This window comes from Juglans regia, chromosome 10, assembly GCF_001411555.2.
Source record: "Juglans regia cultivar Chandler chromosome 10, Walnut 2.0, whole genome shotgun sequence".
Lineage (NCBI taxonomy): Eukaryota > Viridiplantae > Streptophyta > Magnoliopsida > Fagales > Juglandaceae > Juglans > Juglans regia.
The window spans coordinates 29,274,939-29,347,027 of record NC_049910.1 but is presented as its reverse complement, the minus strand read 5'-3'; the positions used below and the strand labels follow the sequence as shown (position 1 = coordinate 29,347,027).

General features: G+C 34.5%; 2 protein-coding genes and 1 non-coding gene across 3 annotated transcripts in view; 1 reads left to right on the top strand and 2 right to left on the bottom strand.

Moving 5' to 3' along the window:
- Positions 1-35,350: 35,350 nt before the first annotated feature.
- Positions 35,351-37,421, bottom strand: LOC108989760 (1-aminocyclopropane-1-carboxylate synthase 7-like). The gene is made up of 3 exons (XM_018963483.2): positions 37,154-37,421; positions 36,575-36,867; positions 35,351-36,358 (listed from the first exon to the last, which is right to left on the bottom strand). The coding sequence occupies exons 1-3, from the start codon at positions 37,328-37,330 to the stop codon at positions 35,482-35,484; spliced, it is 1,347 nt and encodes a 448-aa protein (XP_018819028.2). The 5' UTR covers positions 37,331-37,421; the 3' UTR covers positions 35,351-35,481.
- A 10,505-nt stretch (positions 37,422-47,926) lies between these two features.
- Positions 47,927-48,033, bottom strand: LOC118349786. Its single transcript, XR_004802701.1, has one exon. It is a non-coding gene; the product is annotated as a small nucleolar RNA R71 (small nucleolar RNA).
- Positions 48,034-66,164: 18,131 nt separating this feature from the next.
- Positions 66,165-72,089, top strand: part of LOC108989765 (xaa-Pro dipeptidase) — a 10,954-nt gene continuing 5,029 nt past the window's right edge. The window contains exons 1-9 of the mRNA XM_018963498.2: positions 66,165-66,396; positions 66,519-66,568; positions 67,614-67,674; positions 68,036-68,131; positions 68,214-68,363; positions 68,627-68,758; positions 70,541-70,668; positions 71,109-71,151; positions 71,693-71,776. Of these exons, the coding sequence (XP_018819043.1) occupies positions 66,229-66,396; positions 66,519-66,568; positions 67,614-67,674; positions 68,036-68,131; positions 68,214-68,363; positions 68,627-68,758; positions 70,541-70,668; positions 71,109-71,151; positions 71,693-71,776 (912 nt within the window). The 5' untranslated portion in view covers positions 66,165-66,228. The remainder of the gene's footprint in view (positions 66,397-66,518; positions 66,569-67,613; positions 67,675-68,035; positions 68,132-68,213; positions 68,364-68,626; positions 68,759-70,540; positions 70,669-71,108; positions 71,152-71,692; positions 71,777-72,089) is intronic.

The window sequence follows — 72,089 nt, the reverse complement described above, 5'->3', positions numbered from 1 at the left end:
ACTGGTTGAGTGATTCTGCGGAGGTTAGGGTAAATAAGCAAGTGCTAGTTTCTTTTTCAATTGGGAAATACCAGGATATGGTGCTTTGTGATGTAGTGCCTATGCATGCTAGTCATATTTTGTTGGGGAAGCCATGGCAGTATGATAGGAAGGTGATCCATGATGGGTTAAGGAACATGTACAGTTTTGAAAAAGATGGAAAAACAATCAAACTTGCTCCTTTAACTCCAACACAGGTCCATGGGGATCAATTGAAGCTGAAATGTGAGGTTGCTCAAAACAGAAAGAGTGAAAATGAGAGTGATAAAAAAAGAAAGAGTAAAAGTGAGAGTGATCAAAAAAGAAAAAGTGAAAAGGAGATTGAGCAAACAAGGAAGAGTGAAAGTGAGAATGAGCTGAAAAGCAAGAGTGAAGGTGAGAGTGAAAGTGAAAGTGAAAGTGAGATTGAGCTGAAAAGCAAGAGTGAATGTGAGATTGAGAAGAAAAGAAATAGTGAGACTGAAAGGGAAAAAGAGAGTGAAAAAGAAAAAGAGAGTGGAAAGAAAAGAGAGTGTGAAGAAAGTGAGAGAAAAACAAAGAGAAAAGTGAGTTTTTATGCTAAGGCGAGTCTTAATCCTAACGAACTTAACGTATGTTTGCCTAGTATTGTTGTCGCTTTGTTGCAGGGATATGAGGTCGTGTTTCCAAGTGGTGTATTTAGTGGATTGCCATCTATTAGGGAGATAGGGCACTACATTGATTTTGTGCCAGATGTGACAATTCCTAACCGACCTTTCTTGGAAAAACATGAGTCATTGACACACTTAAAGGGACAAGGTAAGTTGTTGACTAGAATGCTTGCTAAGCGGGAGGATTGTATTGAGACTTTTCCTCATGTATTCAAATACACACAAGGTATGAAAAATTTTGTGGTTGATGCTTTAACAAGAAGGTATGTCCTTGTCTTCATTTTGGATGCAAAATTATTGAGACTTGAATATGATAAGGAATTGCATGCTAATGATGATGACTTGGCTAGTGTGTATGGAACATGTGAGAAAGCATCTTTTAGTAAGTTCTATAAACTTGATTGGTACTTGTTTAGAATGAATAGATTTTGTGTGCCTACTAGTTTTATGCGTATGTTGCTTGTCTGTGATGGACATGCTGGTTTGTTGGGTAACCTTGGTGTAAGGAAAACGTTTGTTGTGTTGTATAAATGTTTGTGGGAATATCATTTGCCATTCAAAGACGTGTTGCACGAACGTTTGTGGAAGTATCATTTGTCATTCATTAATGTATTGCATGAACATTTGTGGGAGTATCATTTGTCATACATTGACGTGTTGCATGAACGTTTGAGGGAGTATCATTTGTGTTTCATTGAGTTTGCATATAATTGTAGTGGTCATTCTGGTGAATATAAGATTTCAGACTTGTTGCATGAACGTTTGCGGGAGTATCATTTGCCATTCATTGAGTGTGCATATCGGAGTGGTCATTTTGGTTCGGGGAAGACTTTAGATGTGCTTCATGAACATTTGTGGGAGTATTGTTTGCCAATCATTGAGTTTACATATAATTGGAGTGTTCATGCTACTACTAAATTTTCACCAATTGAAATTGTTTGTATACTTAATCCATTTCCTCCTTCAGATTTAAAGTCTTTACCAATTGATGATAGGAGTAGCTTGGATGGACTATTCCAAATTCTTGAACAAATTATTGAAAATGCATGTCTAATGGATCTTCCAGGTAAGTATCATGTTTCTACTATTTTCAATGTTACTAACCATTTTCCCTTTGATCCAGGTGGAGATTCGAGGTCGAATCCTCTTGAGGAGAGGGGGAATGATGGGAACCAAGATGAGCCTAGTTTAACAAAAATAAAACTGTAACACCCGATAGGAAATGCTCCAAGAACTGCTGAGGCCTTCTTGAGAACTCTTCTTGAGTTTTCATCGTCTGAAAAGTTTCTGCTGGTGCACGGGTACGTGAGGCTGCATGGCAGCTGGAGAGGATGGCACCGGTCGGCCTTCCTTTGCCGATCTGGTGAGTGCAGTCCCTCAACCTATTCCGGAGATGGTTCTTGCACCCAGGATTCCAAAGGTGTTGGATGGTGAGGTTTATTTTCAGTTTACCAAAGAAGAAATAGCAAGATCAGCGGAACCTTTCTGCTATTCTGTTGTTCTCAAGTTCTTGAAGAATCGTCCGTCGTTGGATGCGGTGAGGGCTTTCATTCACAATCGATGGGGACTTACAGCCACTCCAGTAGTTTCTGCTATGAGGAGACCGCGTAATGTTTTTGTTCGCATGACTAATGATGTGGATTTCACCAAAGCATTATCACGGGAGGTTTGTGAAATAAATGGGATATTCTACCGTGCCTTCAGATGGTCTCCTGAGTTCAATGAGGATGCCGAACCATCAAGGGTTCCGGTGTGGATTTCTTTGCCGGGGCTTCCTCCAAGCTTTTATCAAGAATCCTTCTTGAAGATTTTGATGGCACCGATTGGAATGTTCATTAGACGTGATAATCCGACGAGGTGCGCTACTAGAACGGATGGAGCACGGCTTTGTGTGGAAGTGGATGCTGCAAAACCTCCTTTGTCGCATTTCTGGATTGGAGTGCCTGGAATTTCCTCTAGCCGAAAGCAAGAAATATTGTATGAAACGCTTCCGGCTTATTGTTCGTCATGCAAGATGCAGGGTCATGATGTTCGAACTTGTAATCCGGGAAAAGCTGGTAAGAAAGGGGGGAGAAAAGAGAGTATGAAAGGTTTGTTGGATGATCAAGAGGTAGCACCGAATGATGATAAGGTTGAAACTCCTTTGCTGGTTCTTGAGGATAAAGAAACAGAGGATGTGGTGGTGGAAAAGGAGACGGAAGCAGTAGGTGTAGTTCATGTGCAGTTGGATGCCGAGAAGGAAGAGTTGCCAGTGCAGGTGGCAGACCAATTGGTGCAGTTGGGTTCTGAGGATGAGGAAAAATTGGAGCAGATTGGAGAAGAAACTCATACGGTGATCAATATCGTGGTGCAGTTGAAGTCTTATGTTGGAACAGAGGATGCAACAGATCTAATGCTACACGTTGGGGTCACAGATGGTGCAGGGATGGTCACGGATGCTGATTATGTGGTGTCTAATATGGATGTAGATCAGAGTTTCCGTGCGGACAATAATGGACTGACAATGGAGCAGATGCAACCAGTGGTGGATGCGGATATTGCTGAGGACGTTAATGAAGAAGTTGATGAAGAAATCATGTTGGAAGAGAATTGTTCTTCTGAACCAGAACCGGAACAGCATTCAGAGGTTTTTTCACAAACTAAAGACTATTTTACTGAATCTGAGTTGAATGATGGTAAGAAAAGGTATAATAAAAAAAGTTTATTAAAATGCGTAGTTCTTCTCGGGTTCTTGCCCGAAATAAAATTGCTAAATGATTGATTCTATTTTGGTATGGAATCTTAGAGGGGTGGGAACATCTAGAACTAGGCTAAAGGCTTTGGTGGGAAGATATAAACCGAAAATTGTTGCTCTTTTAGAACCGTTTCAAAATTTAGAGGGTGCTCGCAAAGTGGCTAGAAGTCTAAATTTTGATATGGTTATTTCTAATGAGGTGGAAGGGGGGAAAATTTGGCTTTTGTGGGATAGTATGTATAAGGTGCAAGTTGATAAGTTGGGTATGCAATATATTTCTGTTATTGTTGAGAATGGTGCGGAAAAAATTTTGATTCATGTGATTTATGCTAAATGTTCTTGGGTGGAGAGGCGTTATCTATGGCAAGAGTTAAATAGTAATCATGTGGGTGTAGAGCCTTGCCTTTTTGTGGGGGATTTTAATATTATTAGGAATGATTCAGAAAGGAGGAGAGGAAGACCTCGGCCAATTGTGGCTATGGATGATTTTAATGATTGGATTCATCAAAGGGGTCTTATGGAAATGGCTTCGAAAGGGAGTTGTTTCTCTTGGTGTAATGGCCAGTCAGGTTTGGCCCGTTCGTGGGCTCGACTTGATCGTGCTCTTATGGATAATTCTTTTAGTAATTTGTTCCCGAATATTATTTGTTCTTACTTGCCTAGATCTACTTCAGACCATGCTCCCATGTTCATTGAGTTTAAGAAAGATTCTTTTGCATATGGGCCATCTCCATTTCGGTTTCAACAGATGTGGGTGGATCATCCTGGTTTTCTGGATTGTGTTAGAAATGCTTGGAATATACGGATGGATTGTTCTCCGCTTTTGTGTTTAAGTAAGAAATTAAAACATACCAAGGTGGTGTTTCGGGAGTGGAATAAAAGAGTTTTTGGTCACACAAGAGAGCGTATTGATGCCCTTGAAAAACAGGTTAAGGAGATTGAGTTTCAGCTTCAATCGAATTGGGAGGTTAGTTTGGAGAGAGAGCTATATGAAGCTGTCTCTAATCTAGCTAGATGGAGGTCTCGGGAAGAGATGAGATTAGCTCAATTGGCCAAGCTTAAATGGAAGTTGGAGGGAGATAGCAATTCAAAATTTTTTCATGCTTGTCTTATTAATAAAAGAAGGAAGAGAGTGCTGGAGATGAGATCGAATGGTATGAATTATGAGAATCCGGAGAGTATTCATCAAGGGGCGGTGGAATTTTTTCAAGATGCACTTCGTGAAGAGCCGCCCATAGAGCAAGCTAGACTAGAAGGCCTTATTGAGACGGTCATTCTAGAGGAGGAGAATGAGTCTTTGATTAGGCCGCCTACTTTAGAGGAAGTGTTTGAGGCAGTTTCATCTATCCCAAATCAAAGTACTCCGGGGCCTGATGGGTTTGGAGCGGGTTTTTATAAAAGTTGTTGGGAAGTGGTTAAGGTTGATGTTTGGAAGGCAGTAGTGGAATTCTTTATGACCAAGGATCTTCCAAGATTCTTCACGGCCTCATATTTGGTTCTTATACCAAAGATGGAGTCTCCCACTGGTTTTGATAAGTTTCGTCCTATTAGTCTTTGTTTTGTTTTTTATAAAATTTGCTCTAAGATTATTGTTTCTCGTTTATCTGGTTTTTTACCTCGCTTGATTTCTTTGGAGCAAGGAGCCTTTATTCCTGGACGGAGTATTTTTGAAAACATTAGTCTCACTCAAGAGTTGGTGCAGTCTATCAATAAAAAAATTCATGGGGGGAATATTTTGTTAAAAGTTGATATGGCGAAAGCTTATGATAGGGTGGATTGGGGTTTCTTGATAATGGTTTCGCAAAGGTTTGGTTTCTCTTCTCAATTTTGTGAGTTGATATATTCTTGTATCTCTAACCCTTGGTATTCTGTCATGATGAATGGAACGGTTAAGGGTTTTTTCCCGGGTGGTCGTGGGCTTCGTCAAGGTGATCCTCTATCTCCTTATTTGTTTATCATTCAACAAGAGGTCCTTTCCCGTTTGATTCATAGGAGTGTGCAAGAAAATCAATTTGGTTTATTTTCTCAAGCCCGAGGTACTCCTATTATATCTCATTTGATGTATGCTGATGATGTTATGGTTTTTTCTAATGGTAGTCAAAGATCGGTGCAGGTTCTTCAAAAAATTTTGAGTCAATATGAGAGGTGGTCTGGACAAAGTATTAATATTCAGAAATCTGCCTTGTATTGTTCTAATAAAATTCCAAACTGGCGTAAGCATAGGATTTTAAGGCAGACGGGTTTTATGGAAGGATCTTTTCCTTTCAAATATCTAGGTGTGCCAATAATTCAAGGGCGTTTGAAACAGGCTCATTTAGAGGATATGGTGAATAAAGTGAGGCAAAAGATTAGTGGCTGGAAAATGAGGCTTCTTTCTTCGGGAGGAAAACTTGTTCTTTTGAGGCATGTTTTAACTAGTATGAATATCCATCTACTTGCTGTTTTACAGGTACCTCAAGTTGTTATTGCCAAAATCCATAGATTGATGAGTTCTTTTTTTTGGGGAGAAGCTGATGGACGGAATAAAAGGAAATGGTGGGCTTGGAATAAGATGTGTAAGCCGGTGGAAGAAGGAGGAATTGGGTTAAGAAATCTTGAGGATGTTCAGAAAGCCTTGCATATGCGCTTCGCTTGGAATCTCCTTCAAGGTAATTCTTTATGGGCTAATTTTTTCAAAACCAAATATGTTGGTAACCGGCCATGGTATCTTATAGAAAATAATAAAGGATCTCGATTTTGGAGAATGGTTGCGAACTGTATTCCGTTGTTGTTAAATAATTTGAAATGGAAAATTAGAGAGGGTGATCTTTTTTTCTGGTATGATAAATGGAGGGATAATGGTCCATTGATTAATGATATGAATATTATGGGTTCTCCTTCTTTGAAAATTAAAGATTGTAGATTGTCGGATAGTTGGGATGTGGAGTTATTGGAGGAGTTAGTAGGGCATGATAGGGTGGAGGAGATAATAACGGATTTAGCTGGATTAAAGAATGGAAAAGATGTTCTAGTTTGGACTTCTACGGATACAGGTATTTTCTCTACAAAATCTGCTTGGAATTGTATTCGTATTAGAGGGAATTCTATGGTTTGGCATGCTTGGATTTGGCATAAGAATCTTCCTTTAAAAATGTCTATCCATTTTTGGAGGACTTGGTTTATGGCCTTGAGTGTGGATGACAGATTACGCCGTATTGGTATTCCTTTGGTTTCTAAATGTAATTGTTGTAGTCATGGTCATATTGAAGATATTAATCATGTGTTTTTTGAAGGAGAATTTCCATTCAGAGTGTGGTCTTTTTTTGGTAACCTTATTGGAATCCCTCTTGGTAGAACTTGGAGGCAGAATGTTGAGATTTGGTTTAGGAGGGCTAGATCTTCCTCACAGGTGGGTTTTATTGTTGGCATTATTCCCATTATTATTACTTGGCGATTATGGAGAAGAAGGTGTCTTGCTCGAATGGAAGGTATTGTGGAATCGCATAATTCTGTTGTTCATTCTATTTGTGTGTGGATAGGTTCCATTTCACAGGCGGCTAAGCAAATTAATAATTTCTCTTCGCGAGATGCTATGATTTTGGATGCTTTGCGGATACTTCCGGTGGTTCCGAAAATTCCAAGTTGTAAAGTGGTGAGGTGGGATAAACCTCCGTTGGGGTGGTTTAAATTGAATACGGATGGTAGTAGTATGGGTAATCTGGGCTCTTGTGGGATTGGTGGGGTTATTAGGGATGCTTCTGGTGGAATGGTTCAGGCTTATGCTTCTTATGTTGGGCTTGGTTCTAATAATAAGGCGGAGCTTTTGGCACTTCTTTATGGGTTGAGAAGATGTAAATCGCTGAATATATCAAATGTGATAGTTGAAATGGATTCTATGATAGTTATTTCTTGGTGGAGTAAAGGGCGATGTGGAGTTTGGTATCTGGAGGATTTTTGGGAGGAAATTGTTGAATTAGCTTGCACGATTCGTTGTCGGTTTCAGCATGTTTATCGTGAAGGTAATAGGGTGGCAGATTGGTTAGCAAAGGCAGGGGCCTTAGGATCTGAGTGGGTTTTGTCGAGTAGTTATAATTTGCCTCGGTTCTTAGAGGTTTGATCCGTTTGGATTCTCTGGGTTTTCCTTCCTTGAGATGTTAGTTTTTTGTATAAGTTGGTGTTATTTTGTAAGCCTTGGTTTGGTGTGGTGGTTTTTGTTTTTTAATTATGGTCTTTTATTTTGTTCTAGTTTGTTCTTGTTTTTGGATCTGTTTTCCATGATCCTTTCTTGTAACCACGGTATTCCTCCGCCATAAGTGAGGGCTTTATTAATAAAATTTGGGAGGGGTCACTAATGGACATGTGACTTCCTACTCTTCTAAAAAAAAAAAAAAAAGGATTCGATGGAAATGTAAATGGAAGATGCAGTAATGAAAAGAAGCGACGTAGGGAAGGTGCTTGATGAAAAGCTTTAATGAGCCACACGTATATTGATAAAGGAATGCTTCGAGGGATTCCAAACCTCCATACAAGAGAGTAGCCTTAACAAATTCTAGATCCCCTTTTTCTTCCTCATGTTCACCTCATATACGAAAACACTACAAAGTCTATAACTAACTCCTAGCACTGATAAACTAACCTCACAGGCAATTGAAAATAATAGTAATATGAAGTGCACCGTTTTGGTGTTTTTAATTCCAAAACAGTGTCCATTACAACAGATCCAAAACGACATACTCTACTTACTTATTAATAAAAACATTGCGTATTGCAGCTCCTTAAATGACAACCTCCACTTCAGTTAGCCCCCAAAATGCAATTCTTCATAATACTCAGCGACTTCATTCCCACTTCAACCTTACTTCACTTTAGTTCACTTCGTAAGACTAGAACCCTTCACTTTCATCACTTCACCTCATCTCTTCTTGTCTTCTAGGGTTCCAGCCGCTGGTGTCGTAACAAAGTCTCCCCCTTCAAAGCACATTGCCCACGAGGTGTAGGTAAAGGCCTTGTAGCCACCACAACTCCCAACTGCTCTCCTCCTTGGGAACTCCCACCCATTTTACAAGCACCTCTGTTACAACCCGATCCCCATGCCTCCTCATTCGTCGATCAAGTACTTGTTCTGGTTCAGGCAGCACTTCACCCAGCTGATCTATTGGAGGAAGGGAAGGAAGGACTTGAACCTGGGATCTAAGCTTCTTCTTAAGGCAAGGGATGTGAAATGTTGGATGGATTCTAGAGGATTCAGGTAACTTCAATCGGTAAGCCACTTTACCAATCCTCTCCTCAAGGCCCATAGTATCTAGGGGCCAGTTTCACATTATGTCTCATTGCCAAAGTTTTATGCCTGTAAGGTTGTAATTTCAAATAAACCCAATCATATGTTTCAAACTCCCTTTCTGTCCTTTTCTTATCTGCATAATGTTTCATTATGTTCTGGGCTTCACTTAAATTGTGCTTCAATAACTGAATGGCTTGATCTCTGTCTCATAAAAAAGGGTCAGCAGATTCATTGGTACTGTTTCCTGGAACATAGGAAAGGAGATTGGGGGGTGGACACCCATAGACAGCTTCAAACGGGGTCATTTTAGTGGTTATGTGGTAAGTCGTCTTATACTACGACTTAGCCATGATGAGCCATTGTGACCACATTTTAGGTTTTACCCCTGCATAGCACCTCAGATAGCATTCAATACTCTTATTCAGGGCTTTAGTTTGTCCATCCGTTTGAGGATGGTAGGCCGAGTTGAAGTCAAGTGAAGACCTCTGAGAGTGGAATAGGGCTTGCCAAAATGAACTTAAGAAAATGGGATCCCTATCAAACACCACAAACCTAGAAAATCCGTGAAGTTTAAAAATATTTTTTAGGAATTCTTTGCTACAACTTGAGCAGTGTAAGGATGGGACAAAGCCATAAAATGTGCATACTTAGAAAAATGATCAACAACCACAAATATAACATTGAATCCCTTAGAAACAGACAACCCATCAATGAAGTCAAGGGATATGTCAGTCTAGGGCTGTTGTGGAATAGGTAAGGGCTGAAGCAACCCAGTTGGGTGTGAGGTCTCATACTTCACAGCTTGGCACGTATCACACTCTCTAACCATTTGTTTACTATCCCTTTTCATGCTCTTCCAATAGAAGTCTCGTTTCACCTTTTGGTATGTCTTCAAGTAGCCCGAATGACTAGCTTGGGGATTATTATGCATGTATTGCAATATCTTCTTCTTGAAATCAGAATCATAAGCCAACAGTAGTCTGTGCTTCTTTATAATTAGACCTTGTTGTAAGGAAACCCCCTTAGGAATACCCTGATTAGACTGCAATTGCTTAAGCAGTTTAGCCAACTCATTAGAGTCTTGATAACTCTTTTTAAGTTCCTCAACCCAAAGTGGGGTGGGAAAAGAAATCAAAGCAGAACACATAAACTCTTGTAACGCTTCCTTAAGGACTATTTGATGGTTATGGCTGCGGTGTGGGGGTAAATTCCTTTGACAGATAAAAAATTTCCCCCTTTACTACTTCAAAAATTGTTCTTCCCTTTCATCACAAATGATCTGTAACAAAATTCCTCTACCCTTAGCCATAGTTGCCTTGAGCATTTTTTGGCTATCCTCCATAACTGAAGGATTTAACTTCAACTCCTTCAACTCCACTGTTTTCCCTTCCAACACAAAGCTCATCGACAACCTCGAAAAGTCCCAAGTTATGACATCACAACCAGCCAAATCTAGTAAATGAATAGGAGGTTGTAGTAAAGTACCTTGTACCTTCAGTTTCACAATTATGCACATTCCATCACTGCTTAGACTTTGGCCATTAGCTACCTTCACCTTCAAATTAATTGAATAGTCCACTGGCAGCTGCAACTTAGAAATTAAGGCATAATCAACAAAATTATGTGAACTGCTCGAGTCCACAAATATAACCATTTGCTCTCCCATGATGTTTCCTACCAATTGCCTGGTTCTAACAGTGGGGGTTCCAGCAATGGTAGCCAAAGAAATCTCCAGTTCCTCAGGTTTGTCAATAGGAACTGCCACCTCCTTCTTTTTTTTTTTTTTTTTAATCTTATCTTCCCCACACAGCTTGTTTTCTTCATCTTCCCACAATTCATCGTTACCTTGTTAAAGGTAAATTCTAGGGATTTTACAAACGTAGGTTGGACTGCATTTCTCCTCACAGTGGTAGCATTGTCCCTTCATTCACTTTTCATCCATTTGCATGGATGACACCTACTTAGTAGTTCCCCTTTTTTTTTTCCATATGCTATAATTTTAATTAGAAAATGATGTGTGTGCAGAATTTTCTATCATCCTTGTACCATGCTTCTCCCCCATAGGCTTGCTGATTTTCTTAGTACCCAGGAGGTACTCTTCTTGCAAGAACTTCTTGCATTCTTGCTAACTCATATGTTGCGTTTACATTGACAAGGCTGAACATCTTTAAGGAAATGCATTTCTCATCCTTCAAGCTGCTTTAGCTTGGTACCCTAGTACCGTGCTGGTTTGCTTTAGCTTGGTCAATGTCTCCATGGGATCGGCGTACGCTGTCGGGCCAAAATGAAGAAGCATGAATCTGGTGAATGTCTTGCAATCTCTGCATTGTTCCCCCTCCATAGAGTCTTGGTACCACACAAGAGCCTCTCCTTCCACATGGTAAGAGGCCATAAGCATCCTGTGAGGAAGAGGAGTCTGATGAAAGTCGAAGTAGTGGTTTGCTTTAAAGATCCAAACCTCTGGGTCGTTTCCTTGAAAATGAGGAAACTCAAGCCTGACCCCTTGGAAATTAACTTGTCTATTGTCCTGGTTCTCCTGTTTCTAATTAACCTCATGGTGAGGATCCTGGTTATGGTGGTGCGGGGTATTGAATAAGGTTCTCATCAGGTCCTTAATTTCCTGCACATCGGTTTTCAATTTAGTGATGGCTTGTTGTTGTTGGTCGACTTGGTGTTGAAGAGCCTCCTGTTGTTGGTGCTTGGACCTTGGATCGGCGGATACTGATACCAATTGTTAGAGACCTGTTGTAATTGTTGCTGTGAATGTTGTGGTGTAACAAGGATTCGGTGGAAATGTAAATGGAAGATGCAATAATAAAAAGAAGGGGCGTAGGGAAGGTGCTTGATGAAAAGCTTCAATGAGCCACACGTATATTAATAAAGGAATGCTTTAAGGGATTCCAAACCTCCATACAAGAGAGTAGCCTTGACAAATTCTAGATCCCCTTTTTCTTCCTAATGTTCACCTCATAAATGGAAACTATAGACTCTGTAACTAACTCCTAGCACTAATAAACTAAACTCACAGGCAATTGAAAATAACAGTAATATGAAGTGCATCATTTTGGTGTTTTTAATCCCAAAATAGTGTCCATTACAACTGACCAAAAACGACAGACTCAACTTACTTCTATTGCAGCTCCTTAAACAACAACCTCCACTTCAGTCATCCCCCAAAACAAAGTTCTTCATAATACTCAGCAACGTCATTCCCACTTCAACCTTACTTCACTTCACTTTGTAAGACTAGAACCCTTCACTTTCATCACTTCACTTCATCTCTTCTCATCTTTTAGGGTTCCACCCGTTGGTGTCCTAACAAAAATCCTCAAGTTATTACCAATTGGTGGAGGTCGAGGTTCTATCTGCGGAGGTTGAGGTTCAGCCCTGCTAAAAACCATGAAAATCTTCAGTTGGAACTCCTGTAGGCTTAGGAACCCACTGGATGTTTGAGTACTTCGAGACTTGGTCCGAAATGAAGTTCCTGATGTGGTTTTCATCATGGAGACCAAGTCTTTAGCACTTCGTATGGAACAGATGAAATTTCAATTGGGTTTTTCTAGATGTCTTGCTTGGACTATGGGGGACATAGTGGAGGCTTGGTTTTATTTTGGCATATGGAACCTGATTTGGAAATTTTGTTCTACTCCAAACATCACTTTGATGCTTGGATCTCGAATTTACACACTGGTTTTCGATGGAGAATCACAGTAGTATATGGTCACCTTGAGGCTAGCCATAGATGTGAAGCTTGGAACCTATTGAAGATGATTGCGACTCAAGTTTATAGGCCTTGGCTTTGTTTCAAGGATTTTAATGAGACACTCTCCAATTCTGAGAAGCAGGGGGTTAGAACTCGTTTGGAAGAACAGATGCAAGATTTTCTTGATACTCTTAGGTGCCGTGTGGATATTGAGTTGAAATGAAAGTTAAAAGTTGAATAACATATTGTTAGAATATTATTTGTTTTATATTATTATTGTTTTGGAATTTGAAACTGTTGAATTGTTTATTATATTTTGTATGAAAATTTGAAAAAATTGTAATGATGAGATGAGATGAGATGAAAGACTTTCACTATCCAAACGTTATTTTTACTAGTTGAAGATTATAAATTATGAATGACCTTTATTTACCTGGTCTAATATGAGAGAGGGGGCTGCATTTATTCAAGAATGCCTTGACCGATTTCTAGTTAATCCAAATTGGTATTCCATGTACCAAAAATTTAAAGCTTCATAATTTTCTTCCCACACATTCTGATTGCCAATATTTGATGTTGAATACTATTGACTCTGCTTGTCTACCAAGGAGGGCTAAGAAATTATTTCGATTTGATCAGGCGATGTGGATTGAAAGTAAAGGTTGTGAGGAACTTATTTCAAATTCATGGGGAAGTAATATTGTGCTGATTCTGTGGAGGAGCTGTGCAGTTCCATTTCTTCTGGTAGTCGAAATTTACAAGCTTGGAATGTTGTTCAACTTGGGAATATTAAGTTCCAGCTAAAGAAGAAAATATTGGAATTATCTGGTGTTTCTGCATGTCCTCAATCTGCCATGTCCATGCCAGTTTTTTAAATCCCTCCAATATGATATTAAACTATTTCTTGAAATGGAGGAACTGATGTGGAAACGACGATCAAGGGTGCTGTGCTTATCGATTTGTGAACTTATATTTGTTAAATATTTTTTTGGGAATTTAACACTTCTTAATATACAAAAGAGTAATGCTATATACAGTCGTAGAATGCGCAAATGTCGTGCAATCGCTTTAAAAAATAGTGGGATCTACGATTAAAAAATTAATTTATTTTTATGTGGGTCCTATATTTATTCATTTTTTTTAAAACGATTACACGGCACTTGCATACTCATGATTGCAAGTATCATTTCTCATATTTGTAAAGACTCTCACAAGATGTAGAAATTGTTTACAGAATTCATTCTAGTTTGAAGCATTCATATTTGGTAGTGTATTTCATTGTTAAACAAAAACATCCACTTTTGGTGGTGTCATTTGTAGAAAAATGGATTCCAAGAGCATTGGCAATGGTCTAACCAATGCTAAGTCCAAAATTTAACTAAAAGTTGAGGTTTTGGCAATTGGATAGGTTAATCTATATTAGAATATCAATCTAAAAGTCAAAATAATAATATAATATTAAATATTTTAATAATATATTTTTTTATTTTTTTATATTTTACAAATACACTCCATATATTAATTAATAATTTAATTTTTATTTAAAATTATTATTTTCTAACTATTTTTTTACTCAACCTAATTATCTAATAGTAACTACTGGGAATATTTTTAGAGTAAAATACTATTTTGGAAATGAATAGTGACTGACTAAATTTAGAAAAATTGATGAATTTACTATACTTTTAAAGTGGAGTCTTAGAGTTTTGATTACTCTAATTCAGACTATTTTTGAGCTACTTGGCCAATGACAGTGCTCTAAGGGGTTAGAGTTTGGTCTAGAGCCTCTCAGAGGAAGTGCACGCTTGGGCTTGGCCCATGTAGTTTAGTGTAGTGGGAATTAGAGAAAGCTTAGCCTACATGACATGTAGAAGCTTAATTTGTTTATATATTTATCATGAGAAATTAAATTTGTAATTATGAAATATGCAAGTACCACATAATTTTTAAAAAAAAAAAAGTAAATAAATACGAGACTCATATAATAAAAAATTAATTTTTTAATAATAAACCTCATTCTTTTTCAAAACAATTGTACAGTATTTACACACTCTACGATATGAAGCATTACTCATCTATCTCATAGATTCTATCATTATTACCATTGACGTGCGCACCTTCTCATTGGAGATTTTAGTCGAACTATGTGAGACAATTTGAATATACAGTTCTGCTAGGGGCAGTCGGCACCTACAAGCGGTGTGCAGTCGGCCCGACGTGGCAATGCCACGTCAATTAAAAAAAAAAAAAAAAACCAAAACAAGAAATGAGGGAAAATGTTACTGGCTTCTTCTTCAAGTTTCCTTTTCTTCCGTTCTTCCGAGAAGCTTTGGGTTATGTTGAAAAAAATTTCGTTGTTGTTGCTTGGATTGTTGAAAGAAAGTAGAAAAAACTGAGAAAAAGGTTGAGCAGTCGCGAGGGAGGTAAGCGTCAGTAAACAAACCGGTGGGTCTTCATCTTCTTCTTCACAGTACACAGAGAGTTGAATTTTTCAAATTGAAAATTACACTTTTTATAACCTCGATTTTAATGTTCAAAGGGTTACACTTGAAGATGAAAGCTTTTGGCCTTGTAGGGAATAAGTGCACAGAGAATTGAATTCCTTCAGTTCTGCTACTGCAAGTTCGGCTAATTTAGATATAGATCTTGAAACAGAATTCAAGGAAATGAAAAGAATTCTAGGAGATGTTGTTTTTCTAGTTCTAGAACATACCTTGATTTAGAATGCTTGGTGTTAACTAGGAAATTCTTTTGTAACTAATTCTTTCGGAAGCTAGAATGTGCAATTCACAAGTTGAAATTATTATTATTATTCTGTCATGTTCTTGTTCAGATGAAATTGAAAGGGTAAGGTCTCATAAATGTCGAAGACAAATAAAATTGCCAAAAAATTACCAGACCAATAAAAAAGATTCGCAGAAGCAAGTTGCGGCTATATGAGAATTCGAGATGTCGAGAATGAACAAGTGCGGAGATGCCCAACCCAGAAATTTCGAGATGCCGAAACGTGAACAGAGGCTGTCGAAATTTATCACACCAGGAACAGAAAGTGTCGACAGCACCAACCCAGGAAACAGAGACCGAAAACAAGGAGCTTGGACGTTGGGTTCACCGAGAACAACCCAGAGGATGCCGACAGAAGGGGAAGTGCGGCGTGGTTTTGGTTTTAAATGAAACGGTGCGTTTTGTTTTTTCCACATCGGCAGCCGTTTGTGTCCCGTTTACGTGAGGCGACTGTATTCAGCATTTTACTTTGAATATATAGGCAATTGTCTTCCTCAAGTGTGCCAAAAACTGTTATGACAAAGTGAGGAAGAATTGTGACTTGAACATGCAAATGCAACATGATTTGTATTGCTCCAACGCTGCTCATTTAAGGCTAGTCTGAATATTTAGAATATTTATGAATAGTAGTAAAATAATTTAAGTTGAAATATTTTAGTGAGTTTTGAGAAAAGATATAGAAAAAGTTAAAAAAAATTATTATAAAGTTAAAAAAAATTCATTGAATATAATTTTTTTAATATTGTATTTATTTTAGAATTTAAAAAAGTTATATTTTTTTGTTTTTGTTTAGGATTTTAGGAAAATTGTGTTAATCAATTAGCTAATAATTAGGTAAAAAAGTTGAAAATTTGAATTGAAAAGTATTTTATGTATAACTAATGTATGAAAGAGAAATATATGATAATATCTTAAAATATTTAGAGAATACATGTGTTTCCAAATACACCTCTAGTTATTACTCCAACGCTGCTCATTTAAGGCTAGTTTGAATATTTAGAATATTTATGTATAGAAGTGAAATAATTTAAGTTGAAATATTTTCTTGAGTTTTGAGAAAGGATATAGAAAAAGTTAAATAAAAATATTATAAAGTTAAAAAAATTACTTGAATATAATTTTTTAATATTGTATTTATTTTAGAATTTAAAAAAGTTATATTTTTTTGTTTTTTGTTTAGGATTTTAGGAAAATTGTGTTAATCGATTAGCTAATAATTAGGTAAAAAAGTTGAAAATTTGAATTGAAATGTATCTTATGTATCATCGATGTATGAAAGAGAAATATAAGATAATATCTTAAAATATTTAGAGAATACTTCTGTTTCCAAATACACCTCTAGTCAAATTGGACTCGTGAAAGTTGTATTTGAATAAGGACTAAATGAATCATATCTTACCGCTTATTCAAACTCGACTCGAACATGGGGATCCTTTCCTTAACGGGTAAAGTGTTTGTCCTTTCCTTCTTCGAAGGGTGAGGTGGTGGAGTAGAGTTTTTGCAAATAATACAATTTTGATTGATAGTTACTAACCACATAGGCATGGCAGATGAACTGGCTAGGCTTTGGGATTCATCTGCCATGCCTATGGGAAGGTTTTAACCTAACAGAAACACAGAAAGAAGAGGTTGCTTTCACAGAAGATGAAACAAAACGTGCAAATGCTAGAGCACAGAGATGCCTTCAAATGCTAGAGCACAGAGATGCCTTCTTCTACGCATTTTGATGGAAAATAGTCTAAATAAAGAAGCTTTCAAAGCTATCATGACTAAAATTTGGAATCCTGAAGGCAAGCTTCAATGAGGTGGGGCATCATTGGTTTTTAGTTGAATTTCAAAAAGATGTGGACATAGAACGTGTGATAAATGGAAGACCATGGTCCTTTAATAAAAACTTAATATGTATTCACGCCTTTGACAACAGTACACCTCCTAGTGAGGTGAGTTTTACTCGTGAACCCTTTTGGATCCAACTAAATGGTATGCTGTTGGCAACCATGACAATTGAAGGTGGGGAAAGAATTGGCCCCTCAATAGGGGAAGTCTTAACAGTAGATGTGGATGGGGATGGGGTTGGTTGGAGAAAATATCTCAGAATTAGGGTAAACATGGATATTACAAAGCCTTTACCTCGTGGGAGACTGATTAGGGTAGAGGGCAAACAAAGCTGGATCGACTTCAAATAAGAGAGATTGCCTTTATTTTGTTTCCAGTTTGGGGTAATTCAACATGTAGATAGGGTTTGTGCTCTCGAAAGAGGCATAATAAATACAAGAAGTGTTGGTCAATCCCAATATGGTCAATGGTTAAGGGCCATGGCTATTAATTTAATGGGTAATGGTGACAAAAGAGTAGGAGGCAGAGGAAACAAAACTTAGACTTATTTTCAAGGAAATGGTAAGGGTCAACTCATTAGGGGTCTAATCACTCAATATGGTGATCAGGAGAAGGCTCCCTTGGAACCCTCTCACAATCAATAAACTGAGATTTATAACCCATCTAGTGTAGCAATTGAGGAAACAAAAAATAGAACTGGAGTAAAAAGACAGGTTGATCAACTTGAAGACCATAAGAGAGCCTTACTAGAGGAAAGCTACAAGGCTAATAAGTAGGGCTGAACAAAAAAGCATGTGTAGTCAGCCTGACCCGACCCGACCGATTGTTCCGACCTGATTCAACCTGAAAACCCAACCCATTTGAACAAAATATGGGTACCGGAATTGGCCAACCTGTTTCCTTCTTTTTCCGGGTATTACCCGTTACCCGTTTTAAAAACTCAAAACCCTCTCTCATGTCAAAACCTCTGCCCCTCTATCACAAATCCAAAACTCTCCTGCTCTCACTCTCTCTCGCAACTCACACTCTCTCTCGCAACTCGCAGGTTCGCAGTCTCACTCAGTCACTCCACAACCATCGAAGGTAAGGAGGTTTTGGTGTTTTTGTGGGTGTTTTTGGTTTCTGTGGGTGTTTATTCTAGACTTTGGGTTTTCATTTTTTGTCTACTTTTTTGAGTTTTTAGATGTCCTTATCCCTAATAAACAGTTCACTTATTCCCATAGTGCTCGATGCGTTTGGGATTTTGTTCACAGTGTGGCTGGTTTTTGAGTATTTAAATTAGTTTTTGAATATTTCACTTATTTCCTCAAACTGTTCAGAGTGCCTAATCGAGACCTTAGAGTCAAAATGCAAATGCTTATTGAGGGTTTGGTTTTGTTGGTGGATCCCTTTGGGAGTATTTTGTCAAATCTTTTTGGGAAACATCTTCTCTCTTTGTTAATAATATGCAAATGGTCATTTGGCTTTTTTGACAAAATATTGGGTGAACGTCTGTAGTTGTTAGCGATGAAGTTCAGTAAATGATGCAGATTATATTGGCTTTTTTAACAGTTTTTCTACATACCAAAAAAAAAACTACAGAGGTTCAGTAAATTACACTGGATTATATTGCAAATCGCAATGCTTTCAATCCACATTTCAGTGGAAAGGGGAGTGCTACTTAAAATAGCACTTTTTCAGAACAATTTTCGTCTTATTTATTATTCTGTAGCTTAAGGATCAACATTTACTTATAAAAAAAGGAGTACAACAAATGCATGAGCTGAATTTGCTTTTCAATATATTAAATAGCCGTCCCATGCAAGCAGTACAATAAACGCAGATATTACTATTTATATATATGGAATTAAAGTACTACTCCTATGTAAATATATTGGTGTACCTGTAACATAATTTATCTCAATGTACGAAGCCTTAACTCGTGTGTGAGAGAAACCCTAACCCTACTTCCCGCCACCACCCGCACCCACCATAGATCGGAGAGGGACATCGCAGTCACAAACGAGGCTGACAGGCCCCAGGGTCCTCGCTGAGGGCCGTCGATGTCGGTTCTTCACCGGCGAACTCTTTCTGTGTTCTTCTTTGACGGCGTTGACCGCCGTGCACTTTGATTCCATCACAGATTTGATCGACTAACCCAGACAACTCCGTTGTGGGGTCTCCATCGTCGGTCCTTCTCTGGCGACTGGGATTTTTCTGCTACTCTTCCGTTACCTCCTCCAACAAACTGTGATTTGAGCCATTCCACTAGCCACCGATACAAACTGTCTCGACGGACTCTGGCGACCATTTTGTGGGCCTCCGACGTCATTCATCATTCTCCGACTGGTAGTTTTCTCCATTAACTCAGGGATTTTTTTGCAAAAAATCCGTTAACTCAGGGTCTCCTTCATATCTTTCTTTCTTTCTTTCTTTCTTTTTCTTTTTTTTTTTTTTACCTTAAGTGGATGAAGCAGGAACAATAAGGAGCAGTGGGAATAGATTTGCAGTGGGTTTCGACCATGACGACGAAGCACGATGCGGTTTCGTCCCAGTTGGAAGGAGAGAGGTGGTTGAAAGTTGAATAAAAAAATTTCATTTTTATGAAAGAGGGAGGAAATATCATTCGTATTTTTGAACGTAGCAAAAGGATAGCTAAGTTCATGTATCTAGGGGGACGACAACTTCGTGGGTGGCTAAGGGGATTGAGGATTGTTTAGAACTTAACTGCCATGAAGGTTTCTTCATAGAGCTAAGGATGGGTAATGGAATTTTTAGCATTCAACATCATGTTAATGCAAGGGGCAATTTTCTGCAGCTCTCTGAATTCCGAAATGGAATGAGAAAAGGTTTATTGGTGATTCCGGAGGTCGCAAATGGCATTGGATGGAAAGGCTTTCTGCAGTCCATTCAAAGTGTCACTGAATCCAAAGCCACTACTAGAAGCGGGGAGTTTGTTGATGGAAAAACAGTGGGAAGGCCTTCCTCAATCAAAGGTGCTTCGTACGCAGTGGTGTTGAGGTCACTGGCAGGTAGTTAGGCCGAGATCAGCTCCGTGGTAGAAAGAAATGGCAATGCACTTGTAGGAGACAAAAGACCTCAGGTGATATTGGGAGAATTGGAGGGAGTCTTGTGGGATGTCAATTCCCAATTGACGGGAGTTATGGATTATGTAAGAGATCTAATGATTAAGTGGATAAGGGTCTAGACCTAGTCGTGGGTACAAGTGCGCTACCAAGTGTGCAAGCAAAGGGTGTGTCAATGATAGGGTCATTGGACGCTTGCATCTTTGTTCATGCCAGTGTCACTATGCCTTCTGAGGGAGCTGTAGGGTCTCAAGCACCAATTGCAGATGAAGTTGGTCCTTTTGTTCAGAGTTCATTGTAGTTGAAGACGGGGGGTCCCTCCAAGGTCTCGAGCATTTTGGAAGATACAGTCGAGCCTCTTTTAGAAGATGCAAACGGGGCAACAGAAGGTAGTGCTTCCCCTCTTAAGGAAGTAGCACGACAAGGATCATCGAGGGGTGGACATAATACACACAATGTTGATGGAGGGGAGGAATCTGCAATGGTAACAGATGGAGGGGACAACAACCATATAGATGTCGAGCAACCATTTGGTAGGAAGGATTTGTAATTGGTGCCTCGTGTGGGGAAAGGTTTAGAATTGTCGTTGGTTTCTCGTGTGGGGGAAGGTTTAGAGTCAGGAGTGCAGTCGGGTACTGTGGCTGGGGATAATTTTGTTCCCCTGGTTTCTCTTCCTCTGATCAACGATATAGCGGGTTCAACATCAGATTGGATTCTGAATAAAGTTAACGGGTTTCTACCAACCCTAGGACTTTCATATGGAGAACAGTGAGAATATGAAGACCAATTTAAAACACTACTCACTGCAATCAAGGCGAGCCACACGCTTGAAACTAAATCTAAGTTTAAGAAAAGCAGGGAGTTAAAGAATCTTTTATGGGCAATTAACTACGATGTTAATGGAGGTAGCTCAAGTCAAGGGAATGGTAAAGGGAGGGCTTTATGATATTCAGGTTGAGGATTAGTTTTAAGGAATCTAGAGGATGATGTCGGGGAGGTGTAATGATAGTTTTCCAAGTCGGGTTTGGTGTATTTTGGATAGGTTTTTATGGGATTTTGGGTCATTATGGGCTTTCTTGTATGAGCTAGGTATTTTTCTTGTATACGTCCAGTGTATTTATGTCAAATTGCAATTGAACCTTATGAAACATAGTGTTGTTATGCCTTCATTTGGCTTGAAATGTGTTAGCTATTCTCATATCCACTATTGCTTCTGAGTCAGCATTTAGCGTTGTAGGTCGTGTCTTAAATTCATTTCGTACCTCATTGGCACCAACAATAGTTGAATCTCTTATCTGCACACAAAACTGGTTAATGGCTCTCTCCATTAATTATGACTCCCGAGATGTAATGGAAGATGCTGAAAACTAGAAGTTAGAAACCGATAAGATTTATATTTGAAAATTATTTTCATATAGTCTTTTTAATTAATTATATGTTTAACATATATTTTTTTCATGTAAAGATAACTTTAAAGAATATTTTAAATGAGGTCGATTGAAGATTACTTGAATTTGAAACAAAACTAGCTAATACAAGAGTAAGACCATTTTTTCTTGTTGATTGGTTAAGTCATTGATTTCAAATGTAACTACTGTAATGCTTGAAGTACATATGCTGTATCAATAAGTAACTGAATAGTCACACCTTTAATTTTGATTGTTATTCTTGTTTTATCCCTTGCCCAAGTTACTCTTGAAGTTTATCTTTAATTTCATAAATCCAGCTTTTGCACAATTTGGATGGTTATTTCTGGAAATAAATAGGATAAAATGAATACATTAGACTGTGTTTAGAAATACTTGTATTTTTTAACCCTCCTTCCCACCCAGCAAAACAAAAAATCTTTTTGGGAAATATTTTCTCTCTTTGTTAATAATATGCATATAGTCATTTGGCTTTTTTGACAACATATTGGGTGAACCTCTTTAGTTGTCAGTGACTGAAGGTTCAGTAAATGATGCCACAAAGATTACTTTTATCCTCTCATTTGAAGGATGAGTTATTAAATGGGAATGCTTCCAAGAATTATACTGCTACTTAAAATGCTTTGGATCTCATTCTCTTGTTTAAATATAAATTTGTATCTTTCAAAAATAGCACTTTTTTCAGAACAATTTTCGTCTTATTTATTATTGTGTAGCTTTAAGGATCAAGATTTACTTATAAAGAAAGGACTACAACAAATGAATGAGCATGCTGATTTCTTGTATTTGGAAACTGTACCGAATGAATTTATTCTTGGTGTTTGTTCCCAGCCATAACTTTCTTCCTTCATATTAATACCTGCACATTAAGAATCTCATTTTTGTCAACTACAATTTTGAATGCTCAATAATATACTTCTTTGTAGGAGGGACCAATGCCACACAAAGATCGGTTGCGATATCAGCCCTTGGATATATATCCTGTCTCACTTCATAGATGTTAAAATGTTTCCAGCTTACATCATAATTGATGGTGGATTTCTATTGATTGTTGCTCCAATTGGAGAGGACCCAGTTATGGATTTTCCTTGTGGGTATTTCGGGATTGATGTAACTAGGATATTGCTCTTTTTGCCTTTTGGTATAACTAGGAAGTTGCCTTTGGTTGGATTGTTCTTTTTTATGTAAACAGTTGTTAACTGTGTGTTGAATGCTTTAACAAACAGATTTGTAGATGGATTTTTTCTCATTGAAATGTACAAATGATGATTTGGAATCTATCCAAGCAGGCCAGGAAGAAACATGAATCAGATCAATTTTTTTATAAATCTAACTCTTTTTTCATCTCATCAGTTATTTGAACAACAATAAGAATCATTGACCAATTATCTAAAGTTTTGTGCATGTCATTAACAAAAAGAATTGATTTTTAACTTAGAGAGACATGCAATGCATACAGATAGAAGTGTCCCCATTTGGGACCAGCGAAAGATGGGAGATTTCTAATACCTCCTGACCAATCCCATGTTCATGCCAAAGTATCGCACTGGGCGCTTCCAGACAATGTTATCACCATTCAAAATCAAAATGGCCAGAAAATTGAAAAACATTTAAAGATCTTCCTTCTAGTGATTCAAAATCAAAATAACTTTCTTTTTTTTCTAGATCATAAAAAAAAATTAAACAAAAAAAAAATCGGGAAGTGCACTGAAGCGGGTCGGATCGGAATAGCTAATGTCAGGTCAGGTCGAGTGACCAGTCCTACTAATAAGGTTCGAGAAGGTTTGAATAACAACCATAGTAGTTCCTCTATGAGTATTCAAGCAACTCAGTTTCTGAGCTCTTTACAGGTAGTAATCTTGTCTATTCGAGTCTCAATTCTTTGATTAACGTGGATCTAACACCAAAGACAATGGGTTGAAAAAGAAAGGCAAGAGCGGTTAAATTACCAAGATCAGATGAGATGGAAAGTGGGGACACTAGCACAGGCGGCACAAGTGGAAGAAAAAGATATAAAGAAATGATAAACAATGGAAATTAGCAAGGCTTAACCAAAAAGCAAAAAGAGGGGCAAAATCCTGAAAGGAGCATAACTCAGGAACATATATGGTGGAGGCTACTGAGCAACCCCACTAGTAGCAATGAGATGTCTTACCTGGAATTGTCAAGGGTTAGGAGCCCTCGAACAGTTTGAGAGCTTCATTTTATGGTGAAGCAAGAGTGCCCACATGTACTCTTCCTCATTGAAACCAAAAGCACGAGGGAGAGGATTGAAAGAATTAGAAACAAAATAGGTTTCGACAGAAGTTTTACAATGATTAGTAAAGGAAGTAGTGGAGGGTTGGCAATGATGTGGAAACCTGGTTCTGATATAGAAGTTGAATCATATACTGATTCACACATATCTGTTAGAGTTAATGATCCACAAATTGGGAAGGCTTGGACCCTTACAGGGTTTTATGGCAACCTAGTAACTACAAAAAGAGAAGGTAGCTGGTAGTTATTAAGGTTTATACAACCTTTGGATCATAGACCATGGCTATGCATGAGAGATTTTAATGAAATATTTTATCAACATGTGAAACATGGGGGACCACACAGACCTTTTGCTCAACTAGAGGGATTTAGACAAGCTTTGCAAGACAATGACTTAAGTGACATGGGATACATTGGGACCAAACACACTTAGTCCAATAACATAGAATGACCTGAATTTACCAAGGAGAGGTTAGATAGAGTGTTTGCTAATACTGAATGTATGAGTAGTTTTCAAGCTATTACTGTTACCACATTAGCATCATGTTCTTCAGATCACAGTCCCCTTCTAACAAACCTGAGTACTCAGACTAAACTTGCAAGAAGGAGAGCAAGACTCTTCAGATATGAACTCAGTTGGGGCATTAACAATGATTGTAAAGCAATGGCCACTAGAGCATGGAATGGCAATATTAGAAATGGAAAGACAATGGGCCTTCTTAAACAATCTGGACAGATGTAGAATTTAGCTAATCAACTGGAACAAGAACCAAGAGAAGGAAACCAAAGAAGATATTGAAACTCAGCTAGGCAGAGTAAAACAACTTCAAGAGAGGAACACAGAGAATGATCAGGAAGAAATAAAACAGATTTAGAGACATGTGAATATGAGATTGGAGCTAAAGGAATTGAAGTGGAAACAAAGATCTAAACAAAGATGGCTTCAAAAAGGAGGATAGAAATACTAAATATTTTCACACTTGTGCTTCTCAGAGGCGTAAGACTAATTCTATTAATAACATTAGTGATGGAGAGGGGCATCTTCATACTACTCTAGAAGGTATAAATCATACTTTTCAAGAGTTGTTCACTAATCTGTTTGCTACTTCTAATCCCTCTGGTCAACTACAATGTGTGGAGTCTATGCCATTACTGATCACAAAGAGATGAACAATACTATGTCAAAAGAATTTGTTTCCTTAGAGGTACAAGTTGTCCTTAACATGGACCCCATGAGTTCTCCAGGACCATATGGTTTTTCAGTTGGATTTTTAAACAACATTGGGATACTATAGGTAAGGATCTGTATGAAGCAGTCACAATGGCATTGAACACAAACAGGTGGGACAGTTCTATAAATGAGTCTTTTATAGTCTTAATTCCAAAAACCAAAAATCCTACAACTGTCACATAATTTCAACCAATTAGTTTGTGTAATGCTTTATACAAAGTAATGACTAAGTTCTTGGCCAACTGATTGAAGACAATATTGCCTAATATTATTTCTCCAACTTAGAGTGCATTTGTTCTAGGGGGACTAAGAGCTGATAATGTAGTAGTAGTCTTTGAAGCCTTGTGCTCTATGCAATGTAAAATGAAAGGTTTAACTGGGTACATGGCTCTAAACTTGGATATGAGTAATACTTATGACAGGTTGGAGTGGAGCTTTATTGAAATTGTGATGGAAAGGATGAGATTTAATAGAAGATGGATTGACCTAATTCTCAATTGTGTAACTACAGTCTCATACTCTCTCTTAATTAATGGATCCCCACAACCAGTCATTACTCCATCTCGAGGCATTAGACAGGGTGATCCATTGTCACCCTTTCTATTTAGACTATGTTCAAAGGCCCTAAGTCAAATGCACAACAAGGCAGAAGAAGCAAGGATGATAACTGGTCTACCACTGGGCAAAAGACAAATTCCATAAATCATCTATTTTTTTGTAGATGATAGTTTGCTATTCTGCCAAGCTTCATCTTTGGAATGGAGTAGGATGCTACATCTTTTAGGCCAATATGAAATAGCATTAGGGCAGAGGCAGAATAAAGAAAAGCCATCTCTTTTTTTCAATAAAAACACACAGCTCTCAACATGGGGTAGCATTACTAGTATTGCAGGGGTCAGAATTACCAGCTCCTATGAGAAATATCTTGGCCTTCCAGCTTTGATAGGTAGATCAAGAAACAATGACTTCAAAGAAATACTTGACAAAGTCAAGGGCAAAATGAGTAATTGGAGGCTAAAGTTTTTATCACAAGTAGGGAAGGAAATCCTGATAAAATCTGGTATACAAGCCTTTCCTACTTATTCTATGAGAGTTTTTAAACTTCTTAAAGGCTTGATGAAACAACTAAACAGGCTGATGAGAGGGTACTGGTGGGGTCAAGCAAACAATGAGAGGAAAATAAACTGGTTGAGTTGGGGTCTCAAATGGGGAAGTCCAAAAAGGTAGGGGGCTTGGTTTTAGAGATTTTGAGAATTTTAACCTCAAAGCAAGGTTGGAGGATTATTAAAAATCCAAATTCTCTAGCATCAAGAGTCTTGCAGGTTAAATATTTTCCTCATTCTGGTTTTTTTAATACTAAGTTGGGAAGCAATCCCTCTTTTATTTGGAAAAGTATTTTATCTGCCAAAACTCTACTTCTAGAAGGGACTATATGGAGAATTGGTAATGGCAAATCAATAAGAATTTGGTCAGATCCTTGGCTGCCTCAACCTACCATATACAAACCTCAAAATGGGAACAATTTATTGGGAGATGGTGCTAAAGTGGATATTCTTATTCAACCAGAAACCAAGGAATGGAACATAGCCTTAATCAAGTAGTTTTCACTAACAATGAAGCCGACCTAATAAGTTAAATTCCAATCAGTTAGAACAATCAGCAAGACAAGTTGGTTTGGAGAAGCAATGCAAATGGAGTTTTTATAGTTATGAGTGCTTATCACTTACAAGGGGAACTGCATGAAAGACAAAAATGACAAAACTCTCATAATTCCCACCCTCGAGAAGAATGGACCAGATTGTGGAAGCTTGCCATACCACCAGCAACCAAGAACTTCTTGTGGAGAGCATGTAGGAATATTCTGCCTACCAAGTTTAACTTGTGCAAAAAGAAAATTATAGGAGACCCCATTTGCCCAATGTGTCTATGTCTACTGGAACCAGAAACTACAAAACACATGCTTTGGGAATGTGCTTCACCTACTGATATTCTAGGTCAATGTTCTAGAAAAATTCAGAAAAATCAGCTATCATACAAAAGTGTTAAAAATTTATTGCAAGACATGTTCAAAAAGCTAAACAAGGAACATATGATTGAACTATCTTTAATTCCATGGAATTTATGGTGGAGAAGAAATGAATTTGTTTTTAAGAACATTCTCATTGATCCAAAGACTATGTTACACAAAGTGAATAAAATGATGCTCAATATTTCTACTTTAGACTCAAGAGATGTTAACCATACATTATCTACAAACACAAAAAGGGTTACATGGAAGTGTCCACCTCAGGATTTTTGTAAGATCAACTAGGATGTGGTAGTTGATACAAGCCAATGTAAACTAAGGACAGGTGTTGCTATTAGAGATGAGGAAGGCAAATTTTTGGCTATTTTGAGGAAGAAATAAGCTTCTTTTCTTGATCCGCTTCTAGCAGATGCCACAACTGCACTCAGATCAATCACCTTTGGTCTTGAACTGTGCATGAGCAAGGTAATTTTAGAAGGAGACACTAAAAAAGTGGTCAATGAAGTTCATCAGAGGAGGCAAAATGACAGTTATTTTAGGATGCTTATTTCAAATATCCAAGCTAGCATGGATAAGTATGAAGATTGTCATTTCAGCCACATATATGGTAAAGGCAATTCAGTTGCCCACAATTTAGGAAATGATGCCTTATTTGTAACAGATTTTATAGTTGATATGGAGGATCCTCCTAACTATCCCTCGTCCTTGTATTAGAACAAGTTATCAATGAATGAGGTTTTTTCTAAAAAAAAAAAAAAAAAGTAGACTCATAGTTTGTAATAGCCGCTAGAAATTCATTGGTGGAATCTCTATAGGTTTTAGGAACCTCGTGAAAATACCGTAAGTTTTCACGATTTGACCAATCGTGTAGGTTTAGTCTGTCAGTATAGCCAGAGTTATCACTCACTATGGTGTTAAAAGTGTGATTTTATTTATTTAATGTAGTTAGAACTGTCAGTTTGAGTTATGGTATGTGCCATTAGATTCAGTTAATTATTTAGGATTTTATGCCGCAACAATCTCATTCTCTATTTTTGGACGAAACGCTTGTTCGAAAACACGTTTTGCTTATTTTGAAGAATTTCGAGATTGAATTTCAATAAACGAATTGCACAGTTAGGTTTGTATGAATATTTAGGATTTTACAGTGCAAAATTTATGTTTCACTTTCCCGAAGTGAATAGTAACCTCTATAGTAGCATCTAGCACATTATTTTCAAAATCACAGTGTGAAATGTGCAAATCAGGTTAGAGAAGTTTTATTTGGACACTTGGCAGGATCTTAGCCACACTTGGTGAAATAGCATTAGACACTTGATACAAAGAAGAACAATGAGATGATTTATGAAGGAATCAAGGTGTGAGATCATATCACCAAAGCGAAACCCTATTCTTTTTTCATCTGATCAACCATATTGTGCTGAACAAAAGAGAGTTTCAACTCTAGTGAAATCCTAAATAGTTGAAATCTAATTGAAACCTCAAAGCTTGGTTGAAAACCAAAACCCTAAACAGTTTCCTCAAACTCTAAAATTGGCCTCAAAACCTTTTTTTATCCAATTTCTAGCATTATGTTTAATCACTTGATTAAATCACTTCCACATGTTATTAATTCCTCAAATTCATGTTATGATATCATTATCAAATCTTTTAAATTTTAAAATTTTGATTGGGTCAAGAAAAATTAGATTTGGACTTGATAGCATCCTAAACCCTAACCAAACCCTCTCTAAACCCCAAATTGAAGCCCACTTGTTTAAGTCCCATGAATTTTGGCCACCTTGGCAAAAATTCTAGAGGAAGTTTCCACCCACCCATGGAAGATAAATCTCTGCCCTCAACAGCCCCAAATAGTCCCTTGATGTGAGGGAAAAAAGCCACCTCATCACACCCCTTCTAGAAGGAAACAGCAGCAGCCCACTCCCCCTCCACTATTCTTGCCTTTTTGTGACCTAAGCACCATCTTTCAAGGGTCATTCAAGCCCATACCTCACCCTCCAGAAGTCTAAGGCGTGCAAGTTACCCTTCCTTTCATTTCATCACTTATCATCCACATTCTTAGAGAGAAATCAAAAAGAGCTCTCTCAGATATTTTTCTGAGTCATTTTTCCTGACATGTTTCGACCCTTTGTAAGTATTTTCACACAATGGCTCATTCATAAACTTTGTTCGTATTTGAGTTTACTTTTCGTGGATATCTTACTCATTTCAATTTGCTGTCATTTGGTTGTTCAAAAGTTCCTCTAACCATGGAGAGGTCATTTTGGGCGTTAAACTGGAGAGTGTGTTGTATTTTGGAGTTTTTGACCAAGAAAATAGACATATTTTGGTCCAAAAATTTTATGGAGTGTTGTTAACATGTTTTTATAAAGTTTCATTGTGGATTTATTACATGAATAAAAATTTTGATGAAAGATTTCTTTAGATTTAGAAACCTGAAAACTGGAAGTGGAAAAATAATTTTTGTTTGAGAAAATTTGAATATTTCATGGTTTAATCTTACTCCAAAGGATTTGATATTTTTATTTTATAATCCTAACCCTCTTATATGCATATTATGATGTTGTTTTGAAAATATTTAGCATTAGTTTAAAGATATGATTTTTCTATGCAAGAGGATTCGGTTAGACCTAAGATTTGATGTGTTTGGGTTAGATTCATGTTTTATTGATTTTCAGTCATGTGATTTTAAGTTTTATGGTTGGATCTAATTTATTACACATTTTTAAACCATCTGATGTTTTAGTTTGAAGATCTCAGATTTTTAAGCCGTAGAACAAGAGATTGATCAAAGCTAGTTAAGAAAAAGTTTATATTTTTGGACTAAGTGTAGAATCGAGAACTCCAAGTGTTGTTTTGTGATTTTTGGTGACTTTTGTTTGATGATTTAAAGCATATTGATCTTAGGATGATGTTATGATTATGTTAGATGTAACATTTAATTTTTTTCGAATTCTTGGATATGTTTTGAATAAGGTCAAGACTTGTGATTCAAGGGTTTGTTTTTGGCTAAAAAATTTAGATCTTTTTACTAAAAAGTTTGGTAGTGATGATTATCATTTCTTTTTAATGGATGTTTAAGTATGTTTTTAAAATTAGGATAGGAAGATCTTTGTTGTAAAATTTCGGTTTAATCATGAGTTTTAAATTTGAAAGAATTGCAACAAAAATAAGGGAAATAGCCTATGTAAGTTTCGGCCCTATAGAGTTTTCACGGTCGTGTTAATTTTAAATTTTTCTGATTTGATATTTGGGTTTAGGATAAAATTTACATGAGGTATGTAAATTTTGGTGATTTTTGAAATTAGGATGCAAATTCCTTAAGTTAAGGATAAAATGATCATTTTCCCACATGTAGAGGGTAAAATGATAATTTTGCTCTAAATTAGTATTTTTTTCATATTTGCAATTGTTAATGATTAAGTTCTAATGTTTAGAAATCACTACTTTCTGTTCTTTGTGATCGCGCTTGAGTTATGTTTAGAAACGCGAAGACCAAAGTAAGTTAGCTTTTAACTTACTATCAGTTTAATGTGTATGGATGACAAGTAAAGGAACTACAATGTATGTATGTATGTTATCTTATGTCTCATGCCAAGTACTTACATATTCGTCTGCCATAAATAATTTATTCAGTCATGAATTATGCATCTGTTGCGCAAGATATCCTGTCACGTTTTACTATACATTGCAAATACGTCTTTTTAAGTATGACAACTGTTACATGTATGCCATGTCATGTAATTTTCACTGTTGCAAGAATGGTATGTTAAGTATGTGGTCTGTTACATATTATGTCATGTTACGAAATGTTTCTATCTCAAGTAAGTAATATCTTTTGAGTTACATTCAAGTTAGTTATATCTAGGATACTCTCAATGTAATCATTATGATTGTCTTAGCATGTCCATTCGTAATTCACGCGAGATACTTCTAGCGAAATCATTTTGATTGTCAGAATTTAGTTCCAGTTTAGTTATGCAGATACTCCGGGCGTAATCATTTTGATTGTTAGAGTATTACTAGGTACTCCTGGTGTAATCATTTTGATTGCTAAGGTACGTGTTTTAAAATATTCATGATGGAATCATTCTGATTGTTTGAGTATCTCTAATGGAACATGTTAGGCATAATCATTCTGACTGTTCATTATTCCTGACGAAACGACTGGCGAAATCATTTTGATTATCAAAATTCAAGTCCAAGTTCATGTAAAGATAAGTTTCAGTTCAAGTTTTAGTTCATGTCAAGTTAAGTTTCAATTCAAGTTCAAGTTCAAGTTCATGTAAAGTTAAGTTTCAGTTCAAGTTCCAATTCATGTCAAGTTAAGTTTCAGTTCAAGTTCAAGTCCAAGTTCATTTTAAGTAAAGAAGTCATTTCAAGTTCATGTAAAGTTAAGTTTCAATTCAAGTTCCAGTTCATATTAAGTTAAGTTTCAGTTCAAGTTCATGTAAAGTTAAGTTTCAGTTCAAGTCCAAGTTCAAATTCATGTCAAGTTAAGTTTCAGTTCAAGTTCAAGTTCATGTTAAGTTAAGTTTCAGTTCAAGTTCATGTTAAGTAAAGTTTAAGATCAAGTTCATGTCAAGTTAGGTCTTAGTTTAAGTCCAGTTCAGTTTAAGCAAGTCAAATTCAATTCACATTTCAGTTTAAGTTATGTCAATTATGTTCTGTTGTATGTTAAGTTATGCTATAATTACTTATGACTTTGATTATGTATTCATAATTTTACTGTCATGCATGCATCATTAACTTGTATGGAGATTTTCTATTAACTTGCTGAGATTTGTAATCAAATTTTACTGTAATAGTCTCAACTACCATTTCTCTCGAATGATAGATCTTGTTACAGGATCTGAATGAGAGTCTAGAATCGACCAACTGGAAACTCTCGACTAAGCGACGGTGCGACGTCGATGATAATATAGTAGTTAACTTAAATTACTACTTGTACTTATGAAGTTGCATCTTCAATTTATTTTGATCATAACCATTTTGGAGTAGCGTTATGATCTTAACTGTTTAGTATGTTCTTTTTATATGAAGTATGTTTTAATAATTTAGAATATTTTCAGTTTGGTGCATAATATTGTTAAAAAAAAAATTATCAACTGTGAATATTGCATAATGCTATATGCATGTTAAGAATATTATAACTTTAATTGTCATAAACAAAAACATATAACATTATGTTGTATGTCCTGACATTTCAAATATTCACTCGATCTCAAGCATAATTTGAAGGCATCACATCATTTATGGTAATATAATTATAATTTATATACGTGTGCGTGTGTATATGAGCACTGCTATTCCTACAGAAGTTTTCCACCGAAAACTTCTACCGAAAGGCAAAAGTTTTTTTTTTTTTTTTTTTGCTTTTTTTTCAATCATTTTTTTAAACACTTTAAATATTTTTAAAAAATATAAAAAAATCATAAATTCATTTAAAAACATTCCTTAATCACGAAGTAAAAATAAAAAAATAAAAAATAAATAAAATTACCTTTCGGTATAAGTTTTCGGTAGAAAACTTATGTAGAAATAGCATTTTCCGTGTGTATATATATAATCTAAGGTACGATTTAAATGTGGACGGTACGTAATCGTACAGGCTCTGTACCGGCGACCATCACACAACTGCATTCCGCCGGCTTATTATGGCTGTGAACCAAAAAGTAGTTGGCCGTTGGCATGGGTCTAATGTACATTACATTATTACGTCCCCCGCATACATCTACGTGCCAGCTCGTGATTCCTCCTTGTGAGTCACAACAGGTGATCGGACGGCTGTGATAGGTTTAGTTGCTGTTTTAGTTAGTTGGACAGTTTGACTTTTCTAATCTGCTTTTAAATGAAATGAGAAAATATATAAAGCCGTACACCCTTTAGGTGTAGCACATGAATGGCCCGACAAGATCAATTGATTTTTTTTTTCTTTTAATATTTTTAAAAAAAAATTAACAACATTATTAAAAATTATTTTCTTAATTATAAAATAAAAAAAAAATTTAAAAATTATCGAGTCCATCCTCGGGATCCTTATAGGATTAGCTTTTCTCAAAAATATATAAAGTAAGTTTTTTTTTTTTTTTTTAATAAAGAGTAAATTTTATCATAAAAAAATTGAAAAATTTAATTTTTGTTAATGGATTACTTTTTTACAAAAAAAAATTATACAAAATTTGAATGAGTTGAAACTTGCACCTAACCTTACTAGAAAGAAATTGCCAAACTTTAGCCAGCTGGATAAATAGAATCCTAACAGTTATAAGCTCTGCCTTAGCACGTGCGACATTAACTAAGCATGCATGCGATTCCTCTCCTTGTTCCTTTTTTTTTTGTCAAAATAAATGTACAAGCTGTCTTTAATTAATTTATTCTGAATTAAGTTGGACGCGTTTTGAGTTCATTTGTATTTATTAGAACGGATATGAAAGATTATACGTGTCCCTCGTCTAATAAGATATGAAAGATTAATATACGAAAGATCGTAGTGAATTAAAGCAAAACATATGCTTATTTGCTAATTAAATTATGTGACATAATTAGACAACATAAATTGGGATAATTTTTTAGTCATATATTAAAAAATAAAAGGCTTAAGGCTCATTTTAAAAGTGAGATGAGATGAAAATATTATGAATAATAGTGAAATAATTTGTGAATGAGAGTAAAATAGTTTGCCTCGTTCACTTTCACAAAACTTTTCATGATCTCATCTCATCTCATGTAATCATTACAACTTTTTCAAATTTTTATCCAAAAAAATAAACAATTCAAAATTTTCAAATCTCAAAATAAAAATAATATTAAAAAAATATATTCTAACAATATTTTATTCCACTTTCAATTTTTATCTCATCTTATCTGTAAAAACAAATGAGACATGAGTTAAGATATTTTATTGGGTTTTGGAAATTGAGAGATAAAAAGTTAAATAAAAATATTATTAAGTTAAAAAATTATTAAAATATAATTTTTATTTTGAAATTTAAAAACGTAGTGTTGTTTTTTACATTTTGTTTGGAAGTTTAGAAAATTTGTAATGATTATGTAATGATTAGATGAAAAAGTTAAAGATTTGAAATTAAAAAATATTTGTATTTGAGTGATGCTTGAGAAGGAAATTATGATAAGTTTTGAGATTAAATGAGATGAGATGATCTCACTTCTCAAACAAGCCCTTAATTACTTACAAGATTCATGTGTATAAAACCCAAAAGGAAGAGATAAAAAAAAGGCCTATTATAAGGTAATTATATAATTTTGGCTGGGAAGATCATGTTGGAGTACTAGTACTTGATGATTGAAAGTGTATATCATGAATTATTTGAGTTTGTTGGAATTAAACCTAAACTTAAGCTATTTGGATTAAGATAAGTGACATTTCATGACGACATAATTGGGAATTAAAACCATGTTAATTGACATGGAATGTAGGTGATTATTTTAGTATAGAATTAAGAACGTTTAATTTGTTGCCAAACATTGGATTAAAGGTGATAAAAGCTTGCTACTGAATCCTAAATTAATATATCACACAATGATCATGATTACTTTGCTAATTATCTGAATTAATTAGAAACACTTGTCAAAGTCAAATCATACTTTAAAAGTACTAAACGACAATAAAAACCAAGGAAACTTAATGATTAAGAGGAAGATATATATGTTCAAAGCCTCAAAGTCAAGACATGCATAGACTATCAAATATATAAAAATATATTCTTATGGTAGGTAGAATATGATCGATCGATATTGCAGCTTCTAAATAATCCTTGCTGTTCTTTAGCTAAATCCATTTCTCTTTAGTTTAATTAGCTCCTGATTTGGTGGCTATAACATTTATATATGTAATCAAGGTTTATGAATTCTAATCTGCTGCATTAATTAAATTAAAATTATCATATCACTTGGCCTGAGAACCCTTTTTGGTATAAATTAAGCTTCATAATGTATGGAAAGCATGCAAGATGCCCGTGACAAGTTCAGCTTTATTTCTAATGTCAAAGGTGTAATTAAGCTGAAGCAACCTAGCCAAGAAGTTTGGTCACGTTGATTTATATATATATATATATATATATATAACCTTCAATCCCCATAATTAATATTTATTTGAATAATACTACATATAATTTTAGAATACATAAGTGTCAAGCAATTATTTTAAAAAATAATATAATTTATTATTAAAAAATTAATTTTTTTATATAGATATTTTTTTTTTTCAAAAATTATATGATTCTTGCGCATTCACGCCACCAATTTTCAAGATACAGGAATTTCTGGGAACTTGCTTCTAGCGAAGAAAGAAAAAACAAATATATATTCCAACTCGATTAGCTGTACGTTTTGCAGTATAATCAATGATGAGACAATCCCAAAGGTTGAACTGGCCGGGTTTTGTCATCCAAAGAATCAAAATGGGTAGAACCATTAAAAAAGAAGGAAAAAAAAAAAATTAGAAAAGCTGATTACTGAGAAGAAGAGATTAGATATTGATCTTCATCTCTTTCAGCTCTCGTTGTTGTTCCATGAAATTGTGTATTCTTTTCAACGCGACTTCCAGTGTCTGCTCGCTCATGTTAGCAAAACAAACCCTGAACCAACCTGGTTCAGAACAATGGCAAGACGATCCTGGAGATATATTTAGCTTTACTTCATGCAGTATGGAGTCCCAAAGAGCCAATTCACACCCTCTCGTTGCTTTCTCCAACAACGGGCTTAGATTCATCCAGCAAAACAACCCTGCATTTCCTTTCAAACACTCAATCCCAGCACTCCTCAGGCCTTCAATGATCATTTCGTATCTCTTCCTCAGCCTCTCTCGATTTGTCTTTATGTAGTTCTCAGTAAACTTCTTGTCGGACAACATGGCTGCCAACAGATGCTGTGTTTGCGAAGAAATTAAGGTGAAGCTCGACATTCTCCTCGCTGTAGTCACCACCTTGTCGTTGTACGAGTAAATCGTGCCAACTCTAAAACCCGGAAGGCCGAGGTCTTTGGAAAGACTGTAAACAATGTGAACTCTCTCTGCTCTCTTATAATTTTGGGCTGCGAGGACTTCTGCAATGCTTATGAACTCCGACGAAGAGAAGACAGATCCAGAGTAGATTTCATCGGAGACAAGATGGATGTTCTTGCGAGTGACAAAGTCGAGAATCTCTTCGAGAACTGCCCGTTGAATCGTCGCACCTAATGGGTTGGAAGGGTTTGTGATCAGTACCCCTCTGACTTTGATGTTCTTGGCTTCTGCAGCATTGTACGCGGCTTGTAAAGCTTTTGGAGTGATCTGGAAATCGTTTGAGCTGTCACAGTGGATTGGCACAATTTTTACACCGGTTCTCCACCTTAAATCTCTATCGAATCTGAAAACAAAAGAATTGAAATTGACATTAGTTCGAGAATATGGACACTCATGTCGTGGTGTGTCTGCCACATCGTTTCCTGGACTTCGATTGTTCTTACAAAAACAAGCCCGCGGGTATAATATTAAATGTCATTACATATTTGAGTGTGTTCTTTTTTCGGTAGACATGATAATTAAATTCATGCAAACAACTTTGCAAGGGGCTATTTCTTACCCTGGATAGTATGGGGTTGGAACAAGCAAAGCATCGCCAGGATCTGCCAGAATGAAGGTCAACAGTTCATTTGCTGCAGTTGCACCTGCGGTTAGGACCACTCTTTCGGGGTCGAATTTTGCTCTCCCTCCTCTTATTTTTCCCATGAAACTTGCCATTGCCTTTCTGAATGGTTGAAGTCCATGGTAATCTTGAAACAAAGCATTCTCTCTAAAGCTAGACACTCCTTTTGATCCCCAGCTAGAGGCTTCTGAGTTCTTTTCCAGGTAATCTTCCAGCAAATCAAATGAAACCTGTTTTAAGAAATAATAAACAAAGTTAGATGCAAATTTCATGAAAATGGAAGATATTTTAGCCCTAAAGAGATAAAATAAAAATAATTTTATAAAGATATGATTTGATGTAATTTGTTAAATTATAAATAAATTATTTTTATTATAAAATAATCTAAATAATTATCAATTTATAAAATTATTTTTACATAATTTATTTGAGAACGTAACAGTTCTTCCAAGAAACTCTAAACACCATCCTAGCTAGTTACATGCACTCAGTGTCAGTACTGTTGCAGATACTTACTTGATTTTCTGCCAATCCCATCTGTACAACTCCGGATGGATTACTGTGTTCATCATAAGGGTCTTCATCGTATGCTTTCCAGCCTGCAAAATATGGGGAATCTTCCCCATGAGTTTCAGAAACTGCAACTTTTGAGAGTCCCACAGCTGAAGGTTGTTGCTCAATCTCTATAGCCATTATAACTAGCTAGCTAGCTGTACTCTAATTGGAAGATGCAGTCCTTTAGTTTTTCAAAGAAAGCTGCTATATATGGGACACGTCGAGAGAAGCTGAGAAACTCAGAAGAAAGCTGAAAGCGTTGCTGAATGAAAACTTTGTCTTAGACCCCGTTATATATAGAAATATTGGTCCCCCAGTACCAGCTCAGAAAATGTTGGATATAAAAATTAAAAAAAGAAAAAGAAAAAGAAAGAAAGAACCATACAATCAATCATTGATTCAATATATATAGGATGGTGCAAGCGAGTGGCCCAGCATTTAAGGTTCGCGCACCGCTACTTGTTATTTTTTTATTAATTTTTTAAAAATATTTTTTAATATTTTTAGTTATTAAAAAAAATAAAAAATTTTATTAATAATTATTTCTTTAACTATTAAATAAAAATAAAATAAAATACATAAATTATAATATTAGCTCTATTAACATTTTCCTTCAAATATATAGTGAAAGCAATATGGACAATTAAAGCTCAGCTTAATTTTCTACATATGTATAGTTTGTATCCTAATTTTAATTGACAACGAGTAGCTCCTGTCATCTAGTCAAATCTTTCCTTGTCTCAATGATCTCAAGGAGATCCACACCGAATAATGGTTGGTGATGAGGGGCGGGTAGTACTGTTATTCTTTATAGTCTTCATTTCCTTTCTTTTCCGATTTCTCTTGTCAGAACAGATTGGGTTGTTATTTCCTTTCTTTTCTTTCTTTTCCTACTTTATGGACCATCTCATCTAATTACAAAAAAAAAAAAAAATTACTATTTATCTTAATTTTAATCATGATCATCTTTTTAATATTTTACTTATTAATACAATAAACAAGTTAGGTAAATCATTAAAAATAATTTTTTAATAACACTACTTATTTATAGCTAATTATTTCTTGTAAAAATAATTATTTTTTATTAAAAAGAATCTGTTTTTATCGTAAATAGTCATTCTCATCACAAATAATCCATCACAAATACTCATTTTTCTTATAGTGACTTAATATCATAGCATGTATGTGATGATGAAAAAATAATGATTGAAAATATGACGAGTAGCGACGTTACTCTGGAATTAATATATATATAGCATTACTTTATTATGTTTAATTGTGGTTAATTGGTTATCTCTAACTTGATCACAATCTATGGCTAATCAAATGTTGGGTTATAAACAAAGCTAGCTGGTCTAAATGAAAACAAAATCCTGCATTAATTATGAATAAATTTCCATTACAAAATTTTGAAGAGATCTAAGAGTAGTTAGGTTCCGGTCACCTGACAAAGATACCAATTTGCATACAAGATTAAGATTCTGATTTGAAAACAAAGCAATCAATGATAAGATAGAAGCTCCGGGAAGATCTGATGCCGGCCCCACACATTTACATATCCAACACAAGAAATTAAAATTGATGAACTTCAATTGGGTTTTGAGGATTGTATGCGTGACTGAGTATATATATCGGGCTCATGATCTAAGTATATTATATAGTTTACAATTATATTTTATTCTAGCTTGATCATGAGTTGCAGTCATAATTAATGGCTGGTCGATCTTATATATGCTTTAGTCATATATGAGATTTTAATCATGATCCAGTGCTGCCCAAGAAATTTAAAACGTAATTAGATAAATAATATTGTTATTGATCATAAACTATATATCAATCATTATCATTTTATCATTCTCTTATGTTTTATCATAGATGTTTGCTACACACCATTTATAGTGAGACATATTATAACTTAAAAAAATAAATAAATTAACAAAGCACTAAGCATTTTTTAGTATAGCACTTTCCACATCAGAGATGTGTTAATTGGGTGTGTAAAAAATAGTCGTCCTCGTTTGTTTTCGCAGATCAAATGAAATAAATTGAAATAAAAGTTGAAAGTTGAATAAAATATTGTTAGAATATATTTTTTTAATAATATTTTTGTTTTTAAATTTGAAAAAGTTGAATTGTTTATTTTATTTTTTGAAAAAGTTATAATTATGAGATGAGGTGAGAAGTTTCCTGAAAACAAATGAGGCATTAGATTTTCTCTTTATTAAAAATTAAAATACTATCTTCATGCCTTATTAATATTGGTTTTGAAAGAAGTACATGATTAGATCTCCTTGATTAATACATGATGCATGGCTTAATTATAAGTTGCACGCATATATACACATGACACAATTAATGTTCATGTGTACGCACATATATCATATTAAATACACGTATATATATTTTGGGTGGCAAAGACTGAAATATTGTAATGTGAACAAGCAATTTAATACGACTGGTGAAAGATATTTGTCAAGATCGTGTCGTTTGTGTAGTAGATTTCAACCTAGCTAGCTAATTTTTTAATAATTAATAATGAGGATAAAAAGAATATGCAGCTTAATTCAGATCAACGAACGACGTGAGGTTCAAGATCGATCACCGACGTGGCAATATATATGATATGATCTGCTCTTATCGGTAGATTGAATAATCTTCATGGATTGCTCAGATCCAGATCAGGACGACTGTTCGATCGACGGCTTCATACTCCTGTTATAAGGAAGGGGACAAGCTGAATCATTAACCAAAGCGGCGCCCGTCTTCATATATATATATGGAAATTATTCAGCAATATGATCACGCAAATTCATCAAGCTCGATCATTGCCGAGAAAGTGTCTGTGTCGTCCAAACTTCAAGTAGTTAGTGCATTCCAACTGCAAAAATTAGGAAGACGAGGCCGGAGGCGGGGCATGTCATGGAAGCACCCTCGACGTTAGGATGACAGTGACAGCAGGCCAATTTGGTTTTATCTTTATCTATAGGATCTAGGGATGGACCTGATTACTTATTGAAACTGGACTACTTCCTAGTCCCTGATGTGAACATCAAATATATATTATTTTAAACCCAAAAAAGTCTCTGGGATTACGTACTTTAAAGTTGTGGTTTTTCTTTGTTGTTTACAGCTAGCTAGCTTAGGTTGGCTCACTACTCACCGGACAAGAAAAATAAATATTTATGATGAATTATTTATAATAAAATAATTATTTTTATTAAAATTAATTTATCATAAATAAATAATTTTTTTAAATCTTAACATCTTTCAAAGTCTATATATATATATATATATATATATATGTAGTACCGGACCAATCAATTAGATGTCACTGCTTCCTCTAGTTCCTATATATGCAGTCTGCATGCAAAAGGAATGTGTTGGGTTTCCCCGAAATTATTATATTTTGCCCGCAAATGAGTATGGTAGGAGCTGGATCAGCAATGATCGATCGAAGTACTTTAATTATTATCTCATTTTTGTCATAGTATAATGAAATGATATTCCTCATCGACCTTTCATTTTTTCAAAGATGATATATAAAACTGTCCCGCGCACGTCTTTATATATACACTGAGAACAATATAAAGCTAGGAAGACGCCACGTGAGATTATTAATCATGCTAGCTACGTACGATCATGTCAATGAAAGAGAAGTTCAGATAGAATATTGGGTAGGTCAGATGTTAATTACTACTGACTCTGAGTCTCGTCATGGGCCAAGATGGGTAGAAATTTCGATCGTGTGATGTTTTCTCCTGATCTCTATCTTTGAGCTTCTACATATATTATATATATATATATATATATATATATATATGAAGTGATTGGTGTTGATGCATGATTTTAATGTTTTCAGAGACACGCTTGGAGAATTTGATCGGACCCAATTAATATGACCTTTGAGGCAGTAGTACTACTGCTGCTGCCGGTGTTCATTAATGCCTAAATTATAAGCAGAAACGCGCCAAGAATTGTCTGTCTTTATATGACAGAAACTTGAATGCAGGTTTTGCAAGTTATGATATATAAACTTTGCCTTACATTAACATATAATAAGTGTTTCCCGAAAGATGTTTTTGTCCATATATTGATTTTTTCATATTGTTCATGATGCAGTTGTGTAAAACATACATATATATATATATACATATATATATATAAACTGAGTTCATGATGATAAGCTTTGACTATTAAGACTAGTAATATATCATCTTCAAGACCTTCTAATATCAATTTATATTTCCTTTTTGTACTAGAAATTTTGTAGTTTTTTTTCCAACTCCACTTGATCTATATATATAGTTGATGAAGGAATAAACATAGCTAAAAAAGCTTAGGCATTAGGCATGCACAAGAAGAAGAAGTCAGATGCTTTTTTTAGCTTAATTAAAAATAAATAAATAAACATAGCTATGCAGACTACGTACAGGAGATGATGAAGGAGATGGAGTTGAGAGAGCTCCTCCCGGCCTCTTGGGTAAGATCAGTTTTTAAGATATAATGTACGTAGAGATCAGTTCTAATTCTTTCAGAGGTTAGAGAGAGAGAGATCTAGTTGCCCTTTTTTTTTTTTAATCTTTTTTTCTTTTTGAGTTTTATTTGCCTCGTTTGTTTTAGAGATAAAATGAGATGAATTAAAATTAAAATTAAAAATTTAAATAAAATATTATTAATTAAAATATATTTTTTAATATTATTTTTATTTTAAAATTTAAAAAATTGAATTGTTTATTTTATTTGATAAAAAAAATTTTAAAAATTATAATAATAAAATAAAAAATTTTTAAAATTTTAAATTTTAATCATGAAACAAACTCGTGGCCACCGATCAAAGCTACTGAATTATTTTTAATTTGTGTTTTTTTTATTAAATGTTTAAGGGAGTTTAAAAAATGTTTAAAAAACAATTACGCATTCGGCGGCACCAAGTGTGGATGTTTATACGTACGGACAATGCTACTGAGTCAAACAGCATGTATTAATGATGGCGTGTTCGGCCTAGACGTGCATTTATAAATTTTTCTCTTAAATACATCAATCTACTCATGATATTCACTTTTTTTAATTATTATGAAGGGAGAAAACAGTCAAAATGAAGGGAGAAAACCCAAAATAGCATTCCTAACGTGCACGTACTTCCTAAAGTTTTACTGAAGGGTGACATTACGTACCGACAGAAGCAACCTCACTGTGAGAAAAACGGATTTTTATAATTAATTTATTACAATTAAAAAATTATTCGTAATTAATTTTAATTATAAATAATTATTTCACTAAAATTAATTGATTGTAACTAAACAATTTTCTTATAGTAGACCTCTACCGAATGTGCAATTTAATTATTTTTTCAAAAACTTTTCAATTTCCTTATAATCTTGGTCTGTTTGGATATGAAATGAGATGTATTTCATTTTATCATTATAATTTTTTTAAATTTTTATATAAAATATAATAAATAATTTAATTTTTTTAAATTTTTAAATAATAATAATAATAATAAATAATATTTTATTCAACTTTTATTTTTTTATGTCAACTCATCTCATCTTAACTTAACTCACTATCCAAACAATATCGATATAATATTTTAAAAAAAATTAAAAACTCATTAAAAAATAGGAAAAAGCTATGTTGTCTCTCAAGTTGTACCGCTTGAATTTTTATTTTTACTTAATAATTAAAGTAGTGATTTTAAATATATTGATGTATTTTTTATTTTTTAAAAATATTTAAATATAGTAAAAACATATGGAGCACCGCTCTAAAAAAAATATCCTGAGTAGCACCGCTTTTAAAAATATATCCTTATCTACTAAATAAAAATAAATAAATAAATCGATAGAAAAAGTCGGTGGACATGGTAGGCTAGTGTCTTCTTTTGCCAAATAAGTTTTAGAGAAATGTCGGTTCACAAAGTACATGACCACCTAACCTCCAAATAATGTGAGATTATATATAGCCACTGGTCTTGCGGCCGGTATTGCCACCAGTCAAAAATCAAATCGTTATATAAAACGTACGTCAAATCGATATTTGTTTCATGATGTATTGTCACCAATCACACGTACGAAGTTTGTAGGACTTTTTGTAACAATTAAAGCTATATATGTTTGGTTAGTGGAATCGTTTCAGATTATTTTATTATTATTTATTATTTTATTATTATTATTTATAAATTATCTGAAATTATCTTAACATTCAAATCTAAGCCATATTTTTAATAATTAAGGCATTTGCACGATTCCTTGTCCCATTTTCGTATAATTTAGACTTTTGGAGTTATATATTTCATTTTCTGTTATATTGATTTTTAAAGTCTTATTTATATTTAAAATCTACACCAACTTATCTCATTTTATTATTATACTTTTTTAAAATTTTCACACAAAATATAATAAACAATTCAAGTTTTTCAAATTTTAAAATAATTTTTTCAAATTCTCAAATAAAATATAATAAATAATTTAATTTTTATTTTATTATTCACAAATCATCTCAACTTATCTCTAAATTCAAACTATTCCTAAATTAATTATTAAATATCACGTGCAATCCAGCTCGATCCTCACCAAACAGGAAGCTTATAGATCCGGCACACTCAGTACTACTACTGTCCCAATCATCTAACATTCATTACGTTGGAACTCATGATGAACTACTTTATATATATATATATATATATATATATATATATATAATATTTTAATTAGCAATCAGACTTGAGGCCAACACCTCGTAAATTCAAGTGCATGATCACTGCGCCCTTCACATGGCTTTAAAGAAAATATTGCAACAAACACCTTTATGTAAATTTATGATACTTCTATCTATTCGATTTTTCACATCAATTCATGTAGTTACCGCACAAACTCTCTTTCTCTCGCTCTTGATCTCTTAGAATATCTCACATAATTAATTATATATATCAATTATATTATGCCTTAATTAATTATATATTATACATGCATCTACACCATATAATATAATTAAAAAAAATCTATAGCATATATATTTTTGGAGTCTAGAGATTTGTTCCCTCATGCATTGTGCTATTATATATGACATCCACTCTTGTATTGAATTACCGGCCTCATCAAGTTTGGTTGGCTTTAAATATAGCATGCATAACAACATTATAAGACATTTATCTACGTAAGTAACATGATCCAAAATTCATGTGCCGATTATCGATCATGACTAGATCGAATTATCATTTGACATGCGTCAAAAATCCCATAATGCAATTTAATTAAGAGCATGATATTCTTACATTTGAAACAATGTAAAGAAACTGCATGTTGAGTTTGTGGGATACAAGAAATGAGACAAATGCATAACTAGACATGACAAGAGATGTAGAAAGAGCTATCAACAAGCCTGTATAGAGACATCATGTATATATTCAGAACTACCATGCATGCTGTCTTTCAACTTGCGGTGTCTCTACCTTCTGCAGTAACATAAATTAATCAATCATATAAAATAGCTAATACATATGAAATTGCTGCACTTACTTTGAATGCCAAAATGAGGTAATATAAATAATTAAGTAGAATTAACAACAAATATATATACAATGACCAATTAATACATTACAAAACCAGGATATATACTTACTTTGAATGCCGTGTCTTATGATGCTACTCCAAGATGATGGTTATGTGCAGGGAATGTTGCAGTTGGAATGCACATGATCTTTGGTGTGGTTTAGTAGCCCATCCACAGTGTGGAAAGCTCTCTGATCTCTCTCTCCCACAATAAACTTGAATCGTATTTTCTCTGAACATTCAATACTTTCTGAATTCTCAATTGAACTCTCCTTTTTCTTTCTTAAATTGTAAGTCATAACTTTGTTAGAACCTGTGGATGAATGCTCTTTGCAGGGAGTTGAAGAATATTGATCAGGCTGGAGGAGGAGGAACTTGTAAGCCGCGTACTCAGCACTAGATTATTCCATATTGAGGATTTATAGCAGATCCAGTTGTTCGTTCAAATGTCGTTTTACACTACAACAAATTTTACTTTTAGAGACAAAATTTATTAGGGACGAATTTAATTTCGTCCCTAAAAGTACTTTTAAATTTCGTTTCAAAACTTGGATGAGGTTCTCAGGAACAAAATATATCGTCTCAAAATTAGAAATATGTTTGAACGGGTAAGAATATATTCAAACAATGAGTTAATGTCTATTCGAATTGTTTAGTCTCTGTTTGAACAATAATCTTGGCGGGAAAATACATATAATTTTGCTGGGAAAGTTCAAAACAATTCGAATTTAAATGTTATGTTCGAACGGGCTTTTTTGGTAGGAAAATTTGGTGGGATAGTTGCAAAACAAGTTCGAACTAATTTGAACATCACATTTATTCATTCGAACGACTTGTTTGGTGGAAAATTATAAAAAATTAAATGGGAATTTGATTCAATTAATATTGTTTGAAGGGAAATGTTCGGTTCGAAACAGAATGAACGTAGTTCGAACCCAAAATAAACATTCGAACATGATTGTTTAATTATAATTATTTATTGAAAGGCATCCAAAATACCTTAAAAATAAATATTTTTTTAATTTATTACTTATCATTTCCAAAATATAAAAAATATAGATATATTATATAGTATTATTATATAGTGGTGAATTAAAATATTTCATATTCATAAATTAATTTTATGTAATTAATTTAAAAATATTTTAATGAGTTCTTTTATGTTAAATAAGTTTTTTAGTTAAATAAATATTACTTTATTAAAATAAGAAAAAAACATTTTTGACAATAAACAACCTAGCAAACACCAAAAATAAAAATCATGCACTAATTACTTCCCGAAAATATAATGTATGTTCGATACATAATGACTTGCATAATTTAGTATATTTTATTACTTCTTAACTTTAAACTTTAGTCTAATTTTATTTATTTTTATTGATTTTAGGCTTCATTGTCATCATTTAAATTTATTTCAAATTTGAAGAAAATGAAGACCCCATTTTACAAGCCTATCGCCTAGGAACTCTCATTTAAATTAAGATGTTATTTGAATATAGGAGCTACTGAATAAAAGAGAAAAGCACATGCAATACAGGTACTTATTTTGATTTTGAATGAAAACCAATGATGTGGCTTGCGTGGGGTTTTTGGGCTCTTGAACGAATATACACTGAAGTGGTTTGACTTGGCTTCAGACGTTGGAATGAAATACGAGCCAGTTGGTGTTGAGCGGAATGGATGCAGCTGAAAGAATCAACGTGTTACGCGGACGCAAGTGGGAATTGGACGGAGAGGGATTTATTTTTTTTCGTTTGAAGACGCTGCGACTGAGAGGCTGGGACGACAAAAGTATTTTTCAGTGTTCATTTTCTTTTATTCTTCTCAGAAAAATTATGATGAACTCGTTTATGTTGAATTTAATTTTTAGCATGAACTAAATTTTATTTACTCTAAGAAAACGATGTAATCTAGTTATAAACTATGCTTGATTTTCTATTCTAATTTGAAGTAATTCTTTTCTATGTTTGTCTGATTTATTCTGAGCTTATTGCTTATAATTAATTGATCGTTAATTAGATGATTTCGATCTTGTGATTTGCTATCGAAAGAGGAAATTATAGAATAGATCTTGGATATTTCGACATAGGTAAATATAGAGATCGAAAAACTTATATGAATCTATGTAGTATTAAAATTGTTGGTCTTAATGCTTTATTGTTTTATTAATTTGCATACTCTTGTGTAAAATGATGAACAAGAATATTCCCAATTGACTATCGGAAGAGGCATTTGGATGAATTGGAAATTTTCTAACAAACAGAGAGAATTAAATTAAATTAGTTAGATGAATAAAGCATAGTGATGAATTAGATGAAATCGAGTTCTTAGAAGTTTTCTTTCTCATTAATTGATCTTCGAACATCTTTCTTTTCCTTTGAGTATTTTTTTTGAATTGATTTTATTTTAAATTGCAATTACAAAAATATTAGTGACTTTTCTAAATAAAGTCGAGATTAGTATAATTTTGGTATTTTTCAAAAATAAGTTACCAATCCATGAGGACGATACTCTTCTCATCACTTTACTATAAAACTACGATACTGTGCACTTGCAATTTCGCACCGATCAAGTTTTTTGTACCGTTGTCGGGGATTGATTTCTTCTTATTTTTGCCAATATCGATACAAAGTAATCTTGGTTTTAATTTATAATTTTATTTTATTTTTTTCTTTCTCTCCAGGTGTGTTTTTTACGTTGGATGCGTCGTGCTAGAACTTGTGAAATTACTCATTTTGATTTGGAGATTGAAAGAACTCTTAGGTCACAAAGAAAAAAGAAAGTACTAATCATGGTTGATGGACAACATGATGCACAACCACGCACTTTGAAAGATTATGTATGGCTAGTTGTGAATGACAACTACTCGGGTATAAGACACCAAACCATTAATGCCAACAACTTTGAGCTCAAACCAGTCTTGATCAGCATGGTGCAACAAGCCCAATTTAGCGGATCACCACTTGGTGATCCCAATATTCATTTGGCAATGTTCTTGGAGATTTGCGATACTGTAAAGATCAATGGTGTTACTAAAGACACCACTAGACTGAGATTGCTTCCTTTTTCTTTAAGGAACAAGGCAAGAGGTTAGCTACAATCTCTACAATCGGAAAGCATTACTAGTTGGCAGGACATAGCTGAAAAGTTTCTTGCTAAATTCTTTCCACCTGCAAAAACAACCAAGCTCAGGAGTGAGATTGGTCCATTCAAGCAAAATGATTTCGAGTCACTCTATGAAGCATGAGAAATGTATAAAGATTTGATTCGACGCTACCCTCAACATGGATTGCCATATTGGTTGCAAGTTCAGATGTTCTATGATGGGTTAGATGGGCAAACTCAGACCATAGTTGATGTTGCTGCTGGTGAAACTTTGATGTCAAAGACAGCTGAAGGTGCTCCCTCTCTTTTGGAAGAAATGGCCTCAAACAACTATCAATGGCCAACCGAAAAAACTATGGCTAAGAAAGTTGTAGGGATTCAGAATTGGAGCCGTTTGCTACCCTTTCAGCTCAAGTTGCTTCTCTATCCCGTTAGATTTCAGCTTTGACAACCCAAAGGATACCACAAAGTGCAGAATATGCGGCAACTACAAGTATGATAGTTCCGAGCAATGAAGCGAGTCAGGAACAAGTCCAATACATTAACAATCGGAACTACAACTATCGTGATAATCCTATGCCAAATTATTACCATCCAGGGTTTCGAAATCATGAGAATTTGTCTTATGGAAATACAAAGAATTTGTTGCAACCTCCTGCAGGATTTTATGGTCAACCAAGCGAGAAGATGTCACTTGAGGATGCTATGGTTTCCTTTGTTGAGGAGACAAAAGCAAGGTTTAAAAAGACTGATTAACGGCAAGAAAACATTGAGACTCATTGTAGCAATATGGGAGCCACTTTAAAGAATCTTGAAGTGCAAATTGGGCAACTAGCCATGACCATCAATGCTTAGTAAAGAGGAACTTTTCCTAACAACATAGAAGTGAATCCAAAGGAACAATACAAGGCCATTACACTTAGGAGTGTAATAGAAATTGAGAGGTCATTATCAAAGGAAACTAATTTCATCCCTACAGCTGCAAACAATGGCCAAAGCAAGAATAAAATAAAAGAAGAGTAGATTATGGATGATACACTAAGAGAGACTGACATGCCTCCAGCAATTTCATTTCCTGACAATCCTCTTATTCTCCCTACTCCACTTTCTTATCCTCAACATTTTCAAAAATAAAAATTAGTTAAGCAATTTTCTAAGTTTTTAGATATTTTTAAGAAAATTCACATAAATATTCCTTTTGCAGATGCCTTGGAACAAATGGAAAATTATGTCAAATTCTTAAAGGACATCATTTCCAAGAAAAGAATGTTGGAAGAGTTCGAAACAGTGAAGCTTTCTTAAGAATGCAATGCCATTCTTCAAAAGAAATTACTTAAAAAATTAAAAGATCCAAAGAGTTTCACTTTGTCTTGCACTTTTGGAAATTCATTTTTTGATAAAGTTTTATGTGATCTTGGTGCTTGCATTAATCTTATGCCACTTTCTGTTTGCAGGAAATTAAGACTTGGAGAGATGAAACAATCAATCATTTATTTGTAACTAGCAGACCGATCCATCAAGTATCCACGTGGAATCATAGAATATGTATTGATAAAGGTGAATAAATTTATTTTTCTTACTGATTTTGTAGTGTTAGATATGGAGGAAGACCAAGAAGTCTCACTAATTATTGGTCGACCATTCTTGGCCACTGGAAGGGCTTTAATTGATGTTCAAAATGGTGAGTTAACATTGAGAGTAAACAAAGAGGATGTTATGTTCAACATATACCAAGCCATGAGATTTCCAAAAGATCCAAACACTTGCTTTCGGGTAGATGTCATTAAGTAATGTGTAAAAGTAGCCTTTCAAGAAGATGTACCAGCCGATCACCTAGAACGATGTATCACCACTTCATCTCATGCTTATGATTTTAATAACTCTACTGTTTGTGAATCTGATTTACCTTTTATTAGTGAAGAGTTTCTTCTCTATGTATTTGCCTTAAGAGCCTTGCTGCAGGTTACATCACTTAGTAATGAAGTGGGGAGGCTAAAGCCGACGGTAGCAAGGACGAATTATGTAGTTTCTAAAGAAAGGTTGCAGCAAACTACAACTCCAAAGTTGAAGCAATTACCTGAGCATTTTCACTATGCATTCTTGGGTGATAGTTACACCTTTCCAGTGACTGTTGCAACATCACTCACACCCAAAGAAGAGGAAAAGCTGCTGTGTGTTAAGGGAGCATAAAACAGTCTTGGGATGAACTATTTCTAACATAAAAGGTATAAGTCCTTCCATTTGCATGCACAAGATTTTAATAGAGAAACTTTACAAACCGTCGATCGAGCACCAAAGAAGATTAAATCCATCAATGAATGAAGTAGTGAGAGCTGAAGTTTTGAAGCTCCTCCATGCTGGAATTATTTATGCTATTTCATACAACTCATGGGTAAATCTAGTGCAGATTGTACCAAAAAAGGGTGGTATGACGGTAGTGAAAAACGACAATAATAAGTTTATTCCTACAAGAACAGTCATAGGTTGTCGTGTATGTATGGATTACCGCAAGTTGAGCAAAGCAACAAGGAATGATCATTTTTCACTTCATTTCATTGATCAAATGTTGGATCGATTAGTTGGGTATTCCTACTATTGCTTCTTAGATGATTATATATTCGGGATATAACCAGATAGCCATAGCCCCTGAAGACCAAGAGAAGACTACATTCACATTCCCCTATGGAACATTTGCTTTTAGGAAGATGCCTTTCGGATTGTGCAATGCCCCAACGACATTTTAATGTTTCATGATGACTATCTTTTTTGATATGGTGGAAGATATAATGGAAATTTTTTTGGATGATTTTTTAGTTTTTGGTACATCTTTTGATCATTATTTGCATAATTTAGCTCTTATTTTGCAGAGATGTGAAGATAAAGATTTAGTCCTAAACTGGGAAAAGTGTCCTTTCATGGTTCAAGAATGGATCGTGCTTGGCCATGGAGTGTCATCTAAAGGAATTGAGGTGGATCGAGCTAAAATTGCAACCATAGAAAAACTACCACCTACAAAGAATGTGAAGAGAATCAGAAACTTTTGGGACATGCAGGATTTTATAGAAGATTTATAAAGGATTTTTCTAAACTTTATAAAACTTTTATGTAATCTTCTTAAAAAAAATTCTGCATTTGACTTTGATGATATTTGTTTGCAGGCCTTTAATGCAATTAAGGAGAAACTAGTTTCAGCACCAATTATGATTGTACTTGATTAGAGTCAACATTTTGAAGTCATGTGTGATGCAAGTGACTTTGCAATTGGAGCAGTATTAAGACAAAGGAGAGACAAACTATTCAAGGCCATATATTATGCAAGCCAGATGTTAAATGAAGCTCAATTAAATTATACAACAACTAAGAAGGAGATACTTGTTGTGGTGTTTGCTTGTGACAAATTTAGGTCTTACCTCATTGGTACAAAGGTGATAGTATTCACTGATCATGCAGCACTTCGTTATTTGTTTGGCAAGAAGGATGCTAAGCCTAGGCTGATTCGTAGGATCATACTTCAAAAATTTGATTTGGAGGTTCGAAATAAGAAAGGAAGCGACAATTCAGTTGTTGATCATCTCTCTCGGTTGGAGCAAGAGGAAGTAAGACCATATTCAGTGATCCAAAAAGCAATCCTTGATGAGCAGTTGTTTGCATGTGAGATCAAACTCCCTTGGTATGCTAATATTGTAAACTACCTAGCTTGTAAACTATTGCCACCAGATCTCACTTACCACCAACGCAAGAAGTTTTTGCATGATGTGAAATATTATCTTTGGGATGAGCCCTTACTATTCAAAAGATGCCTTGATCAAATCATCCGAAAATGTGTGCCAGAAGAAGAGATGCAAGCCATTCTTCATCATTGTCATTCCTTATCATATGGAGGACACTTTGGAGCAATACAAATAGCAGCTAAGGTACTTCAAAATGGTTTCTTTTGGCCTTCTATTTTTCGTGATAGTTATACTTTGGTGAAAACTTGTGACTGGTGCTAACGTATGAGAAATATTTCAAGGTGTCAAGAGCTACCATTGAAAAACATCTTAGAGGTTGAATTAGTTGATGTTTGGGGAATAGATTTTATGGGTCATTTTCCTCCTTCTTTTGGCTTTGTTTATATCTTGTTAGCAATTGATAATGTGTCAAAATGGGAGGAAGCAATTGCTGCAACAACAAATGATGCAAAGGTAGTGCTCAAATTTCTGCATAAGAATATATTCACAAGATTTGTCACTCCACGAGTTATTATTAGTGACGAAGGGACCCACTTTTGCAACAAGTTGTTTGACAACCTTATGTCTAAATATGGTGTGAAGCACAAGATAGCACTTGGCTACCATCCTCAAACTAATGACCAAGCTAAAATTTCAAATCGAGAAAATAAGAACATCCTTGAGAAGACGGTCAACACCAATAAAAAGGATTGGGCAAAGAAGTTTGATGTTGCTTTGTGGGCTTACCGTACAGCTTTTAAACCACCTATTGGGATGTCTCCTTGCCGATTAATATTTGGAAAAGCATATTATCTCCCTGTTGAGTTGGAGCATAAAGCTTATTAGACTGTAAAAAATTTTAATTTTGATTTGAAGGCAATAGGGGAAAAGCGACTTCTTCAATTTAATGAAATGAATGAGTTCCAGAATGATGGTTATGAAAATGCAAAGATCTACAAAGGATAGACAAAGAAGTGGCATGATAAACATATTCTTAGGCGTGAGTTTGCTCCAGGACAACATGTTTTACTCTTCAATCCACGACTCAAACTCTTCCTAGACAAGTTAAAATCAAGATGGATAGATCCTTATACAATTGACAAAATTTCCTCTTTTGGAGCAATAGACTTGAAGGACAAGATAGAGAATATATTCAGAGTTAACGGTCAGAGATTGAAGCACTATTATGGAGAACAAGTGGAGAGGAACTGTGCATTTATTCCTCTTGGAGATCCAAATTGATGAAGATTGAAAAGTCTGGCTGTAGACTTTAAAACAAACGCTTATGAAAGGCAGCCCATAGAACTTTCTTTTATTTTTATTATTTATTTTTTTTATTTTTTTAATAATTTAGATTTTGATGCAGATTTATTTAGCATGACTAAAGAGCTAAAAATTAAAAACTACGGCTGATTCACTATGAAACCAGGGAAGTTCCTTTCATTTCTTCAATCTTTCTCACTTTTGAATTACAATGAGGACATTGTTTAGTTTAAGTTTAGGGGTGTAAACTCCTATAGTCATTTGGTCTTCTTGATTTATTTTTATTTTACTTGTGATTGTAGATGTCTTAAGTTGTTGGATTCTCTTACCAAACATGTATTTGAGTATGATTGAATTCTCTATGACTCTGAAATTTGTGATTGAGGATGAAATTGAGAAAAATTTTCAAAAGTTTCTTTTATGTCATGCTGAGTTTGTGGGTACTTTGAAAAAAGTTTCTCTATGACTCTATACGATCCAAGTGTGTGGAAAAAAAAAAGATAAAAAAAAAAAAAAAGTATTATTGCTAGGTTTGTCTTTTATTCAAAGGTGATTTATCCATCATGGCAGAAAAAATAGAGAAAATGCAATAACTGGAGTGTAAATCACTTCAGATTTTGTTGAAGTTGTAATTGGTATTACTTCGTTGATTACAATAACAATATTGTCATCAGTATGAGCATATAGTTGAGGAAAAGTTATGGCTTGAATCCTGTAGATATCTCTTTCATTGTTCTTTCCACTAAATATTTTCCTAGTTTGCTTTGATTTTTCATATACATTTCTTTCTTAGCCCTCTCCTTGTGGACTATCATTACAATTTAATTAAAGACATTTTGATTTCAGATTTTGGTTTGACTACATTAGTGGAGAGGATTTTTAAAAATTGGACTTATGGGGTTAAGTTTTAAAAGACTTTTTCTGATTTCAGTTGTTATACTTTTATTTGAGTTTGTAGGTGGTTTGGAGTTAAATTGACTATCTCACACACACACACACACTTAAGGTCTTAGCTTTAAGTTGAAGTAAACGCTTAACTCTTGCTTGACAAATTGCTAAATTTTTTATTGATTTCCCTTCTATCCTTGATGTTAAAAGAGTAAGATACTAGTGATGAAATCTAAATTCAAATCATAGCTTGGTGAGTGATGAGACTTCTCTATGGGGTCTAGTTGATAGTCTATAGTGGTATTTTATTTTCTTTTATTTTTGATTGAGGACAAACAAAGCTGTAAGTTTTGGAGGTGTTTGATGACTTGTATAATTTAGTATATTTTATCACTTCTTAATTTTAAACTTTAGTCTAATTTTATTTATTTTTGTTGATTTTAAGCTTCATTGTCATCATTTAAATTTATTTCAGCTTTGAAGAAAATGAAGAGCCAATTTTACAAGCCTATCATCTAGAAACTCTCTCATTTAAATGAAGATGTTATTTGAATATAGGAATTGCTGAATAAAAGAGAAAAACACATGCAATATGGGCATTTATTTTTATTTTGAATGAAAACCAATGGTGTGCCTTGCGTGGGATTTGTGGGCTCTAGAACGGATATACACTGAAGTGGTTTGACTTGACTTCAGAGGTTGGAATGAAATATAGGCCAATTGGTGTTGAACAGAATGGATGCAGCTGAAGGAATCAACGTGTTACACGGACGCAAGCTGGAATTGGATGGAAAGGGATTATTTTTTTTTTCCTTTGAAGACGCTGTGACTAAGAGGCTGGGATGACAAGAGTATTTTTCAGTGTTCATTTTCTTTCATTTTTTTTAGAGAAATTATGGTGAATTCGTTTATGTTGAATTTAGTTTTTAGCATGAACTAAATTTTCTTTACTCTAGGAAAACGATGTAATCTAATTCTGAACTATGCTTGCTTTTATATTCTAATTTGAAGTAATTATATTCTATATTTGTCTGATTTATTCTGAGCTTATTGCTTCTAATTAACTGGCCATTAATTAGATGATTTTGATCTTATAATTTGCTATCGAAAGAGGGAATTATAGGATAGATCTTGGATATTCAGGCATAAGTAAATATAAAGATCGAAAGACTTTTATGAGCCTATGTAGTATTAAAATCGTTGGTTTTAATGTTTTATTGTTTTATTAATTTGCATACTCTTGTGTAAAATGATGAACAAGAATATTCCCAATTGACTATCGAAGAGGCATTTGGATGAATTGGAGATTTGCTAACAAATAGAGAGAATTAAATTCAATTAGTTAGATGAGTAAAGCATAGTGAGAGATTAGACGAAATCGAGTTCCTAGAAGTTTTCTTTCCCATTAATTGATCTTCGAACAACATCTTTCTTTTCCTTTGAGTATTTTTTTTAATTGATTTTATTTTAAATTGCAATTACAAAAATATTAGTGACTTTTCTAAATAAAGTCGAGATCAGTATAATTTCAGTATTTGTCAAAAGTAAGTTACCAATCCATGAGGACGATACTCTTGTCATCACTTTATTTAAAACTACGATACTGTGCACTTGCAATTTTGCACCGATCAATACAATATAAAAAAGTCAAATAAAAACTAAAACTATCTATCTGGTAAGTAGCTCAAAATCCTCCTGTAAGGAAGATATTCGTCCCTCCATCGCGTGAAACTCCCCCACTATGGGCTCAACGATCTCCTTGACCAAAAGTCGGTGATGCTTCTCGAGCAAAGATCGTACCTCATCCAAAGTAGCCCCAGCAGGCTATATTTGAACACCGGCAGGAGTAAAAGCTGGATCACTTGTTGTGCCTTTATCTTCTGTCGCTGGAATATTAGCTCGAGTCTTCCGCAAGTGACCCTCGCTCCTGTTGAATGTCATCTTGTTAAGAGGCCCAATCTGTGGCTGCCTCCTCTCAGTCATTTGCACATTAACCCCCAATCGGACAAGGAGGTTAGAGATCATCAGTGCAAATGGTAGACTACCTCCACTAGAATAGCGTGACTCAGATCGAATCCGGTGGATGAAATATAATGGCAAATCAATTGGCTCTCTTTGAGCTATTCGTAACATAAATCTAGCTCGCTCGATGCCAAAATCTATCTTGTGTTTACTCGGATTTACATTAGTGGAAACAATTAAATTTAGCATCTAAAAAATGTTATACAGTCTACTTGCCTTATGACCTTGCTGCCATCATATGGAGGAGTCAAAGTGTCCAACATCATCTGAAGAACCTCATCGTCTGTGAGACCGTCATCTGCTGGAGCATCGTCCTCACTATCACCCTCACCATCTATCCCTGCATCCTGTGCAAGTGATGCACCTGGTGCAGAGTATGCGCCAATCATGCACGGGATACCAATAAAATCAGAAATAACAGAGGGTGAAATAGTAATACTCACTCCTTGAATGGTGAAGGTATACGGTAAGGGTGAAGGTATCTGCATCAGTCTCCATCTCGCCCATGGTACAGTAGAACTCGCCGACCATGTCCGGATAGGCAACATCCCTCTGCTGACAAGTCGGTGCTCATCCTCGATTAGTGATGATGGAGTATATGCTTTGTCCATCCCACGTAATATCGCAAAAGTCATCTAGAATGATCTCCCCCTCAACCAATATCAGTCTCTGTGCTTGAGCACTAGCTTCTCCGCTTGGTTGGCCAGCTTCTCTCCCATATTTTCGTCCAGTAGTTGCCATTAGTTCACTGTTTGGCCAAAAGGACATATAAGTTCAAACAAAAATTATATCCATTCGAACTCTCCTTAATTAAAGAAATATTCTGTTCGAACGAAAAACTATCATATTCGAACACTACAAGGGCTGTTTGGCAACTAAACATTCGAACGACATCGAATCTGTTCAAACGCAAACTTGCCAATCACCTTGGGTCATACATGGTGAAACACTTCCTAAATACTCGCTTTGGGTCATACATGGTGAACCACTTCCTAAATACTCGCTTTGGGTCTTACATGGCGAATCATTTCCTAAAGGAGTTAGACTTGGCAGTCAGTTCAATTAAATGGAGGACATAGATGACATAAATGTGGATATTTCTGATGATAGTGATGATAATGGAGAGAATATGAAGGAGATGTTAGGCGATCTTGGTGCAGGAATGTTTGGGGTGAGGGATGGAAAAGGAACATCTGCATAATCATTTGAGAGAAATGGAAACTTTGGAAGACTGTGGGAGAATGTACAACGAGAACTGTATGAGGGGTGCACCCGTCATAACAAGTTATCTTTCACGGTGATGTTGCTCCATATTAAGTCTATATGTCGTATTTCTACAAAGGCCATCGACATGTTGCTCGAATTATTGAAAGAGACTCTCTCACAGAATAACGTAGTACCTCATAACTTTTATGAAGTGAAGCAATTGAAGTGAGAGCTAGGATTTGATTATAATATCATTCACTCATGTAAGAATGACTGTGTTCTCTTCTAGCAGTAATATGTAGAATTTGCTTCATGTCCAGTGTGTTATGAGTCAAGATAGACATCCAATAAGCGTAATGTACCCGAAAAAATGTTAAGATATTTTTTGTTAATTCCTTGACTTCAAATATTGTTTATGTCCTGGTTGATTGTAAAAGATATGTCTTGACATCATACTGAAAGAGTCCGAATGAAAACTTCCTCTCGCATCCTACAAGTTCTTTGCAATGGAAGAAATTTGATGTCGAGTACCCATGCTTTACCGAAGAACCTCATAATGTACGTCTTGGTTTAGCAACGAATGATTTTAATCTATTTGGAAACATGAACACTTCTCATAGTATTTGGTCTGTCATCTTAATGTCATATAATTTGCCACCTTGGAAGTGCATGAATGATCTATATTTTATGATAATTGTACTGATACTAGGGCCAAGGTTACCAGGGGATGAAATAAACATATCTGCAACCACTGATTGCAGAGTTGAAAGAGTTGTGGGATCAAGGTTTTAGTTCATATGATGCGGCCTCGTCGCAGGAGTTTAAGATGTTTGCTGCAATGTTGTGGACAATAAATGATTTTTCAGCATACGGAAATTTTTCTGGTTGGAGCACAAAAATGTAAAATGGCTTGTCCTGTTTGTAATAAAGATACACAGTCTCAATGGTTAAAAATGGTAGGAATTTATCTTTCATGGGACATCGTTGATATTCACCACATGATCGTAGATGGTGTTCAAATAGAGCGATGTTTGATAGAATGGTTGAGTGCAGGTCATCACCGCAAAAAATAGATGATTTGGCCTCAAGCAATTGGTACACCAGTCAAAACTTTAAGTTGTTCTGCATGTTAGATATATTTTTTTAATGTCCCACATGACACGTGTATGACTTTTAGTCTTATGTTAAAATGAAGTTATCTGATCTAATCTCTAGAATATTGGTTGATAAGAATTAGAAAAGTAGTTTCATATTTTTACTCCATACTTTGATGGGAAGTGAAGTGGTGGTTACTAAACCATTGGCAGTTACTAAATGGAGATAGATCCTCTCTCTACCCATTTAAGAAGCATTGTACGCTTTCCATCATTTATGAGTGAATGTGACTTTTCATTTAGAGAAAGGGTCAAGCGAGAGAAATTAATCTCCTGGAGAATTCCACATTTTCAGATCAAGAATTAACTGAAGAAATCGCTATGGATTCCAGTACGTTATTTATGTTTGTGAAAATCATGATAGTCAAGATCTTGGAATTTACAAAGCATTAAGTTTTACGCTTAATTTTTACTTACATGTGGTAGCAAAGCACTTGTTAAGACTTTCATGATTTTCCATTATGATCTATTTTTTGGAATCAATTATTTGTGGAAGATTTCATTTAAAATTGCTCGATTATATTTGATATGATTTAGTTTTGATTTTATTTTTCTCTTCTGCTGTGACTGTTAAAGTTTTCCACAAAATAAAATCTCATTTTTATTTACAATATCCATTACTTATCATTCGGTAACTAACTAATTCCTAGATAAGTGGGTTTTTATTTTCACTATGCGATTCGTATATGATGTCATGATGATTTGACCATTTCCATGAGATTTTCTAGTGATGCCGTTGGCTTTTATTGAGCAAATCATTTTTTTTCCTTTTTCTATTCATTTCTTTTCTACCCAACTTGTTATCTATGGATTCTGATAAAGCATGATGTCGTTGGCTGCTTTAATTAATTGAGCAAATCACATATTTTTCGTGCATTATCTTTTCTCCATTTCCAGTGTGATGCTACATGCTAGCCTTTTATTAAATTGATAATATTGCCCATAATTTATTCTACAGTATAGAACACAATGGATGAAATGTGTATCCTTTACAAAATCTGAATCATGTCTAGAATTTATGAGTGACATTTCTTGTATTGATATGTTGTAATTATTTTTCTATAGTTTATTTGAACATGAAATTGTCACATATATGAAACTGTTTAAATGATGACATGATGTGATTGATGATAAATTGTTTTGCAAAGTGATTATTTCAACTCGAAATTCTATTTTATGAAATAATTTGGTGATCACCAAAGTGACCCAACTAGAGAGTCATAGGTTTCAAGTTGTATTTTGGATCTTAATACTCATATCCCAAGTATTAAGAAAATGACTTTGCAATTTTTTGAATAGATATTTATATGTATCTTTGATCATGAGAATATTTTGACTTGGCCCAAAGGTGCACCACTTTTCTTGTGATTAATATACTAAAGTAAAATAGTTAATGTGTATCCTTAATTGAGAGTTGGAATCGGATACCCAAAGGTAATGGACCTATTGGATTATGGATACATTATTAATTATTTTTTAATAGGTGAAAGAGAATCACCATAATAGTCAAAAGCTTAATTTTGTATGCTGTAATTTTCATCCAAAGATGTGTTATAGCAGTACTATTTATTGTTTATTATTTAACTCAAAGCATTAATATGTGAGCATATATTTAATTGCAGTTTCAGTTCCTGTTTCGCTTCATTTGCATGCTTCATCTGTTCCGATCCTTAATGGAACAAATTTCTCAGACTGGTGTGAGCAAGTCCAATTTCACCTAGGTGTACTGGATCTTGATTTGGCACTCCGGACTGAGAAACCACCTGCTATTACTTAGGAAAGTAGTGCGGAAGAAAAGACTTTAAGTCATTCTTGGGAAAGATCAAACAGATTGAGCATTATGTTTATGCGAATGAGTATAGTGAACAACATTAAGTCAACACTTCCTGAATGTGACACTGCTAAGGAATTTTTTAAGACTGTGGAAGAACGTTTTCGTTCAGCTGACAAGTCTCTTGCTGGGACATTAATGGCTGAACTCACCACCATGAAGTTTGATGGTACTCGTGGGATGCATAAGCATATTCTTGAGATGTCAAATCTAGCTACTAAACTAAAGGCTCTTGGGATGAATGTGGATGAGTCTTTTCTTTTTCAATTTATTTTGAACTCCTTGCCTCTTCAATATGGGTCATTTCAAACTTATTACAACACTATTAAGGACAAGTGGAATGTAAATGAATTGGCCAGTATGCTTGTTAAATAATGTAAATGAATTGGCCAGTATGCTTGTTAAATAAGAGACAAGGCTTAAGCAACAAGGACATCATTCAGTTCACCTTATAAGCAAAGGAGCCAATAAGAAGTAGAAGAAACCTTAGAAGTAGGGCTGCAAATGGTCCGGTCCGGTCTGGTCTATTTTTTTTTTAAATAATTAATAAAAAAATTTATTGAAAATAAGAAATTAAATTAAGTGACTTATTAATGTGAATTATGTAACAAACTCAATAAAAAAATATTTTATATGGTCAATGATAATAAATTAGATGAAAATTATATTATTAATTTATATAATTACTATATAATTAACTAATTGATATTATATATTAGTTAATTCATAGAATATTAACAAGTGTTAATAACATATTTAAAATTTTATATTATTAATAGTGATAGGTTAGATGAAAATATATATAAAATATTGTTAATTTATAGAATATTAACAACTATTAATAATATATTTAAAAATTTATATTGTTAATTGTACAATTATTGTATATAATATATATATATATATTTTATTTTTCATTCGGTCTGGTCCGGTCCAGAAAAATCATAGACTGTGGACTGGACCGAAAATTTTCGGTCCTCTAAAATGTGGACCAGACCGGACCGGTCTAAGTCTCAATTCGGTCCAGTCCGGATGGAAACAGACGGTCCGTTCGGTCCGACCGGACCGTTTATCACCCCTACTTAGAAGGGTAAAAGGACAGAATCACCTAAAATCAATGGGCCTCCTCAAGGTACAGAGGCTGATACTGTGCCGTTTCTGTAAGAAGTTTGAGCATGTTCAGAGAGATTGCCACAAACGTAGGGCATGGTTTGAGAAGAAAGGTAAGCCTTTAGCTTACGTATGTTTTGAATCAAATCTTACTGAAGTTCCTTCTAATACTTGGTGGATTGACTCAGGTTCCAGTGTTCATATTTCTAATTTGATGCAGGGCTTCCTTACAATCCAAACTTTAAACCAAAATGAAAGTTCCATAGTTGTGGGAAATGGAGTCAAAGTTCAGTGGTTGCTACCGGGACATTTCGTTTATTTCTAGACATTGATTGTTATCCAGATTTGTTTCAAACACTTTATGTTCCTTCTATTTCTCGTAATTTGGTTTCTATGTCTAAACTTGACCTTGAAGTTATTCCTTTTCATTTTGTAATAGAAGATTTAGTTTGTTTAAGAATTCTTCTTTCATTGGTTTTGGTAGTTTATGTGATGGTTTGTACAAACTGAATCTTAATAATCATTTTGCTGAAAGCCTTCTAACCCTGCATCATAATGTTGGAACTAAACGTAACTTGATCAATGAAAGTTCTTCCTACTTGTGGCATAGGCGTTTGGGTCATATATCCAAAGAAAGAATGGAGAGATTAGTAAAAGATAGGATTTTGCCTAACCTAGATTTTACTGATCTCGATGTGTGTGTGGATTGTATTAAGGGAAAACAAACCAAACACATAAAGAATGGTGCTACAAGAAGTGGAGAACTTCTTGAAATTGTCCATACGGACATTTGTGGGCCTTTTGACTCGCCATCTTTTGGTAAAGAAAAATATTTTATCACTTTCATTAATGATTTTTCACGTTATTGTTATGTCTATTTATTGCATGAAAAATCTCAAGCAGTGGATGCCCTAGAGGTGTACATTGTTGAGGTTGAAAGGCAATTAGATAAAAAAGTGAAAATTATCAGACCAGATAGAGGTGATGAATATTATGGAAGATATGATGGACTGAGTCAACCCCTTGACCCATTTGCTAAACTCCTAGAAAAGCATTGTATATGTGCACAATACGCTATGCCAGGTACGCCTCAGCAGAATGGAGTGGCTGAAAGGCGTAATCGTACATTGATGGATATGGTCAGGAGTATGTTAAGTAATTCCTCTTTACCCATTTTATTATGGATGGAAGCCCTTAAGACCGCTATTTATTTATTGAATATGGTTCCTATTAAAGCAGTTCCAAAACTCCTTTTGAACTGTGGACAGGAAGGAAACCAAGTTTAAGGCACCTGCATGTTTGGGGTTGCCCAGCGGAGGCTAGGATTTATAATCCACATGAAAAGAAATTGGATTTCAAAACCATTAGTGGTTACTTTATTGGCTATCCAATGAAATCCAAAGGGTAGAGGTTTTATTGTCCTAATTATAGTACGAAAATTGTTGAAACAGGTAATGCCAGATTCATTGAGAATAGTGAAATCAGTAGGAGTGATCATTTACAAAAAACAAATATTCAAGAAGTTAGGGTGCAAGTCCCACTACCCATAACTTCTAAAGAAGTTGTTGTTCCTACAATTGTAGAATCATTTGACAATGTTGAACAACAAATTAATGATCAATCACTCCCCAATGAGATTATTACTAATGAACCAATTATGGAAGAACCACAACAATCAACATTAAAAAGGTCTCAAAGAGAATGAAGACCTGCTATTTCTGATGATTATGTGGTTTATTTACAAGAATCTGATTATGATATTGGGACAAGTAAAGACCCGTTTGATTTCACAAGCCATTGGCTGTAATGATTCTGATAAATGGATTGATACCATGAATGATGAGTTGAAATCAATGGATCAAAACAAAGTCTGGAAACTTGTCGAATTGCCTGAAGGATATAAAACATTTGGTTGTAAATGGGTCTTTAAGACCAAACGCGACTCAAAAGGTAATATCGAACGACATAAAGCCAGACTTGTGGCCAAATGTTTCATTCAGAAAGGAGGTATTGATTATAAGGGGACCTTCTCTCCTGTATCCAAGAAGGACTCACTTAGAATCATTATGACTTTAGTTGCTCATTTTGATTTAGAGCTACACCAAATGGATGTGAAAACTATTTTTCTAAATGAGAGTTTAGAAGAAAAGGTTTATATGGATCAACCTAAAGGTTTCTCCATAAAGGGAAAAAAACACATAGTTTGCAAATTAAATAAGTCAATATATGGACTTAAACAAGCTTCTAGACAGTGGTATCTTAAATTCAATGATACTATTACTTCAGATTTAAGGAAAACACTGTTTATTAGTGTATATACCTGAAGGTTAGTGGGAGCAAGTTTATATTTCTGATTTTACATGTTGATGATATATTGCTTGCCAGTGATAATTTTGGTTTATTGCACACAACTAAGAAATTGCTCTATGAGAATTTTGAAATGAAAGATATGGGTAAGACAACTTACGGGATTGGAATAGAAATATTCTATGATTGCTCACGTGGTTTGTTGGGGTTGTCTCAAAACCGATATATTGAAACAATCTTAGAGAGATTTGGTATGGAGAACTGTTCAGCTAGTGTTGCCCCAATTCAGAAAGGGGATAAATTTAGTCTCATGCAATGTCCACAAAATGAATGGGAACGTAAACAGATGGAAAGAATTCCTTATGCTTCTGTTGTAGGAAGTTTGATGTATACACAAACTTGCACCAGGCCAGACATTAGTTTTACAGTTGGCATGTTGGGCAGATACCAAAGTAATCATGAAATGGATCATTGGAAAGCTGCAAAGAAAGTGATGAGGTACTTAAAGGGAACAAAAGATTATATGCTTACTTTCAAGAGGTCTGATAATTTGGAGGTGATTGGTTACACTGATTTAGACTTTGCTGGATGTGTTGATAGTAGAAAATCAACTTTTGGTTATGTATATCTGTTGGCTAGAGCAGCAATTTCATGGAAAAGTGCTAAATAGACTATTATTGCTGCATCCACAATAGAAGCTGAGTTTGTGGGCTCTGAGGCCACAGTTCATGGTTTATGGTTGCGAAATTTTATTTCAGGGCTTGCTATTGTCGACACTATTGAGAAGTCGCTGAGAATTTATTGTGATAATTTTGCAGCTGTAGTTTTCTCCAAGAACGACAAATACTCTAATGGTGCTAAACACATGGAGTTAAAGTATTTTGCTGTTAAGGAGGAAGTTCAGCAACAACGGGTGTCTATTGAAAATATTAATACTGAGCTCATGGTTGCAGATCCACTAACTAAAAGGTTACCACCAAAGACATTTAAAGAACATGTTAAAAGGATGGGTCTTGATTGTAATCCTTGATGCCTATTATGTTTTGGATTGCAATGGTTTGTTTATGTCATTAGACACTTTGAGATCTCATTAATCATGTTTCTGATTTTTCCTGTTTTTTATTTTGTACGTACATCTATAAGATTGGATAAATGATAACAGGAAGTCTTTTACAAAGATAATTTTTGTTGACCAATTTTGGATACTTCTCATTTATGAACCATGGTTGATTGAATTGCTAGTGTTGTAGTACATGGAAGGGACTATGTCGCCTTATTGATGTACAACCGCCATGACTCATATTAGTGATTCATTTGACCATAGTATTTATGATGACCAATTTTAGTTAAAGATGGATTAGTGTTTTATGTGCATAATGTTTACTTCATTGAGGCTAAAATAAAATTAGTCATATGGGTCGAGTGGAAGAATGTTAGATATATTTTTTTAATGTCCACATGACATGTGTATGACTTTTAGTCTCATGTTAAAATGAAGTTATCTGATCTAATCTCTAGAATATTGGTTGATACGATTAGAGATGTAGTTTCCTATTTTTACTCCATATTTTGATGGGAAGTGGAGTGATGGTTACTAAACCATTGTCAGTTACTAAAAGGAGATAGGTCATCTCTCTACTCATTTAAGAAGCATTGTACGGTTTCCATAATTTATGAGTGAATGTAACTTTTCATTTAGAGAAAAGGGTCAAGCAAGAGAAACTTATCTATTGGAGAATTCCACATTTTCAAATCAAGAATTAATTGAAGAAACCACTATGTATTCCGGTATGTTATTAATGTTTGTGAAAATCATGATAGTCAAGATCTTGGAACTGACAAAGCATTAAGTTTTACGCTTAATTTTTATTTACACTGCAGCATACAATTTAGCACTAAGAGCACTCTCAATGGATTAACTAAAACTAAAGTATATTTTTTATGAATGTAAGATGAATTTAGCTTTTAGCTATTCTATTCACATAAGTCTCCACATTGGAATAGTCATTTTTTCATTATATGATAATAAAATAATATAAGATGAAATTGACTTTGGCTATTCACATTAAATCTCTATATTGGATTATCCATTTATTTATTATATAGTAATGAGTAATTAATAATTTCAAAAATGTTTTAATTTTTTAAATTATGAATTTATTTTATTTTATCACATTTTACTATTCAAAATATTATATATTAATTAGTAATCATATTCTAATTATATTTTTTCAATTGTCATTTAAAAAGGAGAGATAAATAATTGATATAAAAATGAGAGAGAAATAATTGATATAAATTATATTTGATGTATGAATAGTTATTTTTAAATTTGGAAATTATTTTAGAAGTGACTGTTAAGCTAATCCATTGTGATGCCATTTTATGTTCTAATAGCTAAATTCTCAATGAATTTAGCTTTTAACTAATTAATTGAGGATGCTCTTAAAGTCTCAACACATAGAATAAACAGATATGGGGATAAAAGACACCCTTATCAAACTCATAATCTCCACTTTAGAGATGAAGGTCTTGTGCCATCATGCCACAATTTTTAAAAAAGTAATGCTAGATATAAATTTCAAATGAACAAGTTTCATATAAGTCTTTTATAAAAAAATAGATCTCACTAATAAAAAATAAGTTTTTTTATATTTTTTTAAGGTGAAATCTATTTTTTAACAGAGACTTATATGAGACTTATCTATTTAAAATTTATACAAATCATTTCTCTTTTTTAAATTACTTGAAAGAATGAGAATCTTCCTTAAATACGGATTAAAAGAAAATCCAATTCAATTTTTTTTTTTTATAGCTAATATGCGACTGGGTTGCGTTTGAAAAAGGCCAAAACGCTCGTTCGAAGAGGAGAAAGAAAGGAGAATCATCAATGGAGAAAGCGAGAGAAGCGATCTCCATGTCTTCGTCTTCGTCATCCCTCTCTCCGCCGCAAGTACCGATGGAGCTCCACGTCACCAACCGAGAGAAGCTCCTGAAATCTCTCCGCCACGACCTCTCCGAGTTATCTCGTCCTCTCCACGGCTTTGTGTTCCTCCAGGTTCTGTCTCTCCCATCTCTCTCTCTCTCTCTCTCTCTCTCTCTCTATATATATATATATAATATTTCTGTGTGAGTCCATCACTTTTTTTCTATATTGTTTGTTGAACAATCGGTTTTCAGGGTGGCGAGGAGCAAACGCGCCACGACACTGACCACATCGAACTCTTCAGGTACTTGATCTGTCTTCTTCACTTTTTTTTCCTCTGGTTAGTTTAATTTTGGTATATAGGTTTTCTTTTGGTATTATTCTTTCTTTCAAATTAATTTTGAGGTTAGAATTCGTATAAATATTCTTCATTACAATATGTTTAGCATCTTATTGACTTTCATTGATTTCATCATTATATTAATATATCGTCACCTTCTTTGATCAATTTGGAGTAGACATGATTGCATCATTATATTAATATATCCCATGGAGGAGTATTTGGTGAAGTAAGACTTCTCTGTGAGTGTTAAATTTTTTTTTAAAACTGTGGCGTTGGGGAAAATTCTCATTTGGAAAACTTGAGAAGCGGCATTTTATTGTAGTTAGTTGGTGTTGCGGTGTATACGTAGGAAGAGTGGGGAGACAGCTGACCATCTTTCACTTCATTGTGAGATAGCTAGCACTTTATGGAACACGCTCGTTAGCCTTTTAAGGATAGATTGGTTGTTTCCTAGAAGTGTGGTGGATAAATTTTCGTGTTGGTGAAGGAAGTTTGATAGCCAGCTGAGCAGATCTTCGTGAAAAATGATTATATCTTGCTTAATGTGGTGCAGATATTTAGAGTTCTAAAAGTCTAGAGTAAGATAGATAAATACAAAGTGTATTTTATAAAATCTATGGAGCATTTGATAATATCTAAAAAAAATTTATACAAATAAGTATTATTATTATTCTTCCATTTTGGTTACTTATAAAAAAAATGTGTGTATCTGGAGAGAAGAAAACAATCGGAATTTGAAGATAGTGAAAACACAGTGGTGGGGCTTAATGCTTTCTTTAATAATACTCTTTGCCATTGGATGGTTGTCCTGACTTATATTTTTCATCCTCTAGCTTTCAGGATTCTTGATCCTTGACTCTTTCTTTATATATGTGTTTCCCTTATACATAGGTCAAGCCCATTTTTCTTATTAACAAAAGTTTATTTAAAAAAAAAAATTCTTCAAATGATTTTTACAATTGGTGATCACTTGACTTGCTAATTGATGGACAATTTTGATTAATAGGCAGGAGAGTTACTTTGCTTACCTATTTGGAGTCAGAGAACCAGGCTTCTATGGAGCTATTGTAAGTACATTCTATCTAGAACAAGTTCCTTTGTTCTAGTTTATTCTTGGTTGGAGAACCTGCCTTCTGTGGAGTTATGTACATTTCTGTTATTGTTCAAATCCAAACAAAAGTAGGAAAACAATTCCCTTTATAGCTGTCTTAATGAAATAATGACTATTTTTCTTTATCTTCTGAATAGTATGCTCAAAAGTTTAAAATTTGGCTTTGATGCTGTAGACTTTTTTAATGCCTTTTCATGTGTAATGAATGAATCATATGTTTAATTTTTAAAATATGTTTATTGATGTTTTTCTTAACTTTGGTTGAGAATATTAACTGACAGTTTTTGGATTAATTTACCATCATCTTTTTCCTGAAGGACATATTGACTGGAGAGTCCATCCTGTTTGCTCCTCGCTTACCTGCAGATTATGCTGTTTGGTTGGGAGAAATAAAGTCACCATCATACTTCAAGGTGATTGATTGATTGGTTGATTGATAATTTGAAGTGTACGCCTTGTACATTTTTTAGCTCAGGCTTGTATCCTTTTGCACAGGAAAGATACCTAGTTAGCGTGGTATACTACACAGATGAGATTGCTAGAGTTTTACATGACCATTTCCAAGGATCTGGGAAACCCTTGTTGTTTCTATTGCATGGGCTCAATACCGACAGCAATCAATATGCAAAACCAGCAGAGTTTGAGGTTCTTATTACTACCTTTATCTTTAGAAACAACTTCTTTATTCCTTCAGAATGGGGAATTGAGTCACTAAGTTCTCTAGTTTTGCTATGTTTGTCAATATTTCTGTACTGATAGCATTACTGCATTAGTGAAAAGTAGATCTCAAACTTAATGATGTGTCTAATAACTCTTGATACTTTTCAGCAACTTTCTGTGGTTCTATTGGTAAATGAGAAGCCTCCACAATCTTATACTAAATAAGTTTTTCCTTCTCTAATGCTTAGGGTGTGGACAAGTTTGAGACGGATATGGAAACCTTGCATCCCATTTTGACTGAATGCCGTGTTTTGAAGTCAGAGCTGGAGCTTGCTGTTATCCAGTATGCCAATGATATAAGCTCCGAAGCTCATGTTGAGGTAACAGTTTCCAAAATATCTTATGAACTAAACATGTTTGTATCTTTGATTGACTATCAAATATCTTTTTTTGATAAGTGACTATATAAGCAAATATACCGTAAGGGTCAACCTGATGATGGCTCAATCAATTTAAATGGGTCAAATCCCTCAACATTGTCATGACCCACATAACTTGTTATCGAACAAATCATATTGGATTGACCTACGGACTATTTTCGGTCTGTTCAATTTAAATAGATTTCATTGGCTCAAATACTTGATTTGAGTCAATTAACATAATCCCTTATCTTATAGGCATAATTTGTATCAATTATACATATTCACAATTAGATTCATAAAAAAATTAATTTGATAATCAATATCACCAACCATAACTGATGAGGACATCTCCTATTAATGTTTTATCTATTTTATTAATGTCTTATCTATTTTATTTAGGGTTTGTATTACCCTACTATTTAAGGACATCTTCTATTATTGTTATTTTATTAATGTGTTATTTGTTTTATTTTGGGTTTGTATTGCCCTACTATTTAAGGACTTGTAAGGAACATTGGAACAATAGGTTTTGAATTAAGAATTGAGTGCCACAGCCGCCTCCTTCCAACCCCTCTCTTTGTTTTCTTCCTCTTCCTTTCTTCTCTTCTGGTTTCCTTTTCTTCTCTATTTCCTATTATTCTGCTTCTATTTCTTGTTCTCACTTCTATCCTACATCAATAACTAATAAAAATAACTTTATTTAATAAGTTAAAACATGATCTTAGGATTTTATTTCTTAACAGCCAAAATGTAATTGAATTGGTGTGTTACATGGGTTAAGTGGGTTGACACGAAATTGGCTTGCTTCTATTCAGGGTAATCTGTTTTGGCCTGATCCTATTACACTAAACCCTAAGCCTTTTGTTGTGTTCATGTTGGATTTGTTGATCGTGTAAAAAATTGTTAGTCCCAATGCAATCTGAAGCGTACCTGTACCAGATGTCTTTTAAGTAGTTTAGTATGGAAAAATACACTTTCCACTCTTTACCTAGTAGGCGCTTTACATTTTGCATGATGAACTACAAAAAATAACACATTGCACGTGTCAACTACCACTTGCTTTTAGATGGCACCCTCTTTTCAAGTCTAACCGTTAAGATGACGAAAAAGAGAGTTCTATATGACTTTAGTTGTAGTTAGAGGGGGTAATGTTTCAATTTTGATATTTGGGATACAAAGTGTAAAAAACCTGTAGTTGGATGGTGGAAAGTGTATTTCCCCCTAGTTTATTCTAAGGGTTCGAAGCACCATTATGAACATGAAAGTATCAGGGTAATAACTGGTTTGATCAAACCACCAATTTGAACATGATAGCATTAGGGTAATACTTAGTTTGATTTGTTTTCGTATAAAGGCTAATGTTTTGTTGCTGCTACAAGCTTTTCTGAATTTTTTACAATATTGTGACAGTTTGATGAATAACACTTTAACATGTCTTGACAACTTCATTGTGTAAGTGCTATCAATTGCTGCTATTTATTGTTATGAAAGGCATTGGCAGTTGTCACAACCATAACTAAAATGACACAAACAGCAAAGAGAAACAAAAATTGTGGGCATTTGGGACATTTCATATATTAATTGAACTTTAATTTGTTTTGTTTTCTTTTAAATCTATTCCTTTTTAATAGATGAGTGGAATTTGCACATGATTGTCGTTCATTTTTCCTTGAGAGTTGTATTTGGCATGCTTGTAGAGATAAAGTTAATGTGTTTGCTGCTATTTTACATTTTGACCAGGTTATGAAAAAAGCTAGAGTGGGAATGAAAGAGTATCAATTGGAAAGCGTGTTTCTTCACCACACCTACATGTATGGTGGTTGTAGGCACTGCTCATACACATGTATTTGTGCTACGGGTGAAAATAGGTGAGAGTTTTCATGGTGCTCAAATATTAATTTTTCTCTATGTGTGGTGCTAAGTGCTCTTCTACGCATTACATGAACCTTGATGCATATTCGATAAGGATTAACTTCTAATTTTTGTAGAGAAAAAAATAGAACACGTATTTTTTTTTTCAAAATTAGAATTTTTGTTATGAGATCTGATCATCTTGAAGTATGGACCTACCCTATAATTTTCCACTACTCCGAAAGTGGTTTTGCTCGAGTCCAGATTGAACTGGAGGTTTTAGTATTAATATGGACTTCTGAAGACTTGCAGGCAACTTATTTAGCCATATTTCATGAAGATTCGAACTGTTGTAAGTGGTAAATGGGAAGTAAATTATGAGTATGGATGTATTGATATTGTATTTTATAGCCATCTTAGATTTGTTTACTAACTGAAATATTGTATTATAACACAGTGCTGTGCTCCATTATGGGCATGCAGCGGCTCCAAATGACAGGGTATGATAGATTCAATGTTTTCTTGATGCAGCACATTGTAGAATTTTGCTTTAGTGCTTTTTGAAAGAGGTCTTTATCCTTTGGAGTTTCAGAATCCAAATTCTCTGGTTAAGGGCATGTTTGGGTAATGAGATGAGATGAAATGAGAGTTCTGTGAATAGATGTTTTATTGGGTTTTGGAAAAGAGAGAAAAAGTTGAATAAAAATGATATAAAGTTAAAAAATTGTTTGAATATTATTGTTTTGAAATTTGAAAAAGTTGTATTGTTTTTTGTGTTTTGTTTGGAAGTTTGGAAAAGTTGTAATAATTAGGTAATGATTAGTGAAAAAGTTGAAGACTTGAAATTGAAAAGTGTTTTGCATTTGAGTGATGTTTGGGAAGGAAATTATGAAAAGTTTTGAGATGAGATGAGATCTTCTCAACTCATCTCAATTCCTAAACATGACCTATATCTCCTTAGCTGGCTACTTAAAAAGAATCTCCTTAGCTAGCAATATTATTTTGTGTAGGTTTCAAATCCTCGTAATCTCCTTTGTGCAGACCTTGGAAGATGGAGATATGGCATTGTTTGATATGGGAGCTGAATATCACTTTTATGGGTCTGACATAACTTGTTCATTTCCTGTGAGTTTGCCTTTTCTCTCGCAAGGTTAAAGTTGGATATGAGTTTTCACCTATGGGCATTGACTTTATGAGTTAGCAGTTAATGAGCTTTGTATGGGTCCTTACGTCTTACCCAATTTTATGTGTCCTCTCTCTCTCTCCCCCCATGTAGGGCCTTCTTTGAAGACGTTTTTTGGATTTATTAGATCATCATCATCACAACCTCAACATAAATATTTCTATTGTTTGACTTCTGATTTATAAGTAACCATAATGATCCTTTCATTAGCAACTCCATTAAGATCTTGGGAGAAATGATAGTAATGAAATTTCT

Bases quoted from the DNA above. Each gene is read 5' to 3' on its own strand.
- LOC108989760 (XM_018963483.2), bottom strand. From the start codon at position 37,330: ATGGCTATAGAGATTGAGCAACAACCTTCAGCTGTGGGACTCTCAAAA. The intron at 36,868-37,153 runs GTAAGTATCTGC...TTCTTAAAACAG, and splicing joins TGGGATTGGCAGAAAATCAA to GTTTCATTTGATTTGCTGGA. The intron at 36,359-36,574 runs GTAAGAAATAGC...TTTTGTTTTCAG, and splicing joins CCAACCCCATACTATCCAGG to ATTCGATAGAGATTTAAGGT.